General features: G+C 44.8%; 3 protein-coding genes, 1 long non-coding RNA gene and 1 pseudogene across 4 annotated transcripts; 2 read left to right on the top strand and 3 right to left on the bottom strand.

The window, feature by feature from the left end:
* The window catches only part of LOC121560353, a 10,334-nt pseudogene extending 2,866 nt beyond the window's left edge, over nt 1-7,468 (bottom strand).
* Nucleotides 7,469-33,131: 25,663 nt separating this feature from the next.
* LOC123481141 (polymeric immunoglobulin receptor-like) lies at nt 33,132-41,769 on the bottom strand. The gene is made up of 9 exons (XM_045217094.1): nt 41,702-41,769; nt 41,217-41,518; nt 40,543-40,869; nt 40,146-40,257; nt 39,602-39,696; nt 39,349-39,389; nt 33,859-33,942; nt 33,554-33,613; nt 33,132-33,158 (listed from the first exon to the last, which is right to left on the bottom strand). Exons 1-9 carry the CDS (start codon nt 41,767-41,769, stop codon nt 33,132-33,134), a joined length of 1,116 nt encoding a protein of 371 aa, XP_045073029.1.
* Nucleotides 41,770-42,768: 999 nt separating this feature from the next.
* LOC123485962 lies at nt 42,769-48,001 on the top strand. The gene is made up of 11 exons (XM_045217095.1): nt 42,769-42,985; nt 43,924-44,010; nt 44,355-44,390; nt 44,633-44,766; nt 45,186-45,322; nt 45,419-45,512; nt 45,629-45,728; nt 46,480-46,739; nt 46,884-47,070; nt 47,350-47,478; nt 47,997-48,001. Exons 1-11 carry the CDS (start codon nt 42,970-42,972, stop codon nt 47,999-48,001), a joined length of 1,185 nt encoding a protein of 394 aa, XP_045073030.1. The 5' UTR covers nt 42,769-42,969.
* Nucleotides 47,379-49,914, top strand: LOC123485963. The gene is made up of 2 exons (XM_045217096.1): nt 47,379-47,478; nt 47,636-49,914. The coding sequence occupies exon 2, from the start codon at nt 48,784-48,786 to the stop codon at nt 49,912-49,914; it is 1,131 nt and encodes a 376-aa protein (XP_045073031.1). The 5' UTR covers nt 47,379-47,478; nt 47,636-48,783.
* A 7,119-nt stretch (nt 49,915-57,033) lies between these two features.
* LOC123485966 lies at nt 57,034-59,063 on the bottom strand. Its single transcript, XR_006659195.1, has 6 exons — nt 58,752-59,063; nt 58,497-58,537; nt 58,114-58,179; nt 57,550-57,636; nt 57,235-57,294; nt 57,034-57,127 (listed from the first exon to the last, which is right to left on the bottom strand). It is a non-coding gene; the product is annotated as an uncharacterized LOC123485966 (long non-coding RNA).
* Between the last annotated feature and the right edge of the window lie 13,026 nt (nt 59,064-72,089).

Below are 72,089 nucleotides of genomic sequence, written 5' to 3' on the forward strand. Positions count from 1 at the left end.
CCTCGGCGCGAACATCCAGAAGTCGCCGGACAGTGGGACCGGACCCCCACCCACGATCTTGGGCGGAGGAGGGGGACGAGAGGGTGGGCACAAAGGGCTAACCGACACAGGCTTAATCTGGGAACATGAAAGGTGGGAATGAACCCGTAGGGAGGCAGGAAGCTGTAAGCCAACCGCGCAGGGGTTAACAATAGACAGTATCTTGAACGGTCCTATAAAACCAGGGCGCCATCTTCTTAGACTCCACCTTCAATGGAAGGTCCCGTGACTTCAGCCATACCTCTTGACCAGGAGAGTAACCGGGAGCCTGGGACCGGTGACGGTTGGCTTGCCTCTGCATGTACGCCGAAGCTCGGGACAGAGCTACCCTGGCCTTCCTCCAGACCTTGAAGCAGCGGCGCATGTGGGACTGCACCGAGGTACCGCAAGTTCCCTCTCTTGGGAAGGGAACAGGGGGGTTGATAACCCAGAGCACACAGAAAAGGAGACAAACCAGAGGAAGCGTTAGTCAAGGTGTTATGAGCATATTCCACCCAGGGGAGCATGGAGCTCCATGACCCAGGGTTAGACCCAGTGACACAGCGAAGAGCGGTCTCCATCTCCTGGTTCGCTCTCTCGGCTTGCCCAGTTGGTCTGGGGTGATATCCAGAGGACAGGCTGGATGTAATGCCCAAAGCTTTACAGAAAGCTTTCCACACCTGGGAGACAAACTGGGGACCCCTGTCAGAGACAATATCCGTGGGTAGACCATGAGAGCGGAACACATGTTCAACCAAAATATCAGCCGTCTCTCTGGCAGTGGGCAGTTTAGGTAGGGCCAAAAAAATGAGCGAACTTAGAAAAACGATCAATCACCGTAAGAATGACAGTCTTACCAGATGAGGGGGAAGTCCAGTGACAAAATCCATAGCGATATGCGACCAGGGCCGGCTGGGTATAGGTAGAGGTCGTAGATGACCAGCGCTGGCCTGGGTGGAGTTTTACTTCGTGCACATACCGTACAAGCAGCAATGAAGGGCTCGAGTGTCCGCCTCCACCGTGGCCCACCAGAACTTCCGTCGCACAAAGTCAAGGGTCCGCGAAACTCCAGGGTGACAGGTAAGGGAGACAGTGAGCCCACTGAAGTACCTGGGAGCGAGCAGACTCAGGGACAAACATCCGGTTAGGAGGACCCCTCCCGGGGTCAGCTTGATGATGTTGAGCCTGTCTAACAATCCCCCTCGATGTCACATGTGATGACTGCAATACTGCAGGTAGGGAGGCAAAATGGGTTCAGGGTTACTACCAGTATCAACAGCCGAATGAACACGAGACAGGGCGTCAGGCTTGGCGTTGCGTGACCCAGGGCGGTAAGACAGAGAAAAATTGAATCTCCCAAAAATAGTGCCCACCTGGCTTGACGGGGGGTTGAGCTGCTTCGCTGACTGGAGGTAAGCCAGATTCTTATGATCCGTCCAAACGATGAAGGGTTGTTCCGCCCCCTCCAACCAATGTCGCCACTCCTCGAGAGCCAGCTTAACGGCGAGCAGTTCACGATTTCCAACATCATAATTCCTCTCTGCCTGAGAAAGTTTCCTTGAGAGAAAAGCACAGGATGCAGTTTGTTATCTTCAGGAGAACGTTGTGACAACACTGCACCTACCCCAGTGTCGGATGCATCCACCTCCACGACAAACTGGCGGTCGGGTCCGGCTGCATCAGAATGGGAGCGAGGCGAAGCGATGTTTCAGTTCTTCGAACGCTGATTGGCCCCTTCATTCCAGCGAACGGTCGTGAGATGGAGGTGAGCGGTGAGTGGCGACGCAATGCGGCTGTAGTCCTTGATGAACCTCCTATAGAAGTTCGAAACCCCAGGAATCGTTGAAGTTGTTTTGCGGGTAGAGGAGCTGGCCAGTCCGTGACAGCAGAGATCTTAGCTGGGTCCATCCGCAGCTCCCCTGAGCTATGATGTAACCCAAAAGAGGTCTCAGACACATGAAATTCACATTTCTCCATCTTCACAAACAGTTTGTTCTCCAACAACCTTTGTAACACCTGGCGCACATGCAGTTCATGTTCCTGGGAGGACTCTGAGAAAATCAAGATATCATCCAGATAGACAAAAAACAAACCGATTCAACATGTCCCGAAGGACATCATTGACTAGTGCCTGAAAAACAGCAGGGGCATTGGACAACCCAAAGGCATAACCCGATACTCAAAATGTCCCAAGGGTGTGTTGAAGGCAGTCTTCCATTCATCACCCTTACGAATGCGCACCAGGTGATACGCATTTTCGTGAGATCCAGTTCGTAAAGATGGTAGCACCATGAAGGAGGGGAAAAGCAGAATTAATCAAAGGCAGAGAATACTTGTTCTTAATGGTGATGTTGTTAAGTCCACGGTAATCAATACAGGGTCTGAGGGTCTTATCCTTCTTAGCAACAAAAAAGAATCCCGCTCCTACAGGTGACGAGGAAGGACGCATAATACCTGCCGCCAAGGAGTCCCGAATGTAGTTCTCCATAGCCTCCGTCTCCGGCGGGAGAGATTGTACAGGCGACTGCTGGGAGCGGGGCTCCTGGCTGGAGGTCAATGGCGCAGTCGAAGGCCGGTGAGGAGGAAGAGAAGTAGCTCTGTGTTTGCAGAAAACGGATGCCAGGTCATGATACACGTCAGGAACAGCAGAAAGATCCATGGACTCCAGTGGAGGTTGAGGCACAGTACTGGCAGGAGTCTGAGCAGAACACAAACAATTCACATGACAAAATGTGCTCCATGAAACAATGCTACCTGTCACCCAATCAATGTGTGGATTGTGTTTTATGAGCCAGGGGGATACCAAGGACCAGGGGAGTCTGTGGGCAGTCGATAATATGGAATTGAATGTTCTCCTGATGATTTCCCGACACTCTAAGACAAACAGGAACAGTCTGATGGGTAATGCGGGTCAACAATTGTCCATTTAGACCCTTAGCCTGCAGCGGACAGTCCATAGGAACAGTCTCCAAATCCATTTGTTGAGCCCACTCTCTATCCAAAAAAGCTTTCGTGGCACCAGAGTCAATCAGCGCACTAACAGAGAAATTCTGGGACTGCCACTGGAGGGATGCCTGGAGCAGAATGCGGGGAGAAAAGAGGAAGAATCCGCTGCTCGGCTCACCAAAACTTCTCCCATTAATGATGAGCCGGCCCTTTTCCCGGACGAACTGGGCAGGAAGGAACGAAATGACCAGCTTCTCCACAATACAGGCAGACCCGAGCCTGAATACGACGTGCACGCTCCTCTGAGGACAACCGTGCACGACCCACCTCCATGGCCGGGTTCAGTGCTCCTCGTATCGACTCGGGAAGACACGGCTCTCTCCGTAGGGACGATGCAGGGAGGAGTTTGTTGATGACAGACAGGTTGCTTGGAACTAACACTCCTCTCCCGGCGGCGCTCCCGAATCCGATTATCCAACCTGATAGTGAGTGAAATAAGATTATCCAGCGTAGACGATTCATCATATGACACCAATTCATCTTTTTAAGGTCTCAGACAAAGCATTGATGAACACTCCTTGTAATGCCTCGTCATTCCAACCACTCACTGCTGCTAAAGTCCGAAACTCCACTGCCATCTCCGCCACACTCACGAGCCCCCTGCCGAAGAGAAAACAGCCGTTTCGCAGCCTCCTTGCCTCGTACGGGGTGGTCAAAACCTTCCTCATCTCCGTGGTGAAGGCAACGTAAGCGTTGCAAATGTCCGACTGACTCTCCCAGACCGCGGATCCTCAGGCACCGAGCGGAACCGCTAGTAGAGTTGATAAGGTAGGCAATACGGGCTCTTTCTGAGGCGTAGGTGAGGGCTGTTGTTCAAACACTAACGAGCATTGAGTCAAAAAATCGCCACAGGTTCCCATGTTCCCGTCACAGCGCTCTGGACCAGGAACAAAAGGCTCTCTGATCTGGGCTGAAGGGGGTAGTAAGGGCAGATACTTGATTGGAGAGTAATTGAACCTGATTAAGCAGCACCTGACTGTCCTCAGCAATCGTTTTAAACAGGGTATCATGTTGGCCAAGTAAAATGCCCTGATTGGCTATGGCAGTCCAAATTTGAGTGCACTCTGGGGTGGTATCCGAGCTACTGTCTGCTGGGTTCATGTTGGTCAGATCATACTGTTATGATTTAACTGGATAGGAACCCAAATGCAGACAAGTACACCCAGCCAGAGAAGTTTTAACAGGTTTATTTACAATGTTCAAAGTCCAGGTTTCCAAATATATGGGAAGAGCAAGTCCAGGTACAGGGAGGGTAACAGATCCAGATCAGGGCAGGTGTGGTACCGTAATGTCCTAGTGTCCGTGGTGAGTCCAAAAGAGAGGTCCGGTAATGGAGAGCAGGATGGTGGTGGCAGGAGTGAACGGAGGCAGGAGTCAGGTTCCAAATATATGGTCGTCTTGACTATGATCTGACGATGAGTGGTAAGTTTGACCGGGTCTTAAAGGCTGAGGTGATATGGTGAATGAGCTGCAGCTGGAACCCTGACTCCCGCACACCCAGACTTCACTCCTGCAATCAAGGACAGACAGAGGGGAGGAGAGAGCAGAGAGAGAGCTACCTATCAGCAGTAGGCCTAACACCAGGGGATCGAACCCACTACCTTGGCGTTACAGAATTTACATGTGAAGTAACTTTTTGGGACCCAAATAGACTTTACTTACTGATAGAGGGGGTTCTCTGTGTTGCAGTTTGTTGACTGACAGTGATGTGAACAGACATCACTAGTTCTCCCACTTCACACCAATACCAGTCAGTGTTCTCCATCTTCAGTCCACTCATAGTCACTGTTAAGACTTTTCTGTTGTTGGCATCACTAGTCCGCTTTAATGTCACTGATGTTCCATGTAAAGTCCAATAATACAAACTCACACAATCACCACCCATCCTGCACCACTTCATATCTCCAGAGTTACTATAGTAACAACGGACAGTGACACTCCCTCCTTCTACTCCAGTCACTTCCTGTTGGTCCACATAGAGTCCTGGAGTACCTGAACACAGAGGTAAAAAACAAGAATTCAGAGAAGACAAAAGTGTTTTTAAACTATGTGATTCTAAACAAACACTGTCCAGCTTCAAAACACGGTCAGTTCTTGCACCTACACATACAGTATAGCTCTGTCTATGAATTTCAGACTGGTTCACATTTCTCATTTCATTTGTTGTAAAATGAAATGTATAATTGGGTCATTATTTTGTGTTTGACATTGCAGGTTTACAGGACAATCCATAGGACATTGCTGAGCACTATTCATTATACTTTACTAGATACAAGCAGTGAAGGGATCTTACCTAAAGTGACAGATAGGTAGAACCATTGTATCCTGATATCTGGTCCTCCATTGATCTCCACAACACACCTGTAATGCTCAGAGTCCCGTGACTTCAGGTTAGTCATGGTCATAGTGAAGATTCTCTTGTTGATGTCATCAGAGATTGAGGCCTTACCACTGATCTTAGGATGGTCAGTGCGTACCACATAAGAACACACATCCCAACCTAATCCTTTACACCAGTATTTCACATGGTTGATGTGATTCAGATCATAGTGACATGGGATGGTGATGGAGCTTCCTGTCTGCACAGACACATACCTCACTGTGGACACATCAACACAAAACACATTTAGGTTGGAATTTAACAGAATCTGCAGAGCAGACATTTTTTACCCATTGCTTTTACATTATATAACAGCTTGTTAATGATTGAGATTTACAGTGGCTTGCAAAAGTATTCACCCCCCTTGGCATTTTTCCTATTATGATGCCTTACAGCCTGGAATTAAAATTGATTTTTTTGGGGGTTTTGTATCATTGATTTACACAACATGCCTACCACTTTGAAGATGCAAAATATGTTTTACTGTGAAACAAACAAGAAATAAGACAAAAAAAACAGAAAAGTTGAGCGTGCATGACTATTCACCCCCCCACCAAAGTCAATACTTTGTAGAGCCACCTTTTGCAGCATTACAGCTGCATGTCTCTTGGGGTATATCTCTATAAGCTTGGCACATCTAGCCACTGGGTTTTTTGCCCATTCTTCAAGGCAAAACTGCTCCAGTTCCTTCAAGTTGGATTGGTTCCGCTGGTGTATAGCAATCATTAAGTCATACCACAGATTATCAATTGGATTGAGATCTGGGCTTTGACTAGGCCATTCCAAGACATTTAAATTAAACCACTCGAGTGTTGCTTTAGCAGTATGCTTAGGGTCATTGTCCTGCTGGAAGGTGAACCTCGGTCCCAGTCTCAAATCTCTGGAAGACTGAAACAGGTTTCCCTCAAGAATTTCCCTGTATTTAGCACCATCCATCATTCTTTCAATTCTGACCAGTTTCCCAGTCCCTGCCGATGAAAAACATCCCTAAAGCATGATGCCACCAGGGGGTGATGAGAGGTGTTGGGTTTGCGCCAGACACAGCGTTTTCCTTGATGGCAAAAAGCTCAATTTTAGTCTCATCTGACCAGATAACCTTCTTCCATATTTTGGGTAGTCTCTAACATGCATTTTTGGCGAACACCAAACGTGTTTGCTTATATTTTTCTTTAAGCAATGGCTTTTTTCTGGCCACTCTTCCATAATGCCCAGCTCTGTGGAGTGTACGGCTTAAAATGGCCCCTATGTGGACAGATACTCCAATCTCCGCTGTGGAGCTTTGCAGCTCCTTCAGGGTTATCTTTGATCTCTTTGTTGCCTCTCTGATTAATGCCCTCCTTGCCTGGTCCGGTGAGTGTTGGTGGGCGGCCCTCTCTTGGCAGGTTTGTTGTGGTGCCATATTCTTTCCATAGTTTAATAATGGATTTAATGGTGCTCCGTGGGATGTTCAAAGTTTCAGATATTGTTTTTATAATCCAACCCTGATCTGTACTTCTCCACAACTTTGTCCCTGACCTGTTTGGAGAGCTCCTTGGTCTTCATGGTGCCGCTTGCTTAGTGGTGTTACAGACTCTGGGGCCTTTCAGAACAGGTGTATATATACTGAGATCGTGTGACACTTAGATTGCACACAGGTGGACTTTATTTAACTAATAATGTGACTTCTGAAGGTAATTGGTTGCACCAGATCTTATTTAGGGGCTTCATAGCAAAGGGGGTGAATACATATAAACTCACCACTTTTCCGTTATTTATTTTTTACAATTTCTTGAAACACGTAATTTTTTTCATTTCACTTCACCAATGTGGACTATTTTGTGTATGTCCATTACATGAAATCCAAATAAAAATCAATTTAAATTACAGACTGTAATGCAACAAAATAGGAAAAACGCCAAGGGGGATGAATACTTTTGCAAAGCACTGTATTAAACAGTGTTTACAGTCAATTGACTCAATTGACTTCAGCCTTTATAGAAACATGTTACACATACCTGCTGAGACTCTGTAGAGGATGAGGAAGAGGAGGAGGAGGAGGAGGAGGAGGGAGAGATGAAGAGCCATGTGAAGGTTTAAGTCTGTCTGTTATATTATATGGTACCTGAGCACAAATGTGTGTCAAGGACGAAGGCAACAGCGAGAATTATTACTTGTTCACAGACCTCACTTTAACTCTCTTCCTGCTTCTGTTTGTGTGTACATGCCCCCTCAGTGGCAGATACCAACTATTGCATCATATGGACTAGTTTAACCCCAAAATCATAGTCACTAAAATATATTTCAGCTTTCTCTAAGGGTTTTGGGACCAAAAGTCACTACTATCCTGTTACCCTCTACTGGAACATAGGCTACTAATGATACAAAGATTTGATAATTGGGTGACATGCACAATATTTCCATTGTCAAAAATCTATATTTCGGTATATAAGAAACGATATGATAAATGTACTCTATGTGCTGGACATTGACATTGACCTCACTTTAACTCTCTTCCTGCTTCTGTTTGTGTGTACATGGCCCCCTCAGTGGCAGATAGCAACTATTGCATTACAAAGACTAGTTTAACCCCAAAATCAAAGTCACTACAAAGTACTGCATATGCTAGAAATGTATAGATTTGAGGGGTCATGTGCTACAGAGATGTAGTGATGGGGACTAGACCAAGACCTCCACAGACTCTCACTTTAAACCAGGTTCATGGTTCAGGGTCCTCCGAACCACAACCCAGTCTGATGTGATTTTACGTTCAACAAGAACGCTCTCTGTCTCTCTCCCCCTTCGATACAGGAAATGTGCAGCTCACAACCACAGATGTCCTCCAAGCATAAGTGTGGAAGTTAGCTCAGAATGCTTTAAGTTTAAGCTAAACTCATTCCATAATGTCATGTTAAATACTGAGCTATTCATTCTGTTGTTGGCTCCAATACAGCAAACTACTTCAGATACATCAGAATGTCACTCTCAAAATCACAAATGATCTTGAGAAGAATAAAATGTCTTAAAAAATATTCATGACATTTTTGTTGATCGCTTTCATACTATTTTCACATGTATGTGGTAACATTTCACAACTCTTAGTACAAAACTCAAAACAGATCATCAAAAAGGCTGTTTTTTCAAAACTTTAAGCACATTTTCAATTGACTAAGTACAAAACACAAAATCACACAAACCTTTTCACCAAACATGATCAGTGTTTCATCTAGAAATACCTTTCATATAAAGTAATTGCCTTTAACAATGTAATAATCACAATACTTTTCATATAAACAATGTGTGTTTGTATTGTATAAACATCTAAATGACATGTATGATACATGATAACCATACATAATGAATATTCATTATTACTAATTGATTTCACATAGTCCCTTGTAGCTCAGTTGGTAGAGCATGGCGCTTGCAACGCCAGGGTTGTGGGTTCGTTTCCCACGGGGGGCCAGTATGAAAATGTATGCAATAACTAACTGTAAGTCGCTCTGGATAAGCGTCTGCTAAATGACTAAAATGTAAAACATAGTGCAACCACTATTGGTCACCATATAAAAGGGTGTGTGTGAACACTTGCAATTTCTTTAACAAGGAGCAGGATAGACAGCAAGGGGGAGGGAGAAATCAAAGAGCTGGTGGACAAGGGGCCGTCAGAGAGGTGGGCATGGGCCCCATCAAAGAGGTCAAAGAGGTGGGCATGGGCCCCATCATAGAGGTCAAAGAGGTGGGCATGGGCCCCATCAAAGAGGTCAAAGAGGTGGGCATTAGACCCATCAAAGCGGTCAAAGAGGTGGGCATGGGCCCCGTCAAAGAGGTGGGGGAGTCGTGAAGGTTTGAGTCTGTGTGTGTGACACAGTATCTGTGTACTAATGTGTAGATCAGTCAAGGACAAAGGCACCAGTCGAGAATTACTCTACTTCCCAATGTTCACAGACCTCACTTTAACTCTTCCTGCTTCTGTTTGTGTGTACATGCCCCACTCAGTGGTAGATAGCAACTATTGCATCATATGGACTAGTTTAACCCAAACTCATAGTCACTACAACGTTGTTCAAGCCCCCATGCAGTTTCATTTTATTTTTAAATCACTGTCTGTGTTCATTTCATGAAAACAAATCAAAAATACATTTTTCATCATTTATTTTCCTGATCCTCCTTTTGACATTGAAATGCTCTGTGTGATCATGTGTGCGTGTTGATACAAATTTAAATATATTTAAATACAGAGCCCTGATTGGCGGAGAGGATTGTATAGACTAGAGCCTACCCAGCTTACCCCTTCAAAGTAGGAGGATACATATGCAATTAAAACAGAATCAGAATAATCATTTCAGATTGTGATGTCATTCTGTGGGTCAAAACTCCATCCCACTTGAACAGTCTGAAAATCCTGGCGTTTATTTCTTCAAAAAGCTCTTACACTAAAAGGGCATTATCCAAATGTGTTACAATTTCACAGTATTATTTCAACCTCATAGTGTGGAAATATAATTTTAAAAAAAACAAGAAACTCACATTTTTGATTGCACTGCCCCTTTCAGCAAGGGCTCTTTGGGAGCAATAGTCACAATTATCCTGTTACCTTCTGCTGGAAAATAGGTCACTAATGATTACACAAAGACATGTATAGAATTGAGAGGGCAGGTGCTGCAGAGATGGAGTGATGGCTGCCTTCTATACAGGAAATGAACCCTGGTCACAGTAGACACAACTCTAAACCTCAGATGTCCTCCAACCTAAAGTGTTAAAGTTATGTCAGGAAGTTGCAGTACCAGAAGGCTGCAGGTTTCAGGCAAACTCATTCCATGACATGATGTTAACTACTGAGTTATAATTTCTATTGTTGGCTCCAACACAGCCAACTATTTCTGATACAACAATTTCACACCTAAACTCACAGAGCAAATAATCTTGTAACAAATGATCTTGAGAACAGTATAATGTCTTTAAAAATGTTTATTAGCAAACCATTTATATTTTCCATTAAAGCTGGAGAAGGTAAAGACAGAATAGTAGTCCAAGGCTCTGATTCAACAAGGAGAGGATTTGTTACAGTAAACCAGACGACCAAAAATCAACTACGAAACAACTCAAGAACTCAGGATTCATAAATCATGCTAAAAACAAACAAATTAAAATGTAACCTTGTTTTGTGTGTGTGTGTGTGTGTGTGTGTGTGTGTGTGTGGTTTAGTTCTACTCTCCTTGTGGAGACCAGATGTCCTTACAATGACAGTAAAACAAGGACAAGTTGGGACAAGTGGGGACATTTCACTGGTCCCTACAAGGTAAAAGGCTATTTTAGGTTTAGGGGTTAGGTTTAGGGTTACGGTTAGGGTTTAGGTTAGAATTAGCATTAGGGTTAGGGAAAATAGGATTTTGAATGGGCATAATTTTTTGATCCCCACAAATACAGTAAAACAAACGTGTGTGTGTTTTATCCTGAAGAAAGCTCAAAATATTTGTGTACATGCCCCCCTCAGTGAAAGATAGCATTTATTGCATTATATATACTAGTTTAACCCAAAACTCATAGTCACTACAATGTTTTCAGCTTCCAACATTCTCTAAGGGCTCTTTGGGACCAAGGGTCACTATTATCCTGTTACCCTCTGCTGGAAAATAGGTCACTAATGATTACACAAAGAAATGTATAGAATTGAGAGGGCAGGTGCTGCAGAGATGGAGTGATGGCTGCCTTCTATACAGGAAATGAACCCTGGTCACAGTAGACACAACTCAAAAACCTCAGATGTCCTCCACCCTAAAGTGTTAAAGTTAGCTGAGGAAGCTGCTGTACCACAAGGCAGGTTTCTGGTAAACTAACTCATTCCATGACATCATGTTAAACACTGAGCTAAACGTTCTATTTTTGCCTCCAACACAGCAAATTACCTCCTACACAGTTCATTCGGAAAGTATTCAGACCCCTTGACTTTTTCCACATTTTGTTACGTTACAGCCTTATTCTAAAATGGATTACATTGTTTTTAACCCTCATTAAACTACACACACTACCCCATAATGACAAAGCAAAAACTATTTTTTTGAAATTTGAGCAAATGTAAATTTATAAACAAATTAAAAAATGAAAGCTCAGTATTTTGTTGAAGCACCTTTGGCAGCGATTACAGCCTCAAGTCTTCTTGGGTATGACGCTAAAAGCTTGGCACACCTGTATTTGGGGAGTTTCTCCCATTCTTCTCTGCAGATCCTCCCAAGCTCTGTCAGGTTGGATGGGGAGCATTGCTGCAAAGCTATTTTCAGATCGCTCCAGAGATGTTCGATCAGGTTCAAGTCCGGGCCAAGGCAGGGCCACTCAAGGAAATTCAGAGACTTGTCCCGAAGCCACTCCTGCGTTGTGTCTTGGCTTTGTGCTTAGGGCCATTGTCCTGTTGGAAGGTGAACCTTCGCCACAGTCTGAGGTCCTAAACACTCTGGAGCAGGTTTTCATCAAGGATTTCTCTGTACTTTGCTCTGTTCATCTTTACCTCGATCCTGACTAGTCTCCCAGTCCCTGCCGTTGAAAAACATCCCCACAGCATGGCGCTGCCACTACCGTGCTTCACCGTAGGGATGGTGCCAGGTTTCCTCCTGATGTGACGCTTGGCATTCAGGCCAAAGAGTTCAATCTTGGTTTCATCAGACCAGAGAATCTTGTTTCTCATGGTCTGAGAGTCTTTAGGTGCCTTTTGGCAAACTCCAAGAGGGTTGTCATGTGCCTTTTACTGAGGAGTAGCTTCCGTCTGGCCACTCTACCATAAAGGCCTGATTGATGGTGTTATGATTTAACTGGATAGAACCCAAATGCAGACAAGTACACCAAGCCAGAGAAGTTTTAACAGGTTTATTATAATGTTCAATAGTCCAGGTTTCCAATAAATGGGGAAGAGCAAGTCCAGGTTACAGGGAGGGTACAGATCCAGGTCAGGGCAGGTGTGGTACCGTAATGTCCTAGTGTCCGTGGTGAGTCCAAAGGAGAGGCCCGATAGTGGAGAGCAGGATGGTGGTGGCAGGAGTGAAGCGGAGGCAGGAGTCAGGTTCCAAATATCTGTGGCACAGGAGAAAAAGTAAATAAACAGTCCAAAAAAACACAAGAGCGAAAACAGACAGGTTGAGTCGGCAGCGAGACTAACATGGTTGTCTTGACTATGATCTGACGATGAGTGGAAAGTTTGACCGGGTCTTAAAGGCTGAGGTGATTATGGTGAATGAGCTGCAGCTGGAACCCTGACTCCCGCACACCAGACTTCACTCCTGCAATCAAGGACAGACAGAGGGGAGGGGAGAGCAGAGAGAGAGCTACCTAGCAGCAGTAGGCCTAACAGTACCCCCCTCTACGGACGCCACCTGGCGGCCGACAGGGCTTATCAGGATGTAACCTATGAAACTCACGAACCAGAGCAGGATCCACAATGAAGCTCCTGGGCACCCAGGAACGTTCCTCAGGACCATAACCCTCCCAATCCACCAGGTACTGGAAACCCACGACCCCGGCGGCGAACATCCAGAAGTCGCCGGACAGTGTAGACCGGACCCCCACCCACGATCTTGGGCGGAGGAGGGGGACGAGAGGCGGGCACAAAGGGCTAACCGACACAGGCTTAATCTGGGAAACATGAAAGGTGGAATGAACCCGTAGGGAGGCAGGAAGCTGTAGCTTAACCGCGCAGGGGGTTAACAATAGACAGTATCTTGAACGGTCCTATAAAACGAGGCGCCATCTTCTTCGACTCCACCTTCAATGGAAGGTCCCGTGACTTCAGCCATACCTCTTGACCAGGAGAGTAACCGGGAGCCTGGGACCGGTGACGGTTGGCTTGCCTCTGCATGTACGCCGAAGCTCGGGACAGAGCTACCCTGGCCTTCCTCCAGACCTTGCAGCAGCGGGCGCATGTGGGACTGCACCGAAGTACCGCAAGTTCCCTCTCTTGGGAAGGGAACAGGGGAGGTTGATAACCCAGAGCACACAGAAAAGGAGACAAACCAGAGGAAGCGTTAGTCAAGGTGTTATGAGCATATTCCACCCAGGGGAGCATGGAGCTCCATGACCCAGGGTTAGACCCAGTGACACAGCGAAGTGCGGTCTCCATCTCCTGGTTCGCTCTCTCGGCTTGCCCGTTGGTCTGGGGGTGATATCCAGAGGACAGGCTGGATGTAATGCCCAAAGCTTTACAGAAAGCTTTCCACACCTGGGAGACAAACTGGGGACCCCTGTCAGAGACAATATCCGTGGGTAGACCATGAGAGCGGAACACATGTTCAACCAAAATATCAGCCGTCTCTCTGGCAGTGGGCAGTTTAGGTAGGGCCAAAAAATGAGCGAACTTAGAAAAACGATCAATCACCGTAAGAATGACAGTCTTACCAGATGAGGGGGAAGTCCAGTGACAAAATCCATAGCGATATGCGACCAGGGCCGGCTGGGTATAGGTAGAGGTCGTAGATGACCAGCGCTGGCCTGGGTGGAGTTTTTACTTCGTGCACATACCGTACAAGCAGCAATGAAGGCTCGAGTGTCCGCCTCCATCGTGGCCCACCAGAACTTCCGTCGCACAAAGTCAAGGGTCCGCGAAACTCCAGGGTGACAGGTAAGGGGAGACGAGTGAGCCCACTGAAGTACCTGGGAGCGAGCAGACTCAGGGACAAACATCCGGTTAGGGAGGACCCCTCCCAGGGTCAGCTTGATGATGTTGAGCCTGTCTAACAATCCCCTCGATGTCACATGTGATGACTGCAATACTGCAGGTAGGAGGCAAAATGGGTTCAGGGTTACTACCAGTATCAACAGCCGAATGAACACGAGACAGGGCGTCAGGCTTGACGTTGCGTGACCCAGGACGGTAAGACAGAGAAAAATTGAATCTCCCAAAAAATAGTGCCCACCTGGCTTGACGGGGGTTGAGCTGCTTCGCTGACTGGAGGTAAGCCAGATTCTTATGATCCGTCCAAACGATGAAGGGTTGTTCCGCCCCCTCCAACCAATGCTCGCCACTCCTCGAGAGCCAGCTTAACGGCGAGCAGTTCACGATTTCCAACATCATAATTCCTCTCTGCCTGAGAAAGTTTCCTTGAGAGAAAAGCACAGGGATGCAGTTTGTTATCTTCAGGAGAACGTTGTGACAACACTGCACCTACCCCAGTGTCGGATGCATCCACCTCCACGACAAACTGGCGGTCGGGGTCCGGCTGCATCAGAATGGGAGCCGAGGCGGAGCGATGTTTCAGTTCTTCGAACGCTGATTCGGCCCCTTCATTCCAAGCGAACGGTCGTGAGATGGAGGTGAGAGCGGTGAGTGGCGCCGCAATGCGGCTGTAGTCCTTGATGAACCTCCTATAGAAGTTCGCAAACCCCAGGAATCGTTGAAGTTGTTTTGCGGGTAGAGGGAGCTGGCCAGTCCGTGACAGCAGAGATCTTAGCTGGGTCCATCCGCAGCTCCCCTGAGCTATGATGTAACCCAAAAAAGAGGTCTCAGACACATGAAATTCACATTTCTCCATCTTCACAAACAGTTTGTTCTCCAACAACCTTTGCAACACCTGGCGCACATGCAGTTCATGTTCCTGGGAGGACTCTGAGAAAATCAAGATATCATCCAGATAGACAAAAACAAACCAATTCAACATGTCCCGAAGGACATCATTGACTAGTGCCTGAAAAACAGCAGGGGCATTAGACAACCCAAAAGGCATAACCCGATACTCAAAATGTCCCAAGGGTGTGTTGAAGGCAGTCTTCCATTCATCACCCTTACGAATGCGCACCAGGTGATACGCATTTCGTAGATCCAGTTTCGTAAAGATGGTAGCACCATGAAGGAGGGAAAAGCAGAATTAATCAAAGGCAGAGAATACTTGTTCTTAATGGTGATGTTGTTAAGTCCACGGTAATCAATACAGGGTCTGAGGGTCTTATCCTTCTTAGCAACAAAAAAGAATCCCGCTCCTACAGGTGACGAGGAAGGACGCATAATACCTGCCGCCAAGGAGTCCCGAATGTAGTTCTCCATAGCCTCCGTCTCCGGCCGGGAGAGATTGTACAGGCGACTGCTGGGGAGCGGGGCTCCTGGCTGGAGGTCAATGGCGCAGTCGTAAGGCCGGTGAGGAGGAAGAGAAGTAGCTCTGTGTTTGCAGAAAACGGATGCCAGGTCATGATACACGTCAGGAACAGCAGAAAGATCCATGGACTCCAGTGGAGGTTGAGGCACAGTACTGGCAGGAGTCTGAGCAGAACACAAACAATTCACATGACAAAATGTGCTCCATGAAACAATGCTACCTGTCACCCAATCAATGTGTGGATTGTGTTTTATGAGCCAGGGGATACCAAGGACCAGGGGAGTCTGTGGGCAGTCGATAATATGGAATTGAATGTTCTCCTGATGATTTCCGACACTCTAAGACAAACAGGAACAGTCTGATGGGTAATGCGGGTCAACAATTGTCCATTTAGACCCTTAGCCTGCAGCGGACAGTCCATAGGAACAGTCTCCAAATCCATTTGTTGAGCCCACTCTCTATCCAAAAAGCTTTCGTCGGCACCAGAGTCAATCAGCGCACTAACAGAGAAATTCTGGGACTGCCACTGGAGGGATGCCTGGAGCAGAATGCGGGGAGAAGAGGAAGAATCCGCTGCTCGGCTCACCAAAACTTCTCCCATAAATGATGAGCCGGCCCTTTTCCCGGACGAACTGGGCAGGAAGGAACGAAATGACCAGCTTCTCCACAATACAGGCAGACCCGAGCCTGAATACGACGTGCACGCTCCTCTGAGGACAACCGTGCCCGACCCACCTCCATGGCTCGGGTTCAGTGCTCCTCGTATCGACTCGGGAAGACACGGCTCTCTCCGTAGGGACGATGCAGGGAGGAGTTTGTTGATGACAGACAGGTTGCTTGGAACTAACACTCCTCTCCCGGCGGCGCTCCCGAATCCGATTATCCAACCTGATAGTGAGTGAAATAAGATTATCCAGCGTAGGCGATTCATCATATGACACCAATTCATCTTTTAAAGTCTCCGACAAAGCATTGATGAACACTCCTTGTAATGCCTCGTCATTCCAACCACTCACTGCTGCTAAAGTCCGAAACTCCACTGCCATCTCCGCCACACTACGAGCCCCTGCCGAAGAGAAAACAACCGTTCGCAGCCTCCTTGCCTCGTACGGGGTGGTCAAAAACCTTCCTCATCTCCGTGGTGAAGGCCACGTAAGCGTTGCAAATGTCCGACTGACTCTCCCAGACCGCGGATCCCCAGGCACGAGCGGAACCGCTAGTAGAGTTGATAAGGTAGGCAATACGGGCTCTTTCTGAGGCGTAGGTGAGGGGCTGTTGTTCAAACACTAACGAGCATTGAGTCAAAAAATCGCCACAGGTTCCCATGTTCCCGTCATAGCGCTCTGGAGCAGGAACAAAAGGCTCTCTGATCTGGGCTGAAGGGGTAGTAAGGGCAGACACTTGATTGGTGAGTAATTGAACCTGATTAAGCAGCACCTGACTGTCCTCAGCAATCGTCTTAAACAGGGTATCATGTTGGCCAAGTAGAATGCCCTGATTGGCTATGGCAGTCCAAATTTGAGTGCACTCTGGGGTGGTATCCGAGCTACTGTCTGCTGGGTTCATGTTGGTCAGATCATACTGTTATGATTTAACTGGATAGAACCCAAATGCAGACAAGTACACCAAGCCAGAGAAGTTTTAACAGGTTTATTATAATGTTCAATAGTCCAGGTTTCCAATAAATGGGGAAGAGCAAGTCCAGGTTACAGGGGAGGGTACAGATCCAGGTCAGGGCAGGTGTGGTACCGTAATGTCCTAGTGTCCGTGGTGAGTCCAAAGGAGAGGCCCGATAGTGGAGAGCAGGATGGTGGTGGCAGGAGTGAAGCGGAGGCAGGAGTCAGGTTCCAAATATCTGTGGCACAGGAGAAAAAGTAAATAAACAGTCCAAAAAAACACAAGAGCGAAAACAGACAGGTTGAGTCGGCAGCGAGACTAACATGGTTGTCTTGACTATGATCTGACGATGAGTGGAAAGTTTGACCGGGTCTTAAAGGCTGAGGTGATTATGGTGAATGAGCTGCAGCTGGAACCCTGACTCCCGCACACCAGACTTCACTCCTGCAATCAAGGACAGACAGAGGGGAGGGGGAGAGCAGAGAGAGAGCTACCTAGCAGCAGTAGGCCTAACAGATGGAGTGCTGGAGAGATGCTTGTCCTTCTGGAAGGTTCTCCCATCTCCACAGAGAAACTCAAGAGCTCTGTCAGAGTGACCTTTGGGTTATTGGTCACCTCCCTGACCAAGACCCTTCTCCCCCAGTTGCTTGGCCGAGCGGCCAGCTCTAGGAAGAGTCTTGGTGGTTCCAAACTTCATCCACTTAAGAATGATAGAGGCCACTGTGTTCTTGGGGACCTTCAATGCTGCAGAAACATTTTGGTACCCTTCCCCAGATCTGTGCCTCGTCACAATCCTCTCTACGAGCTCTATGGACCTCATGGCTTGGTTTTTGCTCTGACATGCACTGTCAACTGTGGGACCTTATATAAACAGGTGTGTGCCTTTCCAAATCATGTCCAATCAATTGAATTGACCATATTATTCTTTATTTGATTCACCACAGGTGGACTCCAATGAAGTTGTAGAACCATCTCAAGGATGATCAATGGAAACAGGATGCACATGAGCTCAATTTCGAGTCTCATATCAAAGGGTCAGAATACATATGTAAATTAGGTATTTCTGGTTTTTATTTTTTATGAATTAGCAAACATTTCTAAAAAACATTATGGGGTATTGTGTGTAGATTGCTGAGGATTTTTATTTATTTAATCAATTTTAGAATAAGGCTGTAACGTAACAAAATGTGGAAAAAGTAAAGGTGTAACGATCCCGGCAGTCTGAGTCGGGTCCTGTCTGTGTACTAGTTTTTCTGCTCGTGAGCTCCAGTTTCCCGAGGGTTCTGGAACGCTCCCTGCCTGGTTGCCGGGCAACGTTGCTAGGCGGGAGCTCTCTTGATTTCCGCACCTGCATCCCATCAGCAATCTGCACACCTGGTCCTGATCATCACCCTTCTTAGGCTCTGGCCTAACATCCATTCCCTGCCGGATCGTTAGCCATGAACAGTATGTTTATCAGCGGATCAGTCTTAGAGCTTAGAGCATTAGTTTTGTTGTTTTGCACCTTGTTTGCTTGTTGTATGCTTACCTCCGTTTTGTTCTCCCTGCAGTCACTCGTCCGGAACCTTCACCCAACCTCTGCCTGATGGTCGGCGGCTGCCGAGCCATCATTGGACCAACTACTGCACCCTCAACAACTCATCCACGCCGCCCGCTCTGTTCCCTGGATTATTCAGCAGCACTCGTGGATCAGTTAAATAAACACTCACCTTTGACACCACTTACCTTGTCCTGGTCTGCTTCTGGGTTCTGGCTTAGTAAACCGTGACAAAAGGGGTCTGAATAGTTTCTTAAGGCACTGTAATTTCACAGAATTTCTTAACAGATGATCTTGAGAAGAGTAAAAATGTTTATTAGCAAAGAATTTAAATATACCAATAAAGCTAGAGAAGGAGAAGAAGGTGAAGAAGGTAAAGACATATCCCTCAATGAAAAATGTGCAAATGCTAAATAAATCTAGTTTCTACTCATCCTGTTTGACCTCAGAGTCGGTTTGCCATGAACTTCACCACAGCAATGATGGTGCACAGGAGGAAGAGCACTGCATTAACAGTTTTCGGAAGGTAGAAGAGTGTTCTTTCCCATCTGTAGAAGAACAACATTGCTTTGAGGACATGACACTATGCAAATTGAAACCAGACAGTGTTAGTTGAAGACTGAGGCATACAGAAGGCATTTCGTTTTTTATTTTAAAACAACACAATTTATTTATCATATAATTAAAATAAATGACCTTTTTGCTTATTGAGTACCGACTAAAGAGGTGGTAGTGTTCACCTACCCCTGGGCTCCATCGTGTGTGTTGTTTACTGGGGCCTGAGAGGTGGAAGAGGACACAGCAGGAACTACAGTTGTGGGTGAGGTCAGAGAGATGTCTTGAGGGGTCAGCTTTTCTGTCAAGGTTCAACAGTTTCTGTATTTCATTTATTAGTGTTTAAGTGACACAATTTCAGCGTGATATATCAATGTATCATGTATGCAAAATGACTTAAGTTGAATTCTGTGAATTTGAAAGACTAATTTCACTATATTTGTTTAAAACTGGTCTCTCATTACTTACTGATGATGGTGTCAGTCTGTGTTGTGGTCAGTTGATCGACAGTGGAGATGGTGATGGTGGAAGTGGGGGTAGGGGTGGTGGTGGAGGCAGGTGTGATACTCTGTGTTGTGGTCAGTTGATAGACAGTGATGTGAACAGGCATCTGTAGGTCACCTGTGGAACACCAGTACCAGCCAGTATCCCCCATATTCAATACATTCAGAGTCACTGTTAAAATGTGTCTGTTGTTGTTATCAATGGTCTGCTGTGATGTCACTGATGTTCAATCTAAAAGACCTGAATATCTTCCTACCAAGGGGTCATAGTAGAGACCCATCTTACACCACAACCACTTCTTAGCCACAGTGTTACTATAGTGACAACAGACAGTGACACTCCCTCCTTCAACTCCAGTCCCCTCCTGTTGGTCCACATAGAGTCCTGGAGTACCTGAACACAGAGGTACAGACACAAATTCACCAAGGGAGAAGCAACGCATGTCATTTCATAGACAATGATGTACACTGAGTGTACAAAACATTAAGACCACCTGCTCTCTCCATGACATAGACTGACCAGGTGAATCCAGGTGAAAGCTAGTATCCTTTATTAATGTCACTTGTTATATCCGCTTCAATCAGTGTAGATGAAGGAAAAGAGACAGGTTAAAGAAGGATTTTTAAGCCTTGAGCAAATTGAGACATGGATTGTGTATGTATGCCATTAAGAGGGTGAATGGGCAATAACAAATATTTAAGTGCCTTTGAACGGGGTATGGTAGTACGTGCCAGGCGCACTGGTTTGAGTGTGTCAAGAACTGCAACGCTGCTGGGTTTTTCACGCTCAACCGTTTCCCATGTGTATCAAGAATGGTCCACCACCCAAAGGATATCCAGCCAACTTCACACAACTGTGGGAAGCATTGGAGTCAACTGTCAGCGTCTGGGTGCAGTGGGGAAACGGAATCAGGCGCAGGACACAGAACTGAGAATAAATGGCTTTACTCGACTCCCAAGTAAATATAGCAAACCCTCCACGCAGGGAAGAGCAAAAACAACAGCTCAACAGACAACGTAACAAAGAACAATCACGCACACACTCAGGAGGGAAAACAGAGGTAATATAGGGAAACTAATAAGCCTAATGAGTAACAAGTGTGAACAATACAGACAGAACTAGTGAGACACAGAAACATCGATCGTTGGCAGCTAGTACTCCGGTGACGACGACCGCCGAAGCCTGCCCGAACGAGGAGAAGGGGCAGCCTCGGACGTATCCGTGACAGTACCCCCCACCTGACCCGCGGCTCCAGCCGTGCGTCGACACCGGCCTCGGGGACGGCCAAGAGGACGCGGAGCAGGGCGAGTCGGATGACGACGATGGAACTCCCTTAACAAGGAGGGATCGAGGATGTCCCTCCTGGTAACCCAGCTCCGTTCCTCCGGACCGTACCCCTCCCACTCGACGAGATACTGCAGGCCTCCAACCCGACGCCTCAAATCCATGATGGAACGGACCGAGTACGCCGGTGCCCCCTCAATGTCCAATGGGGGCGGAGGAACCTCCCGCACCTCGGACTCCTGGAGCGGACCAGCTACCACCGGCCTGAGGAGAGACACATGGAACGAGGGGTTAATACGGTAATCGGGGGGAGCTGTAACCTATAACAAACCTCGTTCAACCTCCTCAGGACTTTAAAGGGCCCCACAAACCGCCAACCCAGCTTCCGGCAGGGCAGGCGAAGGGGCAGGTTTCGGGTTGAGAGCCAGACCCTGTCCCCCGGTGCATAAACCGGAGCCTCACTGCGGTGGCGGTCGGCACTCGCCTTCTGTCTCCTAATTGCCCTTTGCAGGCGTACATGGGCAGCGTTCCATGTCTCCTCCGAGCGCTGAAACCATTCATCCACCGCAGGAGCCTCGATCTGGCTCTGATGCCACGGTGCCAGGACCGGCTGGTAACCAAGTACACACTGAAAGGGAGACAGGTCAGTGGAGGAGTGGCGGAGGGAAATTTGTGCCATTTCTGCCCAGGGGATGTAAACTGACCAATCCCCCTGCCGGTCCTGGCAATACGACCTCAGAAACCTACCCACATCCTGGTTTACTCTTTCCACCTGCCCATTACTCTTGGGTGAAAACCTGAGGTCAGGCTGACCGAGACCCCCAGATGGTCCATAAACGCCTTCCAGACCCTCGATGTGAACTGGGGACCCCGATCAGTCACTATAGGGCAAAGGAATGAGACGACAGGACTTAGAAAACCAATCCACAACGACCAGGATCGTGGTGTTACCCTGTGACGGAGGAAGATCTGTAACAAAGTCCACCGATAGGTGTGACCACGGCCGCTGTGGAACGGGGAGAGGTTGTAATTTACCTCTGGGCAGGTGTCTAGGTGCTTTGCACTGAGCGCACACCGAACAGGAAGAAACATAAACCCTCACGTCCTGAGCTAAGGTGGGCCACCAGTACTTCCCACTAAGACAGCGCACTGTCCGACCAATGCCAGGATGGCCAGAAGAAGGTGACGTGTGAGCCCAATAAATCAAACGATTGCGAACCTCTGACGGAATGTACGCATGACCCACTGGACACTGGGGGGGAGTGGGCTCCGTGCGTAACGCCCGCTCGATGTCCGCGTCAACCTCCCATACCACCGGCGCCACCAGACAAGAAGCCGGAAGTATGGGAGTAGGCTCCCTCGTCCGATCCTCTGAGTCATATAGCCGGGACAGAGCGTCTGCCTTAGCATTCTGGGAACCTGGTCTATACGATAGGGTGAACACAAAACGCGTGAAAAACATGGCCCACCTTGCCTGACGAGGATTCAGTCTCCTCGCTGCCCGAATGTACTCCAGATTGCGGTGGTCAGTCAAAATGAGAAAAGGGTGTTTAGCCCCCTCAAGCCAATGTCTCCACACCTTAAGAGCTTTCACAACAGCTAACAGCTCCTGATCCCCACGTCGTAGTTTTGCTCCGCCGGGCTGAGCTTCTTCGAGAAGAAAGCACAGGAGCGGAGTTTGGGAGGAGTACACAAGCGCTGAGACAGTACAGCTCCTATCCCCGCCTCGGACGCGTCCACCTCGACTATGAATTGCAAGGATGGATCCGGATGAGCCAGCATGGGAGCCGTGGTGAACAGCGCCTTCAGCTGACCAAAAACCACTGCAGGCGCACCGAACCGCCCTTTAGCAAAGAGGTTATGGGAGCTGCTACCTGGCCAAAGCCCTGGATAAATCTCCGGTAGTAGTTGGCAAAACCCCAAAATCGCTGCACCTCCTTTACCGTGGTAGGAGTCGGCCAATTACGCACGGCTGAAATGCGGTCACACTCCATCTCTACCCCTGACTCTGACAAGCGGTATCCTAAGAAGGAGACGGACTGTCTGAAGAACAGACATTTCTCAGCCTTAACGTACAGGTCATGCTCCAACAGTCTACCAAGTACCTTGCGCACCAGGGACACATGCTCGTCGCGTGTAGTGGAGTATATGAGAATATAATCTATATACACCACTACACCCTGTCCGTGCAGGTCCCTGAAAATCTAATCGACAAAAGATTGAAAGACTGAGGGAGCATTCCTCAACCCGTACGGCATGACGAGGTACTCATAGTGACCAGAGGTGGTACTAAATGCCGTCTTCCACTCGTCCCCCTCCTGGATACGGATCAGATTGGACGCGCTCCTGAGGTCCAATTTTGTGAAGAAGCGTGCCCCGTGCAATGACTCCGTCATACTAGCAATGAGAGGAAGAGGATAGCTGTATTTTATGGTTATCTGATTTAGACCTCGATAGTCAATGCACGGGCGTAAACCTCCATCCTTTTTCTTCACAAAAAAGAAACTCGAGGAGGCAGGGGAAGTGGAGGGCCGAATGTATCCCTGTCCCAGAGATTCGGTGACATATTTCTCCATAGCCACCGTCTCCTCCTGTGACAGAGGATACACGTGACTCCTGGGAAGTGCAGCACCCTCACGGAGATCTATCGCACAATTCCCTCGTCGATGGTGTGGTAATTGAGTCGCCTTCCTTTTACAGAAGGCGAGAGCCAAATCGGCATATTCTGAGGGAATGTGCATTGGGGAGACATGGTTTGGACTCTCCACTGTGGTTGCCCCTACGGAAACACCTACACACCTTCCCGAGCACTGAGGTGACCATCCCTTAAGAGCCCTCTGTTGCCACGAAATACTGGGGTCATGGGTGGCTAGCCAGGGAAGGCCCAGCACCATGGGAAACGCAGGGGTATCAATAAGGAAGAGACTAATTCTCTCTTCATGACCCCCCTGTGTCTCCATCCGAAGTGGAGCTGTGACCTCCCTAACCATACCAGACCCTAATGGGCGACTATCTAGGGCACGTATGGGGAAGGGCACATCTAACGGCAATATAGGACTCCCTAATCTATGCGCAACCAATCTGTCCATGAAATTCCCAGCTGCGCCGGAATCTACGAGCGCCCTATGCTGGGAATGTGGGGAAAACTCAGGCTCCATAGGTGTGGACTCGGAAGTGCTGGGGGATGGACTGGACGGACCCTGATCTGGACGTCCGAGGGTAGCCAACAGGTTATCCAGCCGGATCGATAAATCTACAAGCTGGTCCAGGTTAAGATTAGTGTCCCTGCAGGCCAGCTCCCGATGAACGTCCTCCCGTACACTGCATCGGTAGTGATCAATCAGGGCCCTCTCGTTCCATCCCGCGCTGGCTGCCAGTGTCCTGAAATCCAGGGCGTATTCCTGTGCGCTCCTCCTTCACTGGCTGAGGTGAAACAGACGCTCCCCCGCCGCTCTCCCCTCAGGCGGATGATCGAATACTGCCCGGAAACGGCGGGTAAAGTCCTCATAACGAACGGACTCAGCGTCTATTCCACCACACTCCGCGTTGGCCCATTACAGGGCTCTGCCCGACAGACAGGAGATGAGGGCGGACACGCCTCGTATCCCGAGGGAGCCGGGTGGATGGTGGCCAGATAAAGTTCCACCTGGAGCAGGAAACCCTTACACCCGGCAGCTGTCCCATCGTATTCCCTCGGGAGCCGAGAGCCGAAGACCACTGGACCCAGGGTTTGAGGATCTTGATGGAAGAGAAATCGGCGAAAGAGGAGGTGTAGAAAACCCATCTCTCTCCCAACGATCCATGGTGTGGATCACTTGATCCAGAGCCGAACCTAGTCGCTGCAGCATGGTCGCGTGCTGGTGGATGCGTTCCTCCAACGAAGCGCTGGGATCGGGCGTGCCTGCTGACTCCATAACGGGTGCGTGATTCTGTCAGCGTCTGGGTGCAGTGGGGAAACGGAATTAGGCGCAGGACACAGAACTGAGAATAAATGTCTTTACTCGACTCAAGTAAATATAGCAAACCCTCCACGCAGGGAAGAGCAAAAACAACAGCTCAACAGACGACGTAACAAAGAACAATCATGCACACACTCAGGAGGGAAAACAGAGGTGATATAGGGAAACTAATAAGCCTAATGAGTAACAGGTGTGAACAATACAGACAGAACTAGTGAGACACAGAAACATCGATCGGTGGCAGCTAGTACTCCGGTGACGACGACCGCCGAAGCCTGCCCGAACGAGGAGGAGGGGCAGCCTCGGCCGTATCCGTGACATCAACATGGGCCAGCATCTCTGTGGAACACATTTTACACCTTGTAGAGTCCATGCCCTGACGAATTGAGGCTGTTCTGAGGTCAAAAGGGGGTGCAACTCAATATTAGGAAGGTGTTCCTAATGTTTTATACACTCAGTGTATACAAACACTAGATTGCTGATGCTATGTATTGGCCAATGAGAGGCTTTGAAGCCACCGTCCGCCATATTTGTACTCCTCAGAAGGAGCGGTCTTCAATAGGAAGAATGGAATTCTACAGTATTTCAATTTAATGTCTCAAAGATAATTAATAAATCAGCATTTGGTTGTGATTTTGATTTCATTATGCATGGCTTATGAATGTGTTATGAAGTCCTTATGTAGAAACCCTTCATAATAAAGTGTTTCTGTTCTCCACAGTATAACAATGTATACCCACAATGAAAACACAATCCATACATACATTGTATCTGCCTATATGTATAGCCATGTAAATACATTGTATTTAGATAATAAATAAACAAATAACAAATAAAAAAACAGTGTGATTGAGGAGAGGTATGGGGAGCTAACCTGTGGTAACTGACAGGTGCAAGTATGTATGTTGATCTCTTCCTGTAGTCTCCACAGCACACCAGTAATACCCAGAGTCCTCTGGCTGCAGATCAGTCATGGTAACAGAGAAGATTCTTCGGGTGACATCATCAGAGATTGACACCGTCCCAGATATCATTGGTTGGTCGGTGCGTACTAGAGCAGAACAAGAATTCCAGTAATCTCCTTGACACCAGTATTTGACATATTCTATGTATCTCAGATTATAGCGACATGGGATGGTGATGGAGTTTCCTGTCTTCACAGACACCTTACTCACTGTGGACACACCGTACTCCCCTGCCTGGGTACCTGCAGACACAGCAACAGAAAACAAACATTTAGACTCAGTCCTTTCGGTCAACTGATAAGGTGGTCTACCAATTACCCATTCAACTGGACAAGGACAACAGTCGGAGTGAGTAGTGTACAAAATGGCTGGTATGGCAGGGATGAGTGTGGGCTGAATATGTAGGCTAGCTAATATTTTGTCTGACTTCAAGCAGCAGCGCACTGAACCATGAGACTTTTTCACTTCATAAAAACATTTTACCCTTACCTGAGAGTCTGGAGAAGAGGAGGAGGAGGAGGGAGAGATGAAGAGCCATGTGTGATTTGTGTTTCTGTGTTATAGTACCTGTACACAAATGTATGTGTCAAGGACAGAGGAAACAAAGACAATGACTCCTATACACATCACTGTCTGTACCCCTCATTCTGCTTCTGTTAAAGTGAACATTCCCCTGATTGGCTGGTAACAATACATTCTGTGGAACAGTCATTACAATTGATATGATTTGATTTATTCAAATTAATTGATTTCAATTCTTTATTTATGTACTTACTTGATGTATTTGTTCTCAATAAAGTTAGACCAATATCTCTACAGACCAGACCAAAAATCAGCTTCAAAGTAAACCCATGATTAGACTTCCAGTCTATGTGATTTTAAGGTGTTTTGCCAAAATCCAGATATGAACCCTCTCTGTCTTAAAAAGAATTAGACTAGAAAGGAATAGAAATAGAAACAATAAACGTTGTCCAGGAAATAAACCCTGGTCATAGACACAGCTCCAAACCACATTGTCCTGTAAGGTAGCGAATCAGCAGTAGCTCAGGAAGCTGCTGTACCACAAGACTACAGGTTTCAGGTTAACTCAATGCATTACATGTTGATAAAATACTGCTTAGCTAAACTGTAGGGTTGGTTGGCAGTGGCTGGTATGGTGTCACTATTGGTTTATTTGACAAAAAGGTTGTTGGAGTTCCAGAATCCAGTGAGGAATATTTGCAGTGTGGGACAAAAACAGGAAAACCACACCAAAAAATTACAAACTTGAAAAACACGAGACTAGACTTCAACTTGGTTTTCAGTCGATACCCATATGTCTTGGGCTCTCAACGTTACATGCTTCTGCATCAAAGGTTCATTGCCGCGTTCATGTGCTGTCGGATTTCTTTGAAATTCCTAGTTCCGACTGGGAATTTTCACATGAAAAACCCTCCAAGTCGGAATTACCAGGGGAAACCGAGAAAATGTTGCTGCCCGAGTTGTCAAGTTGTCAAGTTTCACCACTGACCTTTTAACCTTTTCAACCAAAGGATGGGAACAAATACATTTTTGACCACTACAGCCTCATCAGTATGTATAATGTAGCTAGTTTGACCATATTGTCAATGTTAAGTAAGCTAGCTAAACTCTTATTAGTTTAAGAATTGTTCCGACCAAATCACAAAAAAGCACATGAATGAAACAAAGTTGTATTTCCGACACCACAACTAGGAAATTGGAAGTTCTGATGAGCACGTGAATGCAGCATTTCATGGTCGTCACTAGCTTCCATAGCCACAAAGTCATAAACCCCGCCCATTTCTACAATTGATGTTCTTAAAATTATATTTTAAACCTAACCTTAACCTTAACCTAACCACACTGCTAACCTTATGCCTAACCTTAAATAAAATGTTGACTTTGTGGCTGTGGAATCTGACTCGGTGGCTATGGAAGCTAGTGGAATCTGCTTATCATGGTCTGCCCGCGACTCCAGGTCCGGGACGAGCTCTACCCCAGCCTATAAATTGCCATAGCCCCTCCTACGGAAACAATCAAATTCAATAAAGAAACTATACATTCAAAATTGCTAAAAATATTCTAAAAAACATAATAAAAGGTGCCATAAATTAATCAAAGTAAATGTTTACAGAAACCAACTTAAGGTACTTAAACAGTAACATATGATAAATGCCCCACTGTTCATCAATTCCCCTGCCCTGTACTTTAACAGATTTGGTTTGAACCCCTCCACAATTGTCCTTTGACTCTCCACTCGGGTTAATAATTCATTTTGGGCAGACGGAGACCAGGACACGTGAATGTTCAATGGCGACCACAAACAGTTCTGATTTTGTATATAGGTTCAGAACCTTTATGAAACAGCAGAGTTGAAAAATATATAGCAAATATAAATCAAAACTGGATGGTTTTCAGAGATAGATAGGATGGGTTGAGGGTAGCTGAAGGATGGGACTAAAAACAAACAAAAGAGAGCTATTGTAAAATATACTGTGTCCGTAAAATGTATATAGTTTGTATAAGCTGGAAGTAGAAGCTTAAGGGTTGTTGTCCATTAGTTTACTGGAAAGAGGAGACAGAGGGCTGTGAGACAGAGGTTTAATCCTTGATACATGAAAAGAGGGATGTATACGGAGGGTGCGGGGCTAAGAATCTTAGAGATGGGGAAAGGGGCCGATATAACGGGGGGATAGTTTGCGGAACTCCACCCGGAGGGGCAGATCCCGAGTGGTCCGCCATACCCTCTGCCCGAGACGACAATGGGGAGCCGGAGTCCGATGGCGGTCCTCCTGTCGTCCATACCTGGAGGTGGTCTTGAGAAGAGCAAACCGGGCTCTCTTCCAGGTACGGTGACAGTGGCGGACGGACATCTGGGCCGAGGGTATGCTGACCTTGTCCTCTTGCTCAGGGAAGAGCGGGGCTGATATCCCATTGAACACCCGAAAGGCGAGAGACCAGTGACTGAGCCGGGAAGGGTGTTGCGGGCATATTCCACCCACACAAGTTGCTGGCTCCAGGAGTTGGGGTTGGCGGAGACGAGGCAACAAAGAGTCTTCTCCAGGTCCTGATTGGCTCCCTCCGACTGGCCGTTAGATTGGGGGTGAAAACCGGAGGACAGGCTGGCCGATGCCCCAATGAGGGTGCAGAATGCCTTCCAGAACCAGAACGAAAACAGAGGACCGCGATCGGAGACCACCAGAGGTCAATGGATCCGGAAGACGTGCTGCACCATGAGCTGGGCCATTTCCTTGGCTGAGGGTGACTCGGGAAGGGGAATGAAGTGGGCGGCTTTGAAAACCTATCCACCAACGTGAGGATAGTGGTTTTGCCATCTGATGGAGGGAGACCCTTGACGAAGTCCAGGGGTATATGGGACCAGGTGCGGTGAGGAACGGGAAGAGGTTGAAGGAGGCCAGCCGGAGCTTGCCTTAGAATCTTTTTCTGAGTACACACAGTGCAGGCGGTGATGAACATGGAGACGTCATGAACCAAGGTGGGCCACCAAAAAAGTAGTCGTACAAAGGTCAGGGTCCGACGGGAGCCAGGATGGCTGGCCAGTCGGGAGGAATGAGCCCATTCCAGAACTGGGGAACAGGCAGAGTCCGGGACAAACATCTGGGTAACCGGGCCCCCTCCCGGGGTCCGGCTGGGAACACTGCGCCTCACGGACCTGGTTCTCTATACCCCAGACGAATGCAGCCGCGAGACAAGAGTTAGGGTAGGGCGGTCTCAGGATCCGTTGGTGTAGCAGAGGGGCTATAGAGGCGTGAAAGCTCATCCGGCTTCACATTCTTGGATCCCGGGCTGAAGGAGATGGTGAAGTTGAACCGAGTGAATAGCAGGGCCTGTCGAGATTGCCTGGAGTTGAGGCGCTTGGCGGTGTGGAGATATTCCAGGTTCTTGTGATCCATCCACACTATGAAAGGGTGTTCCTTCCTCTCTAACCAGTGCCTCCACTCCTCTAACGCCATCTTAACCGTGAAGAGTTCTCGGTTACCCGCGTCGTAATTCCTTTCAGTGGTGTTGAGACGATGGGAGAGGAAAGTGCAGGGATGCAACATTTGGTCTTGGGCCGAACGCTGGGACAGGACAGACCCCAATCTGATGTCCAAGGCGTCGACCTCCAACACGAACTGCCAGGACTGATCCGGATGGATTAGGATGGGGGCGGTTGTGAATCGGTGCTTGAGGTCCAAGAACGCCCGGTCTACAGCTGGAGACCACGTGAACGGGACCTTGGGAGAGGTGAGTGCTGAAAAACATGGAGGACATGTTCTTGAGCCAAGCGGGAAAAAACAAGAATGTCATTGAGGTAGACGAACACGAACTGGTTCAACATGTCACGGAGAACATTGTTAACCAGGGCCTGGAACACTGCAGGAGCGTTGGTCAGTCCGAATGGCATAACAAGGTATTCGTAGAGCCTGCTAGCTGTTTTTAAGGATGTCTTCCACTCGTCCCCTTCCCGTATCCTTACCAGATGGTAGGCGTTCAGGAGGTCCAACTTGGAGAAGATGGTAGCCCCCTGGAGAGACTCAATAGCCGAGGCGATGAGGTGAAGTGGGTAACGGTTTTTAACCGTGATGTCATTCAGGCCCCGGTAGTCGATACGCAGGCGCAAGGTTTTGTCCTTCTTCTCCACAAAGAAGAACCCTGTGCCGGCGGGGGAGGCAGAATGACGGATACACCCTGCAGCCAGGGAGTCCTCAATGTACGTTTCCATCGCCTTGGTCTCCGGACCCGACAGGGAATAGAGCCACCCTGAGGCGGTGCAGTGCCCGGGAGAAGGTCAATGGGGCAGTCATAGGGCCGATGCGGAGGAAGTGAGGTGGCACGGGCCTTGCTGAAAACCTCCCGGACGTCCTGGTATTCCATGGGAATGGCAATGAGGTCAGAGACTTTACCCAAGCCTGCAGGAAGACGTCTCAGGGCATGCTGCGCCTACTTGAGGCATTGAGCATGGCAGAATGCGGTCCAACCATTGATCGAACCCACAGTCCAGTCCACAAGGGGATTGTGTCTTTGGAGCCATGAAAACCTCAAACCAACCGGTACCTGAGGGGATTCGATAAGTAGAAACTGGATCGTCTCGCGCTGGTTGCCTGACACTCGCAGGTTGATAGGAACAATGTTGTGGGTGACTCTGCCAATAGTACGCTCATCCAGCGCTCCGACGTCCATGGGAATGGAGAGGGTTTGAGTGGGGATTCCCAACTCTGACACCAGGGTAGCGTCCATAAAACTCTTGTCGGCCCCAGAGTCAATGAGTACCGGGAGAGTTTTGGACCGGTCACCGCACAGCAGGATGGCATGGAGTGGGGTACGAGTAATGGGAGACTGGACATTCTCCGTAATAGCCACCAGTGTACTCATACCTCCTGATGAGCCGGGTCTTTTTACAGGACATGTAGAAATATAATGACAGCCCTATGTGTTCAGTCTGTGTAACCATTCGGCAGGAGACAATCTAGCTCTGCCAAGTTGCATAGGCGAGTCGGCAACCCTCTGTGATTTCTGAGAGAACTCAGGTGACATCGGATTCACTCGGAAGTGTAGACTTTGGAGATTTCCAGGATTCCTTGGAGGCGAGGTGGAAATTGAGGACGTGCGAGGGGCAACCGGAACAGAAGATGAAGGAGTACTGGGAGAGAAAAGCCTGGCAGGTTCCAGAATCTCCAGCATAGCGCTCCGGAGGTAAGCAAGGTTCTCGGGACACCGTGGTAGGCTGGGAAGGAATGCAGCTGGTGGCAGGGGTTGCTGAGAGTCTGGGGGATTAAAGTAGTGGCTGCTGCCTAATAGACAATCCGCTGACTTTCTCCGGCAATGTATGGAAAGGACAGCCGTGGCGTTCAGCCAAGGTCTGGAATCCTCCATAAGATTGTGAAGTAACTCTCGTGTCTTGCAATGGTGGCTCAGTGGGAGGAGACGGCGTCGCAGAGCTTGTCCGAGTCTGCTGGGTCAGCCAGTTTGTACTATCAGGAATCAGGATAAGACCTATATGCAAACAGTTCAAATCATAGATGTATATTACAAAACAGTGGGCTGAGGTTTGTAAACCAGGTCAGAGTCAGAGTCAGATAGGTCCAGGACAGCAGGCATGCTCGGAGTCAGGACAGGTAGAATAGGTCAGAACCGGGAGAACTAGAAAACAGGGATTAGAGAGAATAGAAGTACGGGAAAAACACGCTGGTAGGCTTGACGAAACAAGACAAACTGGCAACAGACAAACAGAAAACACAGGTAGAAATGCACAGGGGATACTGGGGAAAATGGGCTACACCTGGAGGGGGATGGAGACAAGCATAAGACAGGTGAAACAGATCAGGGTGTGTTGTGGAAAATAACCACTATACTTTATTACAAATAAGGTCTTACAGAGTTTTTGTTGCATCAAGAAATTACTTTATTAAAGTTTTCAACAAAGCCGATACCAGTCTGCAGAGGGGCACACATCCTTAAGGTCTCCCTCCATCTTATATAGTCCTCTTCAGTTTTCCCGCTCTTTTATTGCTCCGCCCACTTCCTTTGTCCCTGAGGACGGCTGAACTATTACTCCAACCAATCACCCGCTCCCCTGTCTTGCACACACACTCATGTTTAGTTTAAACATGACAAGGCCCTAAACTACACAAACCTCACCCCCTCATGCTGTAATCAATCAAGAAGATACCAAGGAGACAAAGGTCTAGCCCAAACTTTATTCAACCCTGGTGCTGCTCCCTTCACTGTGTTTGAAGAGAGAGACAAAAACAAACGGCCAAATTCAGTTAGCCACAAAGAATGTTAACTATATGTTCATGATTAACTCAATTTTATCTGATAATCCATTAAAAATACACATCAGGTGTGACAGATGTCCATTGTGCAATATAGACAGTATAGTACATTTTATTATCGCAGTACAGTAGTTATTATACATAGTAGCTACTATACTATACTATCTATACTTTTGATCATGATTAGTTACAGGCATAGGACAATTAATTAGGTGACAGAAATAAGATGATGATGTAAAAAACAAGTGACAAGGGTAAAAGGTAGATGGAAAATAACTAATAACAGATATGTGGTAACAATGAAAACTAACACAGCAGACTGTCTTCAGTAGTTTATGGACACAAAAGGATAGAGGGGTCTTTCTGGGGTGGGTTAAGAGGTATGACAGAAGCATATTGGAGGCAGATAGATGTTGAGACCCAGGAGAGGGGAGTGGGCTGTCCTTCAGGATAAGGACTCCACCAAGGTCACTGTCAGTCACTGCTGTGCTGATGCTGCCCTCTGCTGGAGAGAACGTGTAACATTCAGTCACAATCACTGTGGTGACATTTCCAATAGAGAGTGATCTAAAATCAGCTTCCCCTCCCCCAATCCTAACCTTAACCTTTAGTGGGATTTAAAAAAAAAATATGACCCAAGATCAGCATCTAGGGGCAACTTCACCCTAAACCCAGGCACACTCCACACTGTAATGTTATGGATACACACTGAAAACAATGTGGTTAGCTGGTCACAACGAGATTATACAGTTTTTCATGCAGCAAAACTAAAAAGACTAAGAAAGATTTGTGTGATTAAAGAGTGACGTTTACAACACATAGCAATGTGGTGGTGTCTGTATCTTTGTTGAGAAATCAGCATCATCTGGTACAACAGACAGAGGAGACACCAACACTGACCTGTGTGGTCACCTGTAGAGCTAGTGAGCTGTAGACCACATTATCATCTGGTTCTGCTGCCTACAGAGGAGGAACAGGTAGAGAGGTGAACAGGGATAGTTCTGTTATAATGGAGAGTACAGTTTAAAACACAGTTCTCTGTGAAAGACAGTTGTAATTGTGATATGTGACATAACGGTGATATATTATGCCTATAGGTATAATGGTGACATAACCATGACTATATTAACACTAAGGAAACAATCACCTACTGTTGTTTCTGATAACATTATACTAGCTGTGGCTAATCAGCAGAGCAGCTTTACCTTGGCCTGTACTTTTAGTTGGGCCTTGTGCTGGGGGATGACAGTGCTGTATGTGACATCATCATCATCTTCAGGAAATGGGGCCTGCTGGTAGAGAGAGACCCAGATAACAAAAACGTATTGTTGTATTGTTATAGTGTACATTTATCTATTGCTTGTTCCAAGAAAGAAAATGAAACTGTAAATACAATTGTTTTCTAAAACAGATGCAAATTTGCCAAGGCTATGACGTTTTATGAGTAACATCCATAATGTTGTCTAAGACCAACGATGCATGTAGCCATATGTTGACCTTCTGTTCTGTCCTGAACTGATCAGGCATCACAGTGCTGTACATCACGTCATGGTGGCTCTCTGGCTTTGGACCCTGAGAAATGGACAGGACAGAAGGTAAACATATGGCGACATGCATAGGAATACAGAGTATAGGAACTTCAGATTCTCAGCTCAACACTGCAGGGATTGAAAATCACAGTCTACTTGAATCACAGTCTACTTGAATCACAGTCTACTTGAACAGAGCAATACTCAATCATGAGGCATCAAAGCCAAAGGAACTGAATAATATTAAGAAATGCTATAGATGGAAGGAAAGTAGTGTTGAAACCTACCAAAAAACAATTAGGCAACAACAAATTCAATCCATTCTAGACAACTTCCTGGACAAAACGTTCCACTGTAATAGTGTAAACTTGGCAGTAGAAAACCTAAACAGTATATTTGACCTCTCAGCAGCCCTATCAAATCTAAAAATCTCTAACAGAAAACCAAAGAAAAGTAACAACAGTGATAAATGGTTTGATGAAGAATGCAAAAACATAAGAAAGAAATTGAGAAACCTATCCAACCAAAAACATAGAGACCCAGAAAACCTGAGCCTACGCCTTCACTATGGTAAATCACTAAAACAATACAGAAATACACTACGGAAAAATAAGGAACAGCATGTCAGAAATCAGCTCAATGTAATTGAAGAATCCATAGACTCTAACCACTTCTGGGAAAATTGGAAAACACTAAACAAACAACAACACGAAGAGTTATCTATCCAAAACAGAGATGTGTGGGTAAACCAAAAAATATACATTATCAAATGCAAATCTTAGAATCAACTATTAAAGAATACCAGAACCCACTGGATTCTCCAATTACATTGAATGAACTACAGGACAAAATACAAACCCTCCAACCCAAAAAGGCCTGAGGTGTTGATGGTATCCTCAATGAAATGATAAAATATACAGACCACAAATTTCAATTAGCTATACTTAAACTCTTTAACATCATCCTTAGTTCTGGCATCTTCCCCAATATTTGGAACCAAGGACTGATCACCCCAATCCACAAAAGTGGAGACAAATTTGACCCCAATAACTACCGTGGGATATGCGTCAACAGCATCCTTGGGAAAATCCTCTGCATTATCATTAACAGCAGACTAGTTCATTTCCTCAGTGAAAACAATGTACTGAGCAAATGTCAAATTGGCTTTTTACCAAATTACCGTACGACAGACCACGTATTCACCCTGCACACCCTAATTGACAAACAAACAAACCAAAACAAAGGCAAAGTCTTCTCATGCTTTGTTGATTTCAAAAAAGCTTTTGACTCAATTTGGCATGAGGGTCTGCTATACAAATTGATGGAAAGTGGGGTTGGGGGAAAAACATACGACATTATAAAATCCATGTACACAAACAACAAGTGTGCGGTTAAAATTGGCAAAAAACACACACATTTCTTTCCACAGGGCTGTGGGGTGAGACAGGGATACAGTTTAACCCCCACCCTCTTCAACATATATATCAACGAATTGGCGAGGGCACTAGAACAGTCTGCAGCACCCAGCCTCACCCTACTAGAATCTGAAGTAAAATGTCTACTGTTTGCTGATGATCTGGTGCTTCTGTCGCCAACCAAGGAGGGCCTACAGCAGCACCTAGATCTTCTGCACAGATTCTGTCAAACCTGGGCCCAGACAGTAAATCTCAGTAAGACAAAAATAATGGTGTTCCAAAAAAGGTCCAGTTGCCAGGACCACAAATACAAATTCCATCTAGACACCGTTGCCCTAGAGCACACAAAAAACTATACATACAGTGGGGAAAAAAAGTATTTAGTCAGCCACCAATTGTGCAAGTTCTCCCACTTAGAAAGATGAGAGAGGCCTGTAATTTTCATCATAGGTACACGTCAACTATGACAGACAAAATGAGAATTTTTTTCCAGAAAATCACATTGTAGGATTTTTAATGAATTTATTTGCAAATTATGGTGGAAAATAAGTATTTGGTCAATAACAAAAGTTTCTCAATACTTTGTTATATAACCTTTGTTGGCAATGACACAGGTCAAACGTTTTCTGTAAGTCTTCACAAGGTTTTCACACACTGGTATTTTGGCCCATTCCTCCATGCAGATCTCCTCTAGAGCAGTGATGTTTTGGGGCTGTCGCTGGGCAACACGGACTTTCAACTCCCTCCAAAGATTTTCTATGGGGTTGAGATCTGGAGACTGACTAGGCCACTCCAGGACCTTGAAATGCTTCTTATGAAGCCACTCCTTCGTTGCCCGGGCAGTGTGTTTGGGATCATTGTCATGCTGAAAGACCCAGCCACGTTTTATCTTCAATGCCCTTGCTGATGGAAGGAGGTTTTCACTCAAAATCTCACGATACATGGCCCCATTCATTCTTTCCTTTACACGGATCAGTCGTCCTGGTCCCTTTGCAGAAAAACAGCCCCAAAGCATGATGTTTCCAACCCATGCTTCACAGTAGGTATGGTGTTCTTTGGATGCAACTCAGCATTCTTTGTCCTCCAAACACGACGAGTTGAGTTTTTACCAAAAAGTTCTATTTTGGTTTCATCTGACCATATGACATTCTCCCAATCCTCTTCTGGATCATCCAAATGCACTCTAGCAAACTTCAGACGGGCCTGGACATGTACTGGATTAAGCAGGGGGACACGTCTTGCACTGCAGGATTTGAGTCCCTGGCGGCGTAGTGTGTTACTGATGGTAGGCTTTGTTACTTTGGTCCCAGCTCTCTGCAGGTCATTCACTAGGTCCCCCTGTGTGGTTTTGGGATTTTTGCTCACCGTTCTTGTGATCATTTTGACCCCACGGGGTGAGATCTTGCGTGGAGCCCCAGATCGAGGGAGATAATCAGTGGTCTTGTATGTCTTCCATTTCCTAATAATTGCTCCCACAGTTGATTTCTTCAAACCAAGCTGCTTACCTATTGCAGATTCAGTCTTCCCAGCCTGGTGCAGGTCTACAATTTTGTTTCTGGTGTCCTTTGACAGCTCTTTGGTCTTGGCCATAGTGGAGTTTTGAGTGTGACTGTTTGAGGTTGTGGACAGTGTCTTTTATACTGATAACAAGTTCAAACAGGTGCCATTAATACAGGTAACGAGTGGAGGACAGAGGAGCCTCTTAAAGAAGAAGTTACAGGTCTGTGAGAGCCAGAAATCTTGCTTGTTTGTAGGTGACCAAATACTTATTTTCCACCATAATTTGCAAATAAATTCATTAAAAATCCTACTATGTGATTTTCTGGAGAAAAAAAATATCATTTTGTCTGTCATAGTTGACGTGTACCTATGATGAAAATTACAGGCCTCTCTCATCTTTCTAAGTGGGAGAACTTGCACAATTGGTGGCTGACTAAATACTTTTTTTCCCCACTGTACCTCGGCCTAAACATCAGCGCCACAGGTAACTTCCACAAAGCTGTGAACGATCTGAGAGACAAGGCAAGAAGGGCCTTCTATACCATCAAAAGGAACATACAATTTGACATACCAATTAGGATCTGGCTAAAAATACTTGAATCAGTTATAGAACCCATTGCCTTTTATGGTTGTGAAGTCTGGGGTCCGCTCACCAACCAAGAATTCACAAAATGGGACAGACACCAAATTGAGACTCTGCATGCAGAATTCTGCAAAAACATCCTCTGTGTACAACGTAAAACACCAAATAATGCATACAGAGCAGAATTAGTCCAATACCCGCTAATTATCAAAATCCAGAAAAGAGCCGTTAAATTCTATAACCACTTAAAAGCAAGCGATTCCCAAAACTTCCTTAACAAAGCCATCACCTACAGAGAGATGAACTTGGAGAAGAGTCCCCTAAGTAAGCTGGCCCTGGGGCTCTGTTCACAAACACAAACAGACCCCACAGAGCCCCAAGACAACAACAACAACAACAACACAATTAGACCCAACCAAATCATGAGAAAACAAAAAGAGAATTACTTGACACATTGGAAAGAACAAACAAAAAAACAGAGCAAACTAGAATGCTATTTGGCCCTAAACAGAGAGTACACAGTGGCAGAATACCTGACCACTGTGACTGACCCAAACTTAAGGAAAGCTTTGACTATGTACAGACTCAGTGAGCATAGCCTTGCTATTGAGAAAGGCCACCGTAGGCAGACCTGGCTCTCAAGAGAAGACAGGCTATGTGCACACTGCCCACAAAATGAGGTGGAAACTGAGCTGCACTTCCAAACCTCCTGCCAAATGTATGACCATATTAGAGACACATATTTCCCTCAGATTACAGCGATCCACAAAGAATTCGAAAACAAACCCAATTTTGATAAACTCCCTTATCTACTGGGTGAAAAACCACAGTGTGCCATCACAGCTGCAAGATTTGTGACCTGTTGCCACAAGAAAAGGGCAACCAGTGAAGAACAAACACCATTGTAAATACAACCCATATTTATGTTTATTTATTTTCCCATTTGTACTTTAACTATTTGCACATTGTTACAACACTGTATATATACATAATATGACATTTGAAATGTCTTTATTCTTTTGAAACTTCTGAGTGTAATTTCACTTTTGTTTACTATCTACTTCACTTGCTTTGGCAATATTAACATACGTTTCCCATGCCAATAAAGCCCTTAAATTGAAAAATTGAATTGAATTGAATTGAGAGAGAGAGAGAGAGAGAGAGAGAGAGAGAGAGAGAACCCAAGCTCACATTGCAGAAATGGAGGAGAGAGAAAGAGAGAGAGAACCTTAGCTCCATGCAGAGATGGAGTGATTGGTACTAGTCCAAGATCTCCACAGACCTAAACCAGGTTTATTCAGTTTGTACCTGCTGTGCTGTTTCTCTGGTGTGGCTCACTGTGCTGTATATTATGTCCTAATCAGGGTCAGCAGACTGCAAAGAAATAAATAGCAAAGAGAAACAGGACTTGTCTATTTACCAACTAAACCACAGTCACATATATATTTAGTGAACTGACAGCTTCCTGTTCTCTGTCTTTTAAACATCATTTTTCAACGTCTTGAGTGTTATAAGACCTTGGGTTCAGAATATGGGACCTTTTATGTCAACTCATTGATAACCAACTGAAGAGGTAATACTAGAGTCAAATGGTAGATGATCTGAACTCAAGAACAGAAAAGCAGATGGTTGAAAATAATAGAATATAATAAATTAAGTGTATCCTACCACTGAGTTGTTAGTTGTCTGGTCCTTGGCCTTATTGTCCTCTGGAATAAAGAGAGGGAGATGTCAATTACTTCTGAGTTTTTATAGTACAATAATACCTCTGAATGGATTTCTTATATACAATTCCTCTAAATACTTTCTGTCATTCAAGATAAATCACAAGCAAGCAATATAATGTTGTTCACTATGACAATACGTTTTGTATTTTTCTAAACTATTCTCGTTTTTATATTCACATAAAATGACTACTTACTATGCTTTGTCCACATCTTCCATGTGACTAGGATACCAGCTGTCACCACCACCAACATGCCCCAAGGAATCAGTAGGACTTTCACATCTATGGACCTGATGGATTACATAGAAGAACTTGAATCAAAAACACAATTAAAATAGATCATTATAAATTGATCATTTGTGAAAAAGTAATAACTTGTTGTATGAACTTTTGTGATAAATGGAACAATTATTTAGATATTCACATGTGTGAAAGAAGACCATGCAATTGAAGAGATGAAATGATTATTATTGAGATTATTACTATACAAATAACGTTTTTTTTGTGTGCAACTTGCCCTTGCAAACGAGTGAGAATAACACCAAAATTGATGCTACTTCTCCAAAGAAATGTTCTACCCAAGAGGAAGTGCTAACAGTCTCTATATGCATTTAGGGAGGGTGTTTGGTTAGCTTTAACTGTTGTAGTGTATGATGGAATTGTAATGTTTCTTTGTGTTCATATTATCAAACAATTGCCATAATTTGTGGGATAATACAGCTGAATGAGTGATAATAACCTCTGGTGGACGTCCTCCATGTTCCCCTCAGCTCCTTGACTTGTGTTGTCAGTCTGAACAGGCTCAGCAGTTGGAGAGGCAGAGGGTTGTTGATTGGTTGGAGCTTGGGTTGCTGTGATGTAAAACAACAATGCCATCAATGAAATTAATGGAATACTAGATATTCAGGTTGTATAGCAACATCACATTCATAGTCAATATTCCAATTTGTGAATCTGCTGTCAAGGATTATGAAAACAGTAGCAGATTTTCACTGATTTTCATCTATGTCAGGAAGTCAATCATGGAATAAATACATATTTTCAGGGTGATACTAATGTAAGAAAATTACATCATTTTGATGTGAAGTAACTATGGATATTAAACTATTTTTGTGACCCAAACAGAAAGTACTTACTGATAGCAGTGATGTTTTGTGTTGCAGTTTGTTGACTGACAGTGATGTGAACAGGCATCTCTAGTTCTCCCACTTCACACCAATACCAGTCAGTGTTCTCCATCTTCAGTCCACTCATAGTCACTGTTAAGACTGTTCTGTTGTTGGCCAGACTGATTTCCTTTAATGTCACTGATGTTCCATGTAAAGTCCCAGAATACGACAAACAATCACCACCCATCCTGCACCACTTCATATCTCCAGAGTTACTATAGTAACAACGGACAGTGACACTCCCTCCTTCAACTCCAGTCACTTCCTGTTGGTCCACATAGAGTCCTGGAGTACCTGAACACAGAGGTACAGACACCAAAGAAAGAACTCAGCAGCATAACTTTATTTCTAGTAAGTATTTTATTATTAATATTATAAAATAAAAATGTTTTAAAACCGACCACTGCGGAGTTTAAACAAAGTTTACACCACAATCGACATATATAGAACATAAAGCATTCTTCAGGTCAACTTGAACAATAATGGTGATACCAGTTACCAGACAAGGAACCAGTTACCAGGAAATTAAATGAGAACACCAGTCATTTAGTTTGTGGAAGCAGGCTATTTCTGATTGTCTCATCATTACTGAGAACTACCTATTCTACTTTACTGAATTGTAAGAGTTGCAGGGATCTTACCTGGAGTGACAGACAGGTAGAACCGTTGTATCCCGATATCTGGTCCTCCATTGATCTCCACAACACACCTGTAAGTCTTAGAGTCCTCTGGCTCCAGATCAGTCATGGTCACAGTGAAGAATCTCTGGTTGATGTCATCAGAGATTGAGGCATTACCACTGCTCTTAGGATGGTCACTGCGTACTAGAGATGAGCAACTAATCCAATCAAACCCTTTACACCAGTATTTCACATGATTTATGTAATACTGATCATAGTGACATGGGATGGTGATGGAGCCTCCGGCCTGCACAGACACATGCCTCACTGTGAACACATCAACACAAAACACATTTAGGTTGGAATTCAACAGAATCTGCACTGCAGAATAAAAATCCCATTGCTTATACACTATAAAACAGCTTGTTAATGATTGAGATTTATTACACCGTGTTTACAGTGAATTGACCCACTGGACTTCAGCCCTTTATAGAAACATGTTACACATACCTGCTGATACTCTGTAGGGGATGAGGAAGAGGAGGAGGAGGAGGAGGGAGAGATGAAGAGCCATGTGAAGGTTTCAGTCTGCCTGGTATATTATATGGTACCTGAGCACAAATGTTTGTCAAGGACCAAGGTACCAGCCATAATGACTCTACTTCCTAATGTTAATAGACTTCACTGTCTGTAACTCTCTTCCTGCTTCTGTTTGTGTGTACATGGCCCCCTCAGTGGCAGATAGCTACTATTGCATCATATGGACTAGTTTAACCCCAAAATCATAGTCACTAAAATATATTTCAGCTTTCTCTAAGGGTTTTGGGACCAAAAGTCACTACTATCCTGTTACCCTCTACTGAAAAATAGACTGCTAATGATTACAAATATTCGATAATTGGGCGACATACACCACATTGGCAAATTCAATATTTCAGTATATAAGAAACGATATGATAAATGTTCTCAATGTGCTAGACATTGATAGATTTGAGGGGTCATCTGCTACCGAGATGTAGTGATGGGGACTAGACCAAGACCTCCACAAACTCTCACTTTAAACCAGGTCAGGGTTCAGGATCCTCCGGCCCACAACCCAGTCTGATGTGGTTTTACGTTCAACAAGAACGCTCTCTGTCTCTCTCCCACTTCTTTTAAAGATTTTAGTAATAATTTTACCCGACCAGAGGTCGAATCATGCATCCTACGAAACATGACCTGCCATGCCGCGCTGCTTCTTAACACCTGCTCGCTTAATCCGGAAGCCAGCCGCACCAAAATGTCGGAGGAAACACCATTCAACTAACGACTGAGGTCAGCTTGCAGGCGCCAGTCCCACCACAAGGAGTCGCTAGAGCGCGATGAGACAAGGAAAGCCCCCGGGCCAAACCCTGCCCTAACCCAGACGACGCTGGGTCAATTGTGCACCGCCCTATGGGACTCCCGCTCATGGCTGGCTGTGACACAGCCTGGGATAAAACCCCAGGCAGTAGTGACTCCTCAACACTGCAGTGCAGTGCCTTTTACCGCTGTGCCAATTGGGAGGCCCCTTTATCCCTCTTCTACACAGTAAATTCCATAGTGTTAAATATGCAGTGTCAAAGTACATTGACTCTTACAGAGTTATTACTACAACAGTTGGAGTAAGATACCGCCCAGTGTTGGTGAAAAAGTACGTTGTTAAAAGACGCAGTGTCAGACGTACTCTGGAAAGCTCCGCCCACCTACGACTCGTCTCAAACGGACCACACATTTTCACGGCGCCATTTTCTTCATGTGGAATGACTGCGGTAAGTTTCTCCTAAGCGACTATACACACATTATTTGTCATTTTAACAGAAGCAGCATTTAAGAATTACTTTATATCGTTGCTAACAGTGCACTCTAGTTGGTTTTAGGTCTTAAAATGTCGAATTTTAAAAAGGCTAACGTTAACATGTTGTGACTGACTTCTGTCCAGTCCATGTGCCAGCAGTATTAAGCTAACGTTAATTAACATTAACTGACGAACATAACGTTCAAACTAGACAATGTCAGCCCGATTTATTGTAAGTTATGTTAATACAACGTGGAGGGGGATTGTGTACTTCTTGTTAACGTTCAGATATTACAGGAACATAGCAAAGACTAAGGGGAGTTGGCTAAACTAGCTACAGTTAGCTACGTTAGCTTGACTGGCTAACTATATGCGGGTGGCATGGATTTATTATGTTAACGGCGGGTAGACATTAACCTTGGACACTGCTTAAGCGGTGTGCCTTTATTTTTTCCTGGATATTATACAAAATGACTTTCGGGTTTCAAAGCAGCAGCAGTACTGTTAAAATACTTAAGCACTATCTTAGCACACACTTATGGTGTAACGTTTAGCTAACATTATTCAATTCAATGTTATTTATATTGTCAAATCATAACAAGAGTTATCTCAAGACACTTTACAGACAGAGTAGGTCTAGACCACACTCTATAATATACCAAGACCCAACAATTGCAGTAATTGTGCGGGCAAGGCGGTAACATTAATGTTACAAGGATGAAAATCAGACGTTATCCTTTTTAATGTGTTTGACAGTAACTTCAATTTAACTGGCCATTTCTGCAAAAGTGCTGATCATTTCTCAGCACTTTGGTGGCTTGAAACAATATTTTTCTTATATTTGAGGAAATACTGCTAAAATAAGACCATCAACTTTTTAACTGTGAGAAATTGTACTGATACTATTTGCAGGGAGCATGCTGCTTAAAGCTAAACTTGGAGATGTCCAAAAATTTGTCAGAATAACTGAGCCAAATCTGAAAGACTTTTTGATTGCAGGTAAGAATTTGACAATGTTAGTAATAACTGTCTGAATTTAGCTGTTTAAAATTGATATACTGGAATATTCCTAAAATGATGGGACATGTTAAGTTCTCAGGTTTTTGGAACTGGTCCATTTTTGTACGTCTAAATTTCTTCTGTTTTGCCCTTGGTAACTACACTTTAATTGTGGATGCATTGCTTAAGGTATAGTTATGATGCTACAAAAAAAAACATTTTAATCACTTAATAGTGTTTGTTTAAAACCTATTTTATAGGGTAAGGTAGGTGTACACAGTGAAATTATTATATAAATAATGATTTACTTTTGTTTACACAAGCTTTTATCCTGTTTTTTCTAGCATTTGCAAAGTTTGGTGTCCCAGCTGTAACAGAAGGTGTGAAAATTGTTGACAGTTCAGGGACTGAATTGGATGATGATGTTTTTGAGGATATTATAAAGGATCCCTCAACTGGGGTGCTAACCATCAAATATGACTCAAGTTTGTTTCAGTTAATTAGACTAATTAATGAATACGTTATTTCTTTGTTTTATGAAGTTCATGGTGTCTATTAAATAAGTGTCTTAGATTATGAGGGAACTATATATAATTCTTTTTCTTCTAAAAATCATGGTTAGAATCTGTCTCCATGGTGGCCTCTTCTGAGCAATCCCAACCATCATCCCTTGATACCTTGGACTCTGAGGATACAGTCATTATTTCAGATAGCCCCTCCAGAAAACGCCAGAGGCTGGATACAGAAGCCAAGCAAGTAAGACAATTCTGACATTTTAAATTCTGTTCTTGAATCTGTTCTCAGAGAATTAAAATTACATTAATATACATTGTAAATTACATGGTTTCAAAACATTTTTGAAGTCCTGATTAGGGATGTCCCGATCAAGTTTTTTTAAGCGCCCTATCCGATTAAAAAAAAGTATCTGCTGATATTGAGTCCTGATCAGATACTTTTATTTATTTATTGATAATACAGTGCACACTTCGAGTACATTCAAGTTATTGTCGCTGTCTGGAGGGAGTTTCTTACCATTATTGGCTTTTTCATTGGATTTTTGTAGCACTTGCAATCTTTGAGATTGGATCGGGACATCCTCTGACATCATATTAGTTTATTTCCAGTTTATTTGCAGTGGACATAACATGCAGAATTGTTATGCATTTTGTTTTAAGTTGGTGGAATCAGCTCTTACCAACAAAACCGGTGGGGAACGTATAATAAATGAATACAACCGAACCAAGTCCTTGACGGATGAAACAAGACGCAAAATGGTGAACATGCTGGCAGCTGACATGACAGAAATGAATGGGTAATTTGTTAATAGTCCTTGTGTTCTCAATCTGTAAATCTAAATCTGAATCTAAGTGAATATGACTGCACAATCCTTTCTTCTTCAATTTTGCAGTACATCTCCACCCAGACAGGTGAAAGAAATGTATGCCAAAGGAATAGTGACCTTATTCCCGTACCTCAGTGACCCATTCTCTAAGAATGGCTATGTGAGTTGCACACAGTAATAGTTGTAATGTTAAATATTATTGGAAGTTTTTGAATCCTACCAGACCATGTTGTTTTCAATGAAGTATCCATTTTTGTTATCCTTTCATCCTTCAAGGAGCATTATTATGATGGCGAGAGTGGAACTGGGTACTTGGCCTGGAGGATTAAAACTATTCAGAGAGGCACCGACAAAGACAGGCGATCATCATTCGGAGGTAATACTGGAAAATGTATGGAACAAAACAGTTGCTAGATCAATAATTGCATTTGTTGCACTATTTCTCAGACATATAGTATAATGTGTAACTACATCCTTCAATTCTGCTAGCTCCCTCCCTCTTAGCAAATTTAAAGAAAATATGCATCAGAGACCTACAAAGGACTGTGACATAGGGGGGGTTGCCTCGACACTGACTGGTCGAGGCAACCCCTGGCAAACTGGCCTTGCAAACTTTAGGGTGATTTAAACCAGTAGATGGCATTTTCATACATTTTTCAACCCACAAACTGCAGATTTCATAAATTGTGAAGAAATAATGTCAATATTAACACCAGCATTGATGCAGGGCTCCACACTAACTTTTTGTCTTGGTTGCACTTGTGCGCTAATCTTTTATTTAGGTGCACCAGCACAAAATGTAGGTGCACCCAAATTTTTTCCTTGCGTCGCCATTAACGCCACAATTTCAAGGTCACCTTTTATCACGCTCCATATACATTCATATATATCATGTAACCACCCCCCTTTGCTGTCCTCTGCCCTCAGATGGCCAACACCTGTAATTTGGCCTTCTTCCCATTTGGCCTTGGCTAAACCAGCTTGCCACACTCCCTAGCATCAAACATATCATTCATATCATTTAGTTTACAGCTCAAAAAGTATATTTTACAGTGGAGTACTTCCTTTAAAAGTTAGCCAGGCTACTAAAACTTTTGACATGATTGAAATTTTCCCGTGTTGTGTAGAATCAGCCAAAGGATCAACTGGTGAAGACATGTCTGGAGGACCGACTGTCAGACGAGAATCCCAGTTTGTTCCAGAGACTGCCCTGACTGATGATGAGTGCAACAAAGCAATCTCACTGATGAAACATTCTGCTGATGCAGACACAATCAAGAAGAAAATGGAACTGACGTTTGTGTATCGCCGCAAAATGATCCTCGACCCCCAGCAGTCAAGCAACATACTGTCTGAGTTTCCACGTTTTAAAGACGTCAAAAGCTTGGTAATTATGTTATTTTGAAAATACTATGACAAGTGAATTGTTTTGTAAGACATTGTAGTGATACTAGCTAGCTAAACTAGCACGCAATACAATTTGATTGGCTGTCAAATAACTGAAATTGTCACCAACACCACCCCACTCCAGGTTGAACAGGATTTTGTTCTAATGTTCGGAGAGGATACCTCAAGCAAGCTTCTGGAAAGGTGGCCGGTCACGTTCAAGAAAAAGATCATCAAACAATGCAGAAAGCTTCCATCCACAAGTGAGCTTGAAGAACTCTTGCTGGCAGCTGATCCTCCTGAGGATGGCACTGAATTGGATGTTGACTTTGGTAAGATGCTTGTAAGCCTACCTTTGTGTTGTATTGCAATATCAACATTATGTGTAAACATTTAAATATCAACATAATACTAAGAAGCTGGATCTGTGAAAGATTTACGAGTACGTTCTGTAGCAGTATATTGAACAAAACTTTTGAGATTTGACTCAGCCCTGTGGATGTTTTAGTTAGAGAACTTCTTGTGATGTAGAACTGCTGTCTGTCTGGGGGTCTTTTGTAAAGAAAACAACGTAACTGAAGTGTGTTAACATTGAACTTGTGTTGTTACAGGTTGGGACAGTGATCTGTCATCGGGTTTTACTGCTTATACACCTGATTCCACCCTCCGCTCAGGGTCGGAAGAGACCAGGAAAGGTTTCCGCATCCCAAGCAGAGAAACATCTTGTGGTATTCAAGAAGGTTTGTATTTTTTCTAATTTGTGGTATGAACACCTAATATTAGGCTACAAGTATTCATTCAATATTCATATTCAATAAGAGTAGTGTATTGGCTCTTTCTGCATATTCTACAACTACTTGGCCATTAACTACAGTTTTCCCTCATTTGTCTTCGCAGACCGGAACAAACATTCAAGAGCATCTCGATGCCATCACTACTAGCGCTCAGCCCTATCTCCTAGCTGTTGGAGTTAAGAAGAATGCAATCCACCAGTTCTTCATCATTATCGACAAGAATGCCATACCTTGCAGGTCAACCTCTTCTCTTGTTGCTTTTGACGAACTATTTAAGGCACATTTTGTGTTTGGCACATCCTACAACACCATGCTCCACAACATGTACACTTTCATCCAAACTACAGTGTACAGCATCGATGCTGGCAAGGTCAAAGAGAGCCCTCGTGTTGCTGAAATCAGGGCGAGGTTACTTCATTAGTGCTTGAAGTTTCTCCTCGAACATGAAGTGTTTTGTTTGTCAGGCTGAGTTATCGAGTTCAAATATGCTTGTTAGGCATTTACGATTAGTTCACGGTTACTTGCCTGGAAAAAATCTCCGGCTTAAATGTGCTCAGACTGGATGTGGCTGTGCGTTTGGTACGTTTTCTGGTTTTAGGAAACATTTAAACACAAAACACACTGAGTATATTGACCAACAGGTTGACCCTGATGTTTATTTAAGCAGCATTGGAGAGGCAGTGACCACTAATGTAGAGGAGACAGCTACAACGTCACGGACAGTTAATGAACACGAGGTAGCCACATCTACTCTGTTGAAAAAGTCCAACAGGAGCACTCTAGATATGTGTGCCTCTGCTGTTGCACAACTAAAAGCAGCTGGATTAAGTCAATCTACTGTAAATAGTTTTGTTTCCTCCATGGAAGAAGTGTTTTTTGAGATTCAAAGTCAAGCTACAGATGCAGCTTTGCAGTGCTTATCTCCACAGGAAACTGAAAATAAGAACAGAATAGAACAATCTTTGCAAAAGTTGGAAAACCCTTTCACACCCTTAAATTCAGAAGCTAAACGAAATAAACACTTCAAAGAGAAATGGGGAATCGTAGAACCTGTTGAAAAGGTGCTTGGCACAAGATTTGACAGCAGAAGAAACAAAACAACTGGGACATACGATCAGGTCGTTGTAACTGACAAGTTTGCATATATTCCTATTTTAGAAACACTAAAGGCCATTTTTCAAAACCCAGAACTTGCAGACATGTTCAAGCCCAGGCACATGCCCAAGGAAGGTGTGTATGCAGACTTGAGAGATGCCGCCTATTTTTAAAAAAAGTCCCTTATTCTCTATAGAAAAAGATGCCATACAGATCCAGCTATTTTATGACGACTTTGAAACAGCAAACCCCTTGGGGTCTAAAAAGGGTATACACAAATTAGGTGCTATATACTTTACATTAAGGAATTTTCCCCCAATCTTTAATTCATCATTGATAAATATTCATTTGGGTGCTCTTTTCCATGCGCAGGACATCAAGCGTTATGGTTTTAATTTGATACTTGAGCCACTTGTCAGTGATCTTAAAGTACTCGAGACAGAGGGACTTAAAGTTCCCAGATTGAAAGATGTGATTCACGGTACCATAGTTCAGGTCACTGGTGATAATCTTGGGTTGCATGGTTTATTTGGCTTTGTGGAGTCATTTGGGGCAAGGTATTGTTGTCGTTTCTGTCTCCTTGAGAAAGATTGTTTTCAAACTGTGTTCTGTGAAGATGATCCAAAAGTTGTACTACGAACTATCGAGATGCACAAACTGCACTGTCAAACTTTACAAACAGATCCTACACTACCTCATATCTATGGTGTCAAACGCATTTGTCTGCTGAATTCACTACAGTATTTTAATACAGCCAACAATATTTCTGTAGATATAATGCACGATATTTTAGAAGGAGTTGCTCAGTTTGAAGTCAAACTTGTCCTGCAGTACATTAAGGAAAACTTCCTAAATGCTGAACAACTGGCTGGTAGAATACATGCTTTTGACTATGGATACAATCAGCAGCGAAACCGTCCACCTAGAGTAAAGTTGTTTGATGGAAGTAATGATTTGGGGTTGAATGCTATACAGTCTTGGTGCTTATTACGTAATATGCCTTTGCTATTTGGTGATTTAATACAGTCAGATGACCAGCACTGGCATCTTCTACTTTTGCTTCTACACATTGTTAACATTGTATTTTCCCCAGTCCTTACAGAAGGCATGACCATTTACCTCAAACATTTAATCATTGATCATCATCAGCTCTTCAAGCAGTTGTTTCCTGCAATCAATCTCTTACCAAAGCATCACTTCATGATTCATTACCCTCGTAATATAAAAAACATCGGCCCAGTTCTGCACATGTGGTGCATGCGTTATGAAGCTAAACATAATTTTTAAAGAAGCAATTAAAAAGCTTTAAAAATGTAACAAAAACATTAGCCAAAAAGCACCAAAGTTGTATGGCAATGTATCGAGAGTCCTTTAGCAAGGAAAGATTAACTTTAGGTTCGGGGAAGATGGTAACACTTAGTGAGCTCAAAGAAGGTCCCGAGATTGCTTTAAAATGTGGGTCTGTATTGTCTACCAGTGTGTTTTCTGCCAAGTGGATCAAACATCATGGTACAGAGTACCGCCGTGACTTCATTATCTGTACTGAGGTAGCATTTGAGATGCCTGTATTTTGTAAAATCAAAATTATTGCTGTGAAAGATGACTGTGTATTGCTCTGTGGAAAACTGATGGAAACAGTGTGTTTTGATTACCATTACTATGCCTTTAAGGTCAGGATGCATCCAGACAGGGTTCAAAAGGTGATCAACATTACTGAACTGTGTTACTTTAAACCTTTTGATGTTCAAATGAAGTATGGAACGACAGATTCCTCCTTGTATGTTGTTCCCTATTGCCATTTTATGGAAACCTAAGGTCAATGTTTTAAAAAAGGGATTTGTATTCTTAATATATTTTAGCCTGACATAGTTGAGCTGTTAATAAAAATTTGAAATGCATTATTTTGTGGTAAGTTGTGATTTTTACTCACTTAATGGAGTATTTGGTGTAATTTGACACTAAAAAAGTGTAAAATGAATACTGCTGTGATTTATTTCCGTGACACTATACGGTGTTAGAATTTGACTCTATTTGAGCTTGTTTTTCACTGCAAGATAGTCAATTATCAACACAATAGTGTGTAACATCAACACTTATCAGAGTTATTTTAACCTTGAGTGTCAACTCCATGCAGTGTTAAACTGGACTGGAATCAAACTCAATCAGAGTTGATTTGTTATTTTAGAAGAGTAAATGATTAACTCTTCCAAGGGTAATATTTACACTCTCCAGTGTTATTTAACCTTTAGTGTAAAATTAAAATAACACTATTCAGTGTAAGCGAGTGTTAAATTTTTACTCTATTTAGAGTTAATTTAACTCTAAAATGTTAACACTATGAAAAGAGTCAAATTAACACTATTTCAGGGTGGGACCATATACACTCAGAAATAGTGTTAAATTTAACTCTTTAAGTGTTACTTTAACACTTCAAAATTTACTGTGTATACAGGAAATGAACCCTTTGTCATGTACAGCTCATAACCACAGATGTCCTCCAAGCCAAAGTGTTAAAATTAGTTCAGGAAGCTGCATTACCAGAATGCTACAAGTTTCAGCTAAACTCATTCCATGACGTCATGTTAAATACTGAGCTTTGTGTTATACTGTTGGCTCCAACACAGCAACTACTTCACACTCAAACTCACACTCAAACTCACTTTTTTTGGTTGCTTTGGTACAATTTTCATACATATGTGGTAATATTTCACAACTCTTAGTACAAAACTCAATAAAGATCATGAAAAAGTAAAAAAATAAAAAGCTTTAAGCACATTTTCAATTGACTAAGTACAACACACAATATCACATAGTAACTTACCAGTGTTTCATCTAAAAACACCTTTCATATAAAGTAATTGCCTTTCACAATGCAATGCTCACAATACATTTCATATGATTCTCTTCTCATTTCTTTAAAAAAATTTGACCATCACCTAATTCAACGGCACTTAATGGTTAATGACTTAACAGTTTGGTAGACCTATAGATTTTAAACTGGTTTGTCTACTATATATGTATTTAGAGAACTACAGAAATACAATGTGTGTTTGTATAGTATAAACATCTAAATGACATGTATGATACATGATAACCATACATAATGAATATTCATTATTACTAATTGATTTCACATAGCGTCAACCACTATTGGTCACCATATAAAAGGGGGTGTGTGAACACTTGCAAGTTCTTTAACAAGGAGCAGGATAGACAGCAAGGGAGAGGAAGAAATCAAAGAGCTGGTGGACAAGGGGCCATCAGAGAGGTGGGCATTAGACCCATCAAAGAGGTAAAAGAGGTGGGCATGGGCCCCATCAAATTGGTCAAAGAAGTTGGCATTAGACCCATCAAAGAGGTCAAAGACGTCAAAGAGGTGGACATCAGATAGAGAGGGAGGCAGAGGGCAGGGAACTGTTGTGTCTAATGATGTCTGGGAAATCGTTGTTGACCCTGTGGTAAACAGAGGCCTTACCATGGCAGAGGCTGCCTGATTAGTTCACCCAAATCTGAAAAGATCAACTGTCAGTTCAATCATGACAACATTTCACCAAGAAAACCGGTAAGTCTGTAGGATATGCACTATGCTTTAACAGTACATTTACATTATATGATATATTGTAATGCATATAAATTCACAAAACATGTTACAATATTCTTACAGTGTGATCTATTGACAGTATACTCTGTTCTACCATCAGAATTGACAGAAGACCCCATGGTGGTGCCGTGGCTGTGTGCTGACCGACCAGCAGTGTTGGAAATGGTGAGGGCCAGGAATGACATATGGCTGTCTGAAATAAAGCAGGCCATGGAGGAGAACGGTGACATCTTTGCCAATGTGGCATCCATCAGCCTACCAACAATCGGCCACCTTATGAAGAGGCAGCAGGTATCTATGAAACACATTGACCTGGTGCCTTTAGAGAGAAACAACGACAGGGTGAAAGAACTGTGGGCCGAGTATGTTCAGGTACAGCACTATATACTGTATTACTGTTACTATGTGCTGCACAGCTACTTCACAGTATCATATTGGAACTATACTGTAAAAATAACTAACCCAAATATATTTTTAGAGGTTGATGGCGATGATTCTGTTAACCATCACAATTATATCTTTGTTCATGAAGTGACCTTCAACCTGCTCAAAACTCAGCGCCGTGGGCGGAGTCTCATCGGCCAACCGGTGACCGTCCAAGTTCCTGGACAACGTGGGGGAAACATCTCCATGTGTGCAGCTTCCTCTGAAGATGGTGGTGTAGGACGTAGGCCATTACTTGGATCCTATAAAGCTGCACACCTCATTGTGTTTCTCAATGAAATTGAGCAGGCCTGTCAAGGTGAAGGGGTCACCTATGTCATTGTGTGGGACAATGTCAGGTTCCACCATGCAGATGTGGTTCAGTCATGGTTTCGGGCCCATTCCCGATTCATGACCCTATACCTGCTCCCATACTCTCCTTTCCTCAACCCTATTGAGGTTTTTCTTTCAGCATGGAGGTGGAAGGTGTACGATCACCATCCCCATGAGTGTGCGACCCTCCTTCTGGCCATGGATGAGGCATGCCACGACATCAATTCAGACCAATGTCTTCCTTAGATGTCTTCATTGATCACACCTTTGATTACACATTGGATAGATATTATGGAAATTATAGATTTTCTGTCAATTTTGTAGCGTAATGTAAGTGTATTGCCTAATGTGAAAACAGTGTAATCTACTGTAATTTACAGTACTGTAGCATATTATTTTCAGCACTTCTAAGGGCGATTTGAAACGACTTTATTAATTTTGTTGAGTTTTGGTGATTAAACAATGTTCTCATTACACGTTTACAATCCAAATGAATGCACAATGACAGGTTTTGAAAGAAAGACTGGCTGCATTACAAGTGTGACCAGTTTGAAGGTGTGAAAATGTACCACATACTTGTGAAAAAAGTGCCAAAGCGATTTTAAAAAACTGTAACAAAGCATTTATATATTCCATTGAAGCTGGAGAAGGTAAAGTACTCCAAGGGTCTGATTCAACAAGGAGAGGATTTGCTACAGTAAACCAGATGACCAAATTACAACTACTGTCAAAACACTTTGGTGATTGTAACACCAGGATTCCTGAATGAAACGATTTACAAAAAAAACAAATGTGTGTGTGTGTGTGTGTGTGTGTGTGTGTGTGTGTGTGTGTGTGTGTGTGTGTGTGTGTGTTTTATCCACAATGTGTTTCTATGAGATAATAGCAGTAAGGCCAAATTCAATGTTTTATCAAATAATTTAGTTATTCTATTTTTATATACTTAACAATTCTAAATCAAATAGCTAAATTATCCTTGGTATGATCCTATGATGATGTTAAAACAATTTAATATGTTTTAGTAGAATCCAAGACCCGGGACCTCCCGATTATACTTTTGTAAACTACATAAGAATAACATTGTTTTGAGGCTCTGCAAATTGCAATCAGATAGACATGCAGACTATGTTTTTCACATACTATCATCTATGTGAGGAAGTAAATCATGGACTAAATACATATTATCAGGGTGATGCTAATGTAAGAAAAGTATTGAATTATATGTGAAGTAACTATGCATATTAAATAGTTTATCATGACCCAACCAGACTTGTGTTATAGTTTGTTGACTGACAGTGATTTGAACAGGCATCTCTAGTTCTACCACTCTAATACCAGTCAGTGTTCTCTATCTTCAGTCCACTCAGAGTCACTGCTAAAAGGGCAGTACAGTGAATTAACATGATATTACAGGTTTTTTTTACGATAGTTGCACACTATGAAGTTGAAATAATACTCTGAAATGGTGAAAATTATGATAATGCCCTTTTGGTGTAAGAGCTGTTTGAAAACAAAATCTGTTCAGGTGGGATGGAGTTTTTGTCCCACAGCATCGCATCTCAATCTGATCTGATTATTCTGACCAATGACCAGTCATATTTTATTTGCATATGTATCCTCCTACTTTGAAGGGGGAGTCTAGACGATCGTTTCCGCAAATCAGGTCTGTAAATGTAAATATATTTACATTTGTATCAACACACCCACACGACCAGACCAAGCATTTCAATGGAAAAAGAAGGTTTAGGGAAATAAATTATAAAAAATATATTTGAAGCTATTTTCATTAAATAAACACACAGTAATTTGCTAGACATACAGTCATGATTTAAACATTTTGGCAGCATCAGTGGTCTGATTAAAGTCACTGATCTTCCATCTAAATCTCCAGAATTGCTCCTCACACAGGAACCACTACCACCCAGCATGCACCACCTCATACCACCAGGGTTAGTGAAGTACCAATGGACAGTGGCACTATCCACTGGGCACAGACGTCAGTTCAACATCTAGTTTTGATTTGCATTTGGATGAGTTCAACTAATGTGAATTAAACGTGAAATAAAAAAAAGAGTATAACTTTACATGTTCACAGATCTCACTGTCTTTAACTCTCTTCCTGTTTCTGTTTGAATGTACATGTCAGTGGCAGATATCAGCAATGGTATTTTATGGTCTAATTTTAACCTAATACATACTAATTTCAACACATTTTGTATTCAGCATCATCATCATAATTATTTTGTTACACAGCTTGTACATTTAATTTACACTCTTGATCATGATTAGTTACAGGTGTTAGACATTTGACTAGATACATAAGATAAATAAGATGAACATGTAAAAAACAAGTGACAAGGGTAAAAGGTGGGTGACACATAACTACTATAACAGATAGTGTATGTGGTGACAATGAAAACAAACACAGCAGACTGTCTTCAGTAGTTTATGGACACAAAAGGATAGAGGGGTCTTTCTGGGGTGGGTTAAGAGGTATGACAGAAGCATATTGGAGGCAGATAGATGCACCTGGCCTCACCCTACTAGAATCTGACGTAAAATGTCTGTTTGCTGTTGATCTGGTGCTTCTGTCCCCAACCAAGGAGGGCCTACAGCAGCACCTAGATATTCTGCACAGATTCTCCCAGACCTGGGCCCTGACAGTAAATCTCAGTAAGACAAAGATAATGGTGTTCCAAAAAAGGTCCAGTTGCCAGGACCACGAATACAAATTCCATCTAGACACCGTTGCCCTAAATGAAACAAAAAACTATAGCTACCTCGGCCTAAACATCAGCGCCACAGGTAACTTCCACAAAGCTGTGAACGATCTGAGAGACAAGGCAAGAAGGACCTTCTATGCCATCAAAATTAACATAAAATTCGACATACCAATTAGGATCTGGCTAAAAATACTTGAATCAGTTATAGAACCCATTGCCCTTCATGGTTGTGAGGTCTGGGGTCCGCTCACCAACCAAGAATTCACAAAAGGGGAGAGACACCAAATTGAGACTCTGCATGAAGAATTCTGCGAAATTATCCTCCGTGTAAAACGTAAAACACCAAATAATCCATGCAGAATAGAATTAGGCCGATACACGCTAATGATCAAAATCCAGAAAAAAGCTGTTAAATTCTACAGCCACCTAAAAGGAAGCGATTCCCAAACCTTCCATAACAAAGCAATCACCTACAGAGAGATGAACCTGGAGAAGAGTCCCCTAAGCAAGCTGGTCCTGGGGCTCTGTTCACAAATACAAACACACCCAACAGAGCACCAGGAAAACAACACATTTAGACCCAACCAAATCATGAGAAAACAAAAAGATGATTATTTGACACATTGGAAATAATTTACAAAAAAAACGGAGCAAACTGGAATGCTATTTGGCCCTGAACAGAGTACACAGCGGCAGAATACCTGACCACTGTGACTGACCCAAAAGTTAGGAAGTGCAGCTCAGTTTCCACCTCATCTTGTGGGCAGTGTGCACATAGCCTGTCTACCCTTGAGAGCCAGGTCTGCCTTCGGCGGCCATTCTCAGTAGCAAGGCTATGATCAATGAGTCTGTACATAGTCAAAGCGTTCCTTACCTCCTGCCAAATGTGTGACCATGTTAGAGACACATATTTCCCTCAGATTACACAGATCCACAAAGAATTCGGAAACAAATCCAATTTTGATGAACTCCCATATCTATTGGGTGAAATACGACAGTGTGCAATCACAGCAGCAAGATTTGTGACCTGTTGTCACAAGAAAAGGGCAACCAGTGAAGAACAAACACCATTGTAAATACAAGCCATATTTATGTTTATTTATTTTCCCTTTTGTACTTCATCTATTTGCACATCATTACAACACTGTATATAGACTCAATATCACATTATAAGTATCTTTATTATTTTGGAACTTTTGTGAGTGTAATGTTTACTGTTCATTTTTTATTGTTTATTTCACTTTTGTTTTTTATGTATTTCACTTGCTTTGGCAATGTTAACATATGTTTCCATTAACAATAAAGCCCTTAAATTGAAATAGATGTTGTGACACAGGAGCGGAGAGTGGGCTGTCCTTCCAGGATAAGGACTCCACCAAGGTCACTCAGTCAGTCACTGCTGTTCTGCTGTTGCCCTCTGCTGGAGAGGAAGAGAAACATTCAGTCACAATCACAACACTGTCATCTCATGGATAGACAATGATAACGGTATCTGGTAAAACAGACAGAGGAGACACCAACACTGACCTGTGTGGTCACCTGTAGAGCTAGTGAGTTGTAGACCACATTATCATCTGGTTCTGCTGCCTACAGAGGAGGAACAGGCAGAGAGGTGAACAGGGACATTGTGTCACAATGGAGAGTACAGTTTGAAACAGACTTCTCAGTGAAATTAAAAGTGTAGACAGTTATAATTGTGATATGTGACATAAAGGTGATATATTATGCCTATAGGTATAATGGTGACATAACCATGACTATATTAACACTGAGGAAACAATCACCTACTGTTGTTTCTGATAACATAATACTAGCTGTGGCTAATCAGCAGAGCAGCTTTACCTTGGCCAGTACTTTTAGTTGGGCCTTGTGCTGGGGGATGACAGTGCTGTATGTGACATCATCATCATCTTCAGGAAATGGGGCCTGCTGGTAGAGAGAGACCCAGATAACAAAAACGTATTGTTGTATTGTTATAGTGTACATTTATCTATTGCTTGTTCCCAGACAGAAGATTATACTGTAAATACAATTGTTTCTAAAACAGATGCAAATTTGCCAAGGCTATGACGTTATATGAGTAACAGCCATAATGTTGTCTAAGACCCAAGATGCATGTAGCCATATGTTGACCTTCTGTTCTGTCTTGAACTGATCAGGCATCACAGTGCTGTACATCACGTCATGGTGGCTGTCTGGGTTTGGGCTCTTAGAAATGGACAGGACAGAAGGGAAACACATGGCTACATGCATAGGAAGACAGATTATTGGAACTTCAGATACTCAGCTCAACACTGCAGAGAGGAGAGAGATAGAGAGAGAGAACCTTAGCTCCAAGCAGAGATGGAGTGATTGGTACTAGTCCAAGATCTCCACAGACCTAAACCAGGTTTATTCAGTTTGTACCTGCTGTGCTGTTTCTCTGGTCTATCTCACTGTGCTGTATGAAATGTCCTGCTCAGGGTCAGCAGACTGCAAAGAAATAAACAGCAAAGAGATACAGGACTTGTCTATTTACCAACTAAACCACAGTTTGTTTCCATGATAGGATGCAGTCACAGATATATTTAGTGAACTGACAGCTTCCTGTTCTCTGTCTTTTAAACATAATTTTTCAACATCTTGAGTGTTATAAGACCTTGGGTTCAGAATATGGGACCTTTTATGTCAACTCATTGATAACCAACTGAAGAGGTAACACTAGAGTCAAATGGTAGATGATCTGAACTCAAGAACAGAAAAGCAGATGGTTGAAAATAATAATATAAAATAAAATAAGTGTATTCTACCACTGAGTTGTTAGTTGTCTGGTCCTTGGCCTTATTGTCCTCTGGAATAAAGAGAGGGAGATGTCAATCACTTCTGAATTTGTTATAGTACAATAATACCTCTGAATGGATTTCTTAAAGACAATTCCTCCAAATACTTTCTGTCATTCAAGATCAATCACAGACAAGCAATATACTGTTGGTCACAATGTCAATACATTTTGTATTTTTGTAAACTATTCTCCTTTTTTATATTCACATAAAATGACTACTTACTATGCTTTGTCCACATCTTCCATGTGACTAGGATACCAGCTGTCACCACCAACAACATGCCCCAAGGAATCAGTAGGACTTTCACATCTATGGACCTGTCACGATGTCGGTGTATGCGGTAGACTGAAGTCAGGCGCAGGAAACAGAACTCAAGAGAAAAAACGTAACTTTACTAAAGCTCGTAAAGAAACAAGAAGCCTCCACGCAGGGAGGATCAAATCCGCTCACCAACGACATACAAGTACAAGCAACAAAAACGCACAGAACACAATGGGAGCCACAGGGTTATATAGGGGCGGAGTAATCACAAGATGGGCAACAGGTGTGAAACAATCTGACACAACAGGTACTACATAGAAACATAGAACATAGATCGGCAGCAGCTAGTACTCCGGTGACGACGAACGCCAAAGCCTGCCCGAGCAAGGAGGAGGGACAGCCTCGGCAAAATCCATGACAGTACCCCCCCCCCTGACGCACGGCTCCAGCCGTGCATCGACACCGGCCTCGGGGACGGCCAGGAGGACGCGGCGCGGGGCGAGTGGGATGATTGCGGTGGTAATCCCTCAACATGGATGGATCGAGGATATCCCTCCTAGGAACCCAGCACCGTTCCTCCGGACCGTACCCCTCCCACTCCACGAGATACCGCAGGCCCCCACACGACGCCTCGAATCCAATATGGACCGAACCGAGTACGCCGGTGCCCCTCGATGTCCAGCGGGGCGGAGGAACCTCCCGTATCTCCGACTCCTGGAGTGGACCAGCTACCACCGGCCTGAGGAGAGACACATGGAACGAGGGGTTAATACGATAATTAGTAGGAAGTTGTAACCTATAACATACCTCGTTCAATCTCATCAGGACTTTGAATGGCCACACAAACCGCCGACCCAGTTTCCGGCAGGGCAGGCGAAGGGGCAGGTTTCGGGTCGAGAGCCAGACCCGGTCCCCCGGTGCGTACACCGGGGCCTCACTGCGGTGGCGGTCGGCGCTCGCCTTTTGCCGCCTGATGGCACGCTGCAGACGTACATGGGCAGCGTTCCAGGTCTCCTGCGAGCGCAGAAACCATTCGTCCACCGCAGGTGCCTCGATCTGGCTCTGATGCCAAGGTGCCAGAACCGGCTGATAACCTAATACACATTGGAACGGAGAAAGGTTAGTGGAGGAGTGGCGGATGGAGTTCTGGGCTATCTCTGCCCAGGTGAGGTAAACCGACCACTCCCCCCGCTGGTCCTGGCAATACGACCTCAGAAACCTACCCACCTCCTGGTTAACTCTCTCCACCTGCCCGTTACTCTCGGGGTGAAATCCTGAGGTCAGACTGACCGAGACTCCCAGACGCTCCATTAATGCCCTCCAAACCCTAGAGGTGAACTGGGAACCCCGATCAGACACTATATTCTCAGGCACCCCGTAGTGCCGGCAGACGTGTGTAAATAGGGCCTCAGCTGTTTGTAGGGCCGTAGGGAAGCCGGGCAGCGGAATGAGGCGGCAGGACTTAGAAAACCGATCCACAACGACCAGGATCGTGGTGTTCCCTTGTGAGGGAGGAAGATCCGTCACGAAGTCCACCGATAGGTGGGACCATGGTCGTTGTGGAACGGGTAGAGGTTGCAATTTCCCTCTGGGCAGGTGTCTAGGAGCCTTACACTGGGCGCACACCGAGCAGGAGGAAACATAAACCCTCACGTCCTTAGCTAAGGTGGGCCACCAGTACTTCTCACTAAGACAGTGCACTGTCTGACCGATACCAGGATGACCAGAGGAGGGTGACGTGTGAGCCCAATAGATCAACCGATCGCGGACATCAAGCAGTACGTACACACGACCCTCTGGACACAGGGGAGGAGTGGGTTCGTTGCGCAACGCCCGCTCGATCTCCGCGTCAACCTCCCACACCACCGGTGCCACCAGACACGACACCGGAAGTATGGGAGTGGGCTCCACGGAACTCCCCCTCCGAGTCATACAATCAGGACAGAGCATCTGCCTTAGCGTTCTGGGAACCTGGCCTGTAGGAAAGGGTGAAAACAAAATGGGTGAGATACATGGACCACCTTGCCTGGCGAGGGTTTAACCTCCTCGCTGCCCGGATGTACTCCAGATTGCGGTGATCAGTCAAAATGAGAAAAGGGTGTTTAGCCCCCTCAAGCCAATGTCTCACGCTTTCAGAGCTTCGACCACAGCCAACAGCTCCCGGTCCCCCACATCATAGTTGCGCTCCGCCGGGCTGAGCTTCTTCGAAAAGAAGGCACAGGGGCGGAGTTTAGGTGGCATACCCGAGCGCTGAGACAGTACAGCGCCTATTCCAGCCTCGGACGCGTCCACCTCAACGGTGAAGGCTAAAGAGGAGTCCGGATGAGCCAGCACTGGAGCCGAGGTAAACAGGTCCTTCAAACGATTAAAAGCCCTGTCCGCCTCCGCTGACCACCGCAGACGCACCGGCCCCCCCTTCAGTAACGAGGTAATGGGAGCTGCTACCTGACCAAAGCCCCGGATAAATCTCTGGTAGTAATTAGCAAAACCCAAAAATCGCTGCACCTCCTTTAGCGTGGTTGGAGTCGCCCAATTACGCACGGCCGAAATGCGGTCACTCTCCATCCTCACCCCTGACGCGGACATATGGTACCCCAAGAAAGAGATGGACTCCTGGAAGAACAGGCATTTCTCTGCCTTAGCATACAGGTCATGCTCCAACAGTCTTCCAAGCACCTTACGCACCAGCGACACATGCTCGGCACGTGTAGCGGAGTATATAAGGATGTCATCAATATACACCACTACCCCTTGTCCGTGCAGGTCCCTGAAAATCTCATCCACAAATGATTGGAAAACTGAAGGAGCATTCATTAACCCGTATGGCATGACCAGATACTCAAAATGTCCAGAGGTTGTGCTAAATGCCGTCTTCCACTCATCTCCCTCACGGATACGCACTAGGTTGTACGCGCTCCTGAGATCCAATTTTGTGAAAAAGCGTGCCCCGTGCAATGATTCCGTCATACTAGCTATCAGAGGTAAAGGATAGATGTACTTAATGGTAATCTGATTTAGGCCACGGTAATCAATGCACGGGCGTAACCCACCATCTTTCTTCCTCACAAAAAATAAACTTGAGGAAACGGGTGAAGTGGATGGCCGAATGTATCCCTGCCTCAGAGATTCGGTGACATATGTCTCCATAGCCGCCTTCTCCTCCTGAGACAAAGGATACACGTGACTCCGGGGAAGTGCAGCTCCTACCTGGAGATTTATCGCACAATCCCCCGGACGATGGGGTGGTAATTTAGTCGCCCTCTTTTTGCTGAAGACGATAGCCAAATCGGCATACTCGGATGGAATGTGCATGGTGGAAACCTGGTTTGGACTTTCCACCGAAGTTGCCCCCAAGGAAACTCTCAAACACCTCCCTGAACACTGACTGGACCATCCCTTGAGAGCCCTCTGTTGCCATGAAATAGTGGGGTCATGAATGGCTAACCAGGGAAGTCCCAACACCACAGGATGCGCAGGAGAATCAATCAGATAGAGGCTAATCCTCTCCTCATGACCCCCCTGCGTCATCATCAGCAGTGGAGCGGTGACCTCCCTGATTATGCCTGACCCTAACGGGTGACTATCTAATGCGTGAACAGGGAAAGGTTTATCAACAGACACTGTGGGAATCCCTAGGCTACGTGCATACTGGCGATCAATAAAATTCCCAGCCGCGCCTGAATCTACTAGCGCCTTATGCTGGGAATGGGGAGAAAATTCTGGAAACAAAATGTCGATACACAAATTAGCAACAGGGAACTCTGGGTGAGTCGGGTGCCTACTCACCTGAGACGGTCGACCAATGCTCTGCCTGCTGCCTCGACCTCCTGAGAAACCTCCCCTGCACCGACCAGCAGTGTGACCTCTGTGGCCACACTTGGTGCAGGGGACAGTCTCTCTCCCAGTCTCCCTACCTGCAGCACCTCCTAGCTCCATAGGCTCGGAGGTGCCGGGATATGGAATGGACAGGCCCCCATCAGAACGTCCGCGGGCTGCCAACAGGTTATCCAACCTGATGGACATGTCCACCAGTTGGTCCAGGTTGAGATTGGTGTCCCTGCAGGCCAGTTCCCGACGGACGTCCTCCCTTAAGCTGCATCGATAGTAGTCGATAAGGGCCCGCTCATTCCATCCCGCGCTGGCTGCGACAGTCTTAAACTCCAGCGCAAACTCCTGCGCGCTCCTCATCTCCTGTCTTAGGTGGACCAGACGTTCTCCCGCCGCTCTCCCCTCAGGTGGATGATCGAATACCGCCCGGAAGCGGCGGGTGAAATCCTCGTAGCGGACAGTTCTCGAGTCTATATTTCTCCACTCGGCGTTAGCCCACTCAAGCGCCTTCCCCGATAGACAGGAGATGAGGGCGGACACGCTGCACCCGGCAGGTGTACCGTCATATGCCCTCGGGAGCGAGAGCCGAATCCCACTGGACCCAGGTGGCGAAGTGGTAGCCAGTGTAGCAGGTGGTGGTGTGGTTGGACATGGTGAAGGGATACCACCTCTCGCCAATCACTCCATCATCTGGAAAACTCGTTCCATCGTCTCACCGAGATTCTGGAGGATCGTCCCTTGACGTTGGACTCGTTCCTCCATCGTCTCGGTAGATCCAGTCGTTCCTGCTGACTCCATATGTGCGTGTTTCTGTCACGATGTCGATGTATGCGGTAGACTGAAGTCAGGCGCAGGACACAGAACTCAAGAGAAAAAACGTAACTTTACTAAAGCTTGTAAAGAAACAAGAAGCCTCCACGCAGGGGAGGATCAAATCCGCCACCAACGACATACGAGTACAAACAACAAACACGCACAGAACACAATGGGAGCCACAGGGTTATATAGGGGGCGGAGTAATCACAAGATGGACAACAGGTGTGAAACAATCTGACACAACAGGTAGAACATAGAAACATAGAACATAGATCGGAAGCAGCTAGTACTCCGGTGACGACGAACGCCGAAGCCTGCCCGAGCAAGGAGGAGGGGCAGCCTCGGCAGAATCCGTGACAGGACCTGATAGATTACATAGAAGAACTTGAATCAAAAATACAATTAAAATAGGTCATTATAAATTGATCATTTGTGAAAAAGTAATAACTTGTTGTTTACACTGTTGTGATAAATGGAACAATTATTTAGCTATTCACATGTGTGGAAGAAGACATTATTATTATTGAGATTATTACTATACAAATAACGTTGTTTTTTTAAAGTGTGCAACTTGTCCTTGCAAATGAGTGAGAATAACACAAAAATTGATGCTACTTCTCCAAATAAATGTTCCACCCAAGAGGAAGTGCTAACAGTCTCTATATGCATTTAGGGAGGGTGTTTGGTTAGCTTTAACTGTTGTATTGTATGATGGAATTGTAATCTTTCTTTGTGTTCATATTATCTAAAAATTTGTGGGATAATACAGCTAAATGAGTGATAATAACCTCTGGTGGACTTCCTCCATGTTCCCCTCAGCTTGGGTTTCTGTGAGGTAAAACAACAATGCCATCAATGAAATTACTGGTATACCAGATAGTCAGGTTGTATAGCAACATCACATTCATAGTCAATATTCCAATTTGTGAAACAAAGATGATGAAACAAAGTCAATCGCTGTCAAGGATTATGAAAACAGTAGCAGATTTTCACTGACTATCATCTATGACAGGAAGTAAATCATGGAATAAACACATATTTTCATTGTGATACTAATGTAAGAAAATTACATAATTTATATGTGAAGTAACTATGGATATTAAATCGTTTTGGGGGGGTTCTCTGTGTTGCAGTTTGTTGACTGACAGTGATGTGAACAGGCATCTCTAGTTCTCCCACTTCACACCAATACCAGTCAGTGTTCTCCATCTTAAGTCCAATCAAAGTCACTGTTAAGACTTTTCTGTTATTAGCATCACTAGTCCGGTTTAATGTCAGTGATGTTCCAAGTAAAGACCCAGAATACAAACTCACACAATCACCACCCATCCTGCACCACTTTATATCTCCAGAGTTACTATAGTAACAACGGACAGTGACACTCCCTCCTTCTACTCCAGTCACTTCCTGTTGGTCCACATAGAGTTCTGGAGTAGCTGAACACAGAGGTAAAAAAACAAGAATTCAGAGAAGAAAAAAGTGTTTTTACAACAGGCTCCATACAAATTCCTTAAAGCTGCAGTCTGTGATTGGTACATCCATTGTTGGTCTTTTGAATTCATAATAATTATATATAGCCATTGATTATTAAAGAATTTAAAGAGTTCAACTGTTACCCCATCATGACCCCAAATAGAATCTTGTTTTACTCAGTGGTTTGTAAAGAATGTAATTGTAAAAAAACACTGTACACCTTAAAAACATGGTCAGTTCTTGCACCTACACATACAATATATCTCTGTCTATGAATTTCAGACTGGTTACACATTTCTCATTTCATTTGTTGTAATAGGCTATTTACCTGGAGTGACAGATAGGTAGAACCATTGTATCCTGATATCTGGTCCTCCATTGATCACCACAACACACCTGTAATTCTCAGAGTCCCATGACTTCAGGTTAGTCATGGTCATAGTGAAGATTCTCTTGTTGATGTCATCAGAGATTAAGGCATTACTACTGCTCTTAGGATGGTCAGTGCGTACCACATAAGAACATCCGTGCCAAAGGAATCCTTTACACCAGTATTTCACATGGTTGATGTGATTCAGATCATAGTGACATGGGATGGTGATGGAGCCTCCGGCCTGCACAGACACATGCCTCACTGTGGACACATCAACACAAAACACATTTAGGTTGGAATTCAACAGAATCTGCACAGCAGAAAAGAAATCCAATTGCTTATAAACTATAAAATAGCATGTTAAAGATTGAGATTTACAGTGGCTTGCAAAAGTATTCACCCCCCTTGGCATTTTTCCTATTTTGATGCCTTACAGGCTGGAATTCAAAATAATTTTTTGGGGGGTTTGTACAATTTGATTTACACAACATGCCTACCACTTTGAAGATGCAAAATATTTTTTCTTGTGAAACAAACAAGAAATAAGACAAAAAACTGAAAACTTGAGCTTGCATAACTATCTCCCCCCCAAAGTCAATACTTTATAGAGCCACCTTTTGCAGCAATTAGAACTGCATGTCTCTTGGGGTATGTTTCTATCATTTTGGCACATCTAGCCACTGGGACTTTTGCCTATTCTTCAAGGCAAAACTGCTCCAGCTCCTTCAAGTTCGATGGGTTCCGCTGGTGTACAGCAATCTTTAAGTCATACCACAGATTCTCAATTGGATTGAGGTCTGGGCTTTGACAAGGCCATTCCAAAACATTTAAATGTTTCCCCCGTAAACCACTTGAGTGTTGCTTTAGCAGTATGCTTAGGGTCGTTGTCCTGCTGGAAGGTGAACCTCCGTCCCAGTCTCAAATCTCTGGAAGACTGAAACTGGTTTCCCTCAAGAATTTCCCTGTATTTAGTGCCATCCATCATTCCTTCAATTCTGACCAGTTTCCCAGTCCCTGCCGATGAAAAACATCCCCATAGCATGATGCTGCCACCAGGGGTGATGAGAGGTGTTGGGTTTGTGCCAGACATATCGTTTTCCTTGACAGCCAAAAAGCTCAATTTTAGTCCCATCTGACCAGAGTACTTTTGCAAGGCACTGTGGTCCTCTGTAGCTCAGCTGGTAGAGCACGGCGCTTGTTATGCCAAGGTAGTGGGTTTGATCCCCGGGACCACCCATACACAAAAAAAAATGTATGCACGCCTGACTGTAAGTCGCTTTGGATAAAAGCGTCTGCTAAATGGCATATTATTATTATTATTATTACTATTATTACCTTCTTCCATATGTTTTGGGAGTCTCCCACATGCCTTTTGGCGAACACCAAACGTATTTGCTTATTTTTTTCTTTAAGCAATGGCTTTTTCTGGCCACTCTTCTGTAAAGCCCAGCTTTGTGGAGTGTACGGTTTAAAGTGGCCCTATGGACAGATATTCCAATCTCTCGCTGTGGAGCTTTACAGCTCCTTCAGGGTTATCTTTGGCCTCTTTGTTGCCTCTCTGATTAATGCCCTCCTTGCCTGGTCCGTGAGTTTTGGTGGGCGGCCCTCCATTGGCAGGTTTGTTGTGGTACCATATTCTTTCCATTGTTTAATAATGGATTTAATGGTGCTCCGTGGGATGTTCAAAGTTTCTGATATTTTTTTTATAACCCAACCCTGATATGTACTTCTCCACAACTTTGTCCCTGACCTGTTTGGAGAGCTCCTTTGTCTTCATGGTGCCGCTTGTTTGGTGGTGCCCCCATGCTTAGTGGTGTTACAGACTCTGGGGCCTTTCAGAACAGGTGTATATATACTGAGATCGTGTGACACTTAGATTGCACACAGGTTTACTTTATTTAACGAATTATGTGACTTCTGAAGGTAATTGGTTGTACCAGATCTTATTTAGTGACTTCATAGCAAAGGGGGTGAATACATATGAACTCACCACTTTTCCGTTATTTATTTGTTAGAATTTTTTGAAACAAGTAACTTTTTCATTTCACTTCACCAATTTGGACTATTGTGTGTATGCCCATTACATGAACTCCAAATAAAAATCAATTTAAATTACAGGTTGTAATGCAACAAAATGAATATTTTGAATACTTTTGCAAGGCACTGTATTAAACAGTGTTTACAGTGAATTGACACAATGGACTTCAGCCTTTATAGAAACATGTTACACATACCTGCTGAGACTCTGCAGAGGATGAGGATGAGGAAGAGGAGGAGGAGGAGGGAGAGATGAAGAGCCATGTGAACATTTCAGTCTGCCTGTTATATTATATGGTACCTGAGCACAAGTGTGTGTCAACGACCAAGGCAACAGCAATAATTACTACTTGTTCACAGACCTCACTTTAACTCTCTTCCTGCTTCTGTTTGTGTGTACATGGCCCCCTCAGTGGAAGATAGCAACTATTGCATCATATGGACTAGTTTAACCCCAAAACTCATAGTCACTACGACGTATTTCAGCTTTCTCTAAGGGTTTTGGGACATAGAGTCCTGCTGCCTCTCTACTGGAACATAGTAGAAACAAAGATTCGATAATTGGGCGACATGCACCACATTTCCATTGACAAAAATCAACATTTCAGTATATAAGAAACTATATGGTAAATGTACTGCATATTCTAGAAATGTTTAGATTTGAGGGGTCATGTGCTACAGAGATGTAGTAATGGGTACTAGACCAAGACCTCCACAGACTCTCATTTTAAACCAGGTTCATGGTTCATGTCACGATCGTTCACAGAAGAGACGGACCAAGGCGCAGCGTGATAAGCGTACATTATTTATTAAGTACTTAACACACGAACCAAAACAACAAACAAACGATACGTGAAGTCCTGAGGTTACACAAAACAAACCTTTACGGAACAAGATCCCACACCGACTAGTGCCAAACAGGCTGCCTAAGTATGGTCCCCAATCGGAGACAACGAGCTACAGCTGCCTCTAATTGGGAACCACCCTGGCCAACATAGATCAACACGATCTAGAACAAAAACATAGAAAACTAAACATAGAACATACACACCTTGGCTCAACATTTAAGAGTCCCCAGAGCCAGGGCGTGACAGTACCCCCACCCCCAAAGGGTTAGGGTAGGGGCCGGGTGGGCATTCCGCCTCGGAGGCGGATCCGGCTCCGGGCGTGACCACCACTTTCTCACCACCTCCCCGTTGCGCCCCTGGTCTGGTCTGGCACCGCTGACTGGAGCTGGACCCGACGACGGTGGATCAAACCTCACAGGCTCCGGACTGGAGCCGCTGGCCGAGCTGGACTGGACACCGGTGGAGCGGATTGCTCTGGCTCGGAGTGGATCCGCTGACTGGAGTTGGACCGGACCCCCGGTGGAGAGGATTGCTCTGGCTCTGGAGTGGAGCAGCTGACCGGTGCCGGACCAGGCACCGGTGGGACAGGCACGGCCGTGCCGGACTGGACACACGCACCACTGGCTTGAGTGCGGGGAGCGGGAACGGGCCGGACCCGGCTGACGACGCAGCACTACTGGCTTGGTGCGGGGAGCAGGAACGGGACAGACCAGGCTGACGACGCCGCACCACTGGCTTGGTGCGGGGAACAGGAACAGGCCGGACCGGGCTGACGACGCGCACCACTGGCTTGGGTGCGGGGAGCAGGAACGGGGACGGACCGGGCTGACGACGCGCACCACTGGCTTGGTGCGGGGAGCAGGAACGGGCCGGACCGGGCTGACGACGCGCACTACTGGCTTGGTGCGGGGAGCAGGAACGGGACAGACCAGGCTGACGACGCGCACCACTGGCTTGGTGCGGGGAACAGGAACAGGCCGGACCGGGCTGACGACGCGCACCACTGGCTTGGTGCGGGGAGCAGGAACGGGACGGACCGGGCTGACGACGCGCACCACTGGCTTGTGCGGGGGAGCAGGAACGGGACGGACCGGGCTGACGACGCCGCACCACTGGCTTGGTGCGGGGAGCAGGAACGGGACGGACCGGGCTGACGACCGCGCACCACTGGCTTGGTGCGGGGAGCAGGAACAGGCCGGACCGGGCTGGCGACGCGCACCACTGGCTTGGTGCGGGGAGCTGGAACGGGCCGGACCGGACTGGCGACACACACCACTTGCTTGGTGCGAGGAGCGGGACTGGGTTCCTTTATAAACCTCCACTCCTTCTGCTGCCTAACCAGCTCCTCTCGCCGTGCCCCTACACTCTCCTTCTCCCTTGTCGCCTCCTGTAGCCTCGTCGTCCACCGGCGTGAGCCCCCTAAAAAATTCAGGGCTTGTCTCTCCCCCGTGATCATGGCCTCCATCCCTCTAGCCAGACTCTCTCTCATCTCCTCCAAAGTCCATCCTCTCTCCTCGTCACGCTGCTTGATCCAGGATTGGTGGGATCTTCTGTCACGATCGTTATTAGATGAGACGGACCAAGGCGCAGCGTGGTAAGCGTACATTTTATTTGTAGTACACAACACGAACAAAACAACAAACGATACGTGAAGTCCTGAGGTTACATACAACAAACCTTTACGGAACAAGATCCCACACCGACTAGTGCCAAACAGGCTGCCTAAGTATGGTCCCCAATCAGAGACAACGAGCTACAGCTGCCTCTGATTGGGAACCACCCTGGCCAACATAGATCAACACGATCTAGAACAAAAACATAGAAAACTAAACATAGAACCTACACACCCTGGCTCAACATTTAAGAGTCCCCAGATCCAGGGCGTGACAGTTCAGGGTCCTCCGGACCACAACCCAGTCTGATATTATTTTACGTTCAACAACAACGCTCTCTGTCTCTCTCCACCTTCGATACAGGAAATGTACAGCTCATAACCACAGATGTCCTCTAAGCATAAGTGTGAAAGTTAGCTCAGAATGCTGCAAGTTTCAGCTGAAATCATTCCATAATGTCATGTTAAATACTGAGCTTTTCATTCTGTTGTTGGCTCCAATACAGCAAACTACTTCAGATACTTCAGAATGTCACTCTCAAAATCACAGAGCACAGAGCTCACATCATGTTGTGCAATTGATTTTGAGAATAATAAAATGTCTTTAAAAATATTCATGACATTTGTTTTGATCGCTTTCATACTATTTTCACACGTATATGGTAACATTTCACAACTCTTAGTACAAAACTCAAAACAGATCATCAAGAAGGCTGTTTTTTCAAAACTTTAAGCACATTTTCACTTCCTGGCACCATCCCTACGGTGAAGAATGATGGTGAAAGCATCATGCTGTGTTTTCTCTTTTTTTCATTGGCAAGGACTGGGAAACTAGTCATGATCGAGGCAAATTTGAATGGATCAAAGTACATAGAGATCCTTGATGAAAACCTGCTCCAGAGCAATCAGGACCTCAGACTGGGCGAAGGTTCACCTTCCAACAGGACAGTGACCCTAAGCACACAGCCAAGACAACGCAGGAGTGTCTTCAGGACAAGTCTCTGAATGTCCTTGAGTGGCCCAGCCAGAGGCCGGACTTGAACCCGATCTAACATCTCTGGAGAAACCTGAAAATAGCTGTGCAGCAACTCTCCCAATCCAACCTGACAGAGCTTGAGAGGATCTGCAGAGAAGAAAGGTAGAAATTCCCCAAATATAGGTGTGCCATGCTTGTAGCGTCATACGCACTGTATATACTGTATTACTGTCACTATTTGATGCACATGCTACTTCACAATATCATATTGGAACAATACTGTATAAATAACATTTACATTTACATTTGAGTCATTTAGCAGATGCTCTTATCCAGAGCGACTTACAGGTGCAATTAGGGTTAAGTGCCTTGCTCAAGGGCACATCGACATATTTTTCACCTAGTCGGCTCGGGGATTAGAACCAGCGACCTTTCGGTTACTGGCACAACGCTCTTAACCATTAAGCTACCTAACCAAAATATATTTCAGAGGGTGATGGTGATTGATACTGCTGTTAACCATCACAGGTATATCTTTGTTGATGAAGCGGGCTTCAACCTGGCCAAAACTCAGCGCCGTGGGTGGAATCTCATCGGCCAACCGGCGACCGTCCAAGTTCCTGGACAACGTGGGGGAAACATCTCCATGTGTGCAGCTACCTCTGAAGATGGTGGTGTAGGACGTAGGCCATTACTTGGATCCTATAAAGCTGCACACCTCATTGTGTTTCTCAATGAAATTGAGCAGGCCTGTCAAGGTGAAGGGGTCACCTATGTCATTGTGTGGGACAATGTCAGGTTCCACCATGCAGATATGGTTCAGGCATGGTTTAGGGCCCATCCCCGATTCATGACCCTATACCTTCCCCCCATACTCTCCTTTCCTCAACCCTATTGAGGATTTTCTTTCAGCATGGGGGGTGGAAGGTGTACGATCACCATCCCCATGAGCGTGTCCCCCTCCTTCTGGCCATGGATGAGGCATGCCACGACATCAATTCAGACCAATGTGTTCATTGAATGTCTTAATTGATCACACCTTTGATTATACATTGGATAAATGTTATGGAAGTTATACATTTTCTGTCAATTCTGTTGGGTAATGTAAGTGTATTGCCTAATGTGAAAACAGTGTAATCTACTGTAATTGACGGTACTGTAGCATATTACTTTCATCACTTCTAAGGTCGATTTGAAACACGTATCCTGCATTATTTGCTATTGGATTAACTGGTAGTTAAAACTACTAAATTCATTATGTTGCGTTTTGGTGATTAAACCAATGTTCTCATTACATTTCACAATAAACTTATATTTTGAATCAATGGTTGTGTGA

The sequence above is a fragment of the Coregonus clupeaformis genome, unplaced genomic scaffold, assembly GCF_020615455.1.
Source record: "Coregonus clupeaformis isolate EN_2021a unplaced genomic scaffold, ASM2061545v1 scaf0917, whole genome shotgun sequence".
Taxonomy (NCBI): Eukaryota; Metazoa; Chordata; class Actinopteri; order Salmoniformes; family Salmonidae; genus Coregonus; species Coregonus clupeaformis.

Excerpts from the sequence above, each read along its gene's own strand:
- LOC123481141 (XM_045217094.1), bottom strand. The coding sequence starts at position 41,769 with ATGGCTCTTCATCTCTCCCTCCTCCTCCTCCTCCTCTTCCTCATCCCC. Across the intron at positions 40,258-40,542 it reads ACAAAACATCACTGCTATCA|CAACCCAAGCTCCAACCAAT; the intron begins GTAAGTACTTTC and ends TTTACATCACAG. Across the intron at positions 33,159-33,553 it reads CTCTACAGGTGACCACACAG|CAGAGGGCAGCATCAGCACA; the intron begins GTCAGTGTTGGT and ends CGTTCTCTCCAG.
- LOC123485962 (XM_045217095.1), top strand. Across the intron at positions 44,011-44,354 it reads GAAAGACTTTTTGATTGCAG|CATTTGCAAAGTTTGGTGTC; the intron begins GTAAGAATTTGA and ends TGTTTTTTCTAG. Across the intron at positions 47,071-47,349 it reads TGAATTGGATGTTGACTTTG|GTTGGGACAGTGATCTGTCA; the intron begins GTAAGATGCTTG and ends GTGTTGTTACAG.
- LOC123485963 (XM_045217096.1), top strand. The coding sequence starts at position 48,784 with ATGCCGCCTATTTTTAAAAAAAGTCCCTTATTCTCTATAGAAAAAGAT.